Source organism: Natator depressus, chromosome 4, assembly GCF_965152275.1.
Source record: "Natator depressus isolate rNatDep1 chromosome 4, rNatDep2.hap1, whole genome shotgun sequence".
In the NCBI taxonomy this organism is placed as follows: domain Eukaryota; kingdom Metazoa; phylum Chordata; order Testudines; family Cheloniidae; genus Natator; species Natator depressus.
The window spans coordinates 25661536-25733624 of NC_134237.1; positions in this window are offsets into that span (position 1 = coordinate 25661536).

Consider the following 72089-nt stretch of genomic DNA (forward strand, 5'->3'; position numbering starts at 1 on the left):
AATTCTTCTCTGCAGTGGTTTAGCAGTGTGGCTGACTGGGTTCAGTACAGCGCAAAGGACTCACAAGTGGAAGAAGGTGGTAAATCCCTCTACAGGTTTAATATGCAGCAGGTTATAAAATCCCCAAACCCTTACTCCCAGTTCAGGGAGTGGGGTCCCCAAAACCAATTCCTTGACTAACTAAAAGATGGTATACCCACAAACTCCATGAATGATCCTCAGGTTCAGCGAGGACTCCTCAGTCACTGCAGAGGGGCTGATCTCTGCTGGCAGGGATCCTCTTCAGGCAGGAATCAGACTGCTTCGGTCCGAGGATTTCCCCTCACCACAAAGGGGTGCAGGGCTCAAGGTGCAGATTACAAAACTGTACTAAAATCCAAACTGTAGTCTCCTAGCCCAGCATCCAGACAGACACAGACAGACAGACACACCAGACCTGGACAGGCAGACAGAACAGAGCTGACCATGTGGTGACTGGTCACACCTAGGGAGCTGGGGGGCGAACTCAGCCTGGCTGGCTAAGTTTCCCAGCAAAACTCTACAAACTGGGAATCACCAGTGAAGAAGGAAAAGCCCAGCTGAGGGATCTTGCTTTCAGGTCCCTAGAGGCCAGTTCTCAGGGGGAACCCTGCATGCAGGCCCGGGACTCACCAGCTCCCCACACAGCCAGTTCTGCCCTTGCCCTGGCTGGCTCAAGAGTGATTCAAAAATGGCTTCTCCCCTTTCCTAATCTCCCTGGGAGGGATCTCTCACTCCCTATTGGTTGCCAGGCAGACTCTGAGGTTGCCTTGCCTCTCCCTGAGCTGCCAACGGACAGAGCCCCAGGAATCTAGGTAATGTCCTTGGGGGTTACATAAGATACAGTCCTGACAATACAAAGCATTGCAACTATATTCCTTTTTCTACTTTTCCACAGACTTAATCACTTTACCACAACATGTTATAATTATTTGACTAAGTTCTCTATTTATAAAGAATTTAAAACAAATATGTAGGAAAATCCTTGTTCTTTTCAGGTGAAACTGATTTGTATCACTTGCTAACTTGTCAGAGTGAAACAACCTGTTTAATGTAGCCAGACGCAAGGTCATAAACTTAGCAACAAAGAATATGCGGGGTGGGGTGGGTGAGGACAACTGCATTCTAGAAAACAATGACCCTGAAAAGGATTTAGGGCCAGATTTTTAAAGGGATTTGGGCATTGCTCTGCTGAACACAGCAACACCTTAATCAGCCTGCTGCCTAAGAGAATTTTCAGCCCTGAGTTAGGCACCACTTCCTGCACTCCCATTGGCCGGGAACTGCGGGCAGCCATGCCTGGAGATGGTCAATGTAAACAAAGTGTCTCGTGGCCCACCAATGGATTATCATCGCTGGCCACAGGTTGCCCACCACTGATCTAAGGGGAGTGGCTGTGGCTCCATGGTAAGCTAATATAGTGATCCACAAGCACGCTTTTGTTGCTGGTTTGGTTAAATCTAATTATAGATTATACCACCAGTTTGGTTATGTCTGCCCTGTTCTCTAACTCTAATCTCTCTGACCTGAGATTGGCCCTCTCAGCTGTGACCCATTCCAGGTACCATGACATGCACCCTCCCCATTGCTGGTGTCAGCAGTTCTTTTAGTAACAACTGAGTAACGGTTTTCTGTCTTTTTAATATCAGGCTTGCTTGTTTCTGTGCTGGGAGAGGATGCCAAGTGTGGATTCATGCATGATTCATGTTGATGCTACAGTATATGCAGACTTCAATGTCTTAAAGAAGTAGATTCTGAGTTTGACTTTAGGCAGAGTTTACAGTTTAGAGCACACATCTTATCAACTCAGTAAACTATCTAGTAGGTTTGAAAAAGCCAAACTTGGTCAAGAGAAAGTGATGCTCCATAAACATTATGGAAATCAGGGGGAAATGAATAACATCTGTGCGTTTTAAAAAAATTATGTAGACATTTTAGCAAATCTGTATGTTTCTTTTCATTGATATGTAGCTAGATTGTTCCATCAATCACATTTGTGCCATTTTCCTGATGTCAGTGGGGTGGCAGAAATGTAAACAACATTTAGCTGAGGATGTTTTCAAATCCAGTAGCTGACAGCATTGTGACTCCCCACCCTCCTTTCTTTGAGGTTACAAAAGGTGCCAGATGTACCACAAGTTTGAAGGCATGTTAGACACCAGACCATAGGCACTAACAGTTTCTGGGTTCCCAACAAGTCCAATTGAGGCATCCGATAGACAAGGAATATTTTACTGTGGCTGGCAGAAAAGGAGGTGTGGGGGGTAGAAGCCCTACTTCAACATGATTACAGCTCTTTAAGGAAAAAAACAGATTAAACCGAGGGCTGCTTGGAACATTTTTTCATTGAAATATGTTGTTTTGTTGAAGCCAAAATGTTTCAGAGACGTGTCAGTTTTGACGGGAAGGTTTCTGAGGTCTAGGGTGGACTCTAGGCTCTTCCAGAGAAAAACTGAAATAGAAAATCTGACCGTTTGAGCCAAACATGGATATTTTGACTGTGCCATTTTGCAAAAGGTTTGGATTTTGTTCCACTGTGGAAGGAAAATGTTCAAAACCTTGAAAGCGATCAGGAAATGGAATTGTCATCCTGTGACCAGCTCTAATTTACTACCTAAGATATATAAGCCCTTTCTGACATCTCAGATTTAGTACCTGGCTTTCTTCTTTTAGTCCCTTATGCTTGAGGGCAAGAGGCTCCTTTTCCTGGGTCTCGTAGAGTTTTGCTTCTGAGTTTGGTGACTTACATGTCATCTAGTGGTTTATCTGGGACCCTTCTGCAAGGCAACATAAGCATCCTTACAATTTTATTTGCAAGAAATCTCCCATAGAGTGAGTTAGAAGACAAATCTCTTTCCCTTTCAGGTATTCAGCAACTTGGTATTGCCAAATATAGCCTCGTTTGGCTTAATTCCCATTGCCCTACCGATGGGATCTTGACTTATCTCAGCGGATTCCATTCTAGGAATAGATGGTTTGTCTATTCAGTACTGTAATGGCTTCTCTATATCAACACCAAACATGGCAAATTTAGCATCATACTGGTGCAGGAGCGAAGAGTCCCGATCACCAGCAAACTAAGATACCACAGGATATGGAAAACTAATTCGCCAGCCAGGGCCAGAATAATAAATGAATGTCTCAGTGATAACAGACCCCATCTCGTTTAGGCTGAAACATAGTAACCAGCACCCAGTAAGGAAACTGGACATAAAGGAAATCTATGCCCAGAGGAAACCAACATTCTCAAAATTAGATTAGAAGATCCCAGAGAATGAAAGAACATGGTAACGAGACATAATTTCTTATTTTTAACCCATCCGCTGACAACTCTGTCCACAGCTATGCCCAAAATAAGTATAATAATTTTAGTTGTATTTCTTCACACCTACGGTTTAACTAGGATGGCAAAGGGACACCCTCCCTCTTCCCCACATACGTACTCACAAATCCACATCAGATGATTTTCCATATAATATCAGAACATTGATTTCTTTCTTTCAACAGAACCTCAAGACTATTTCAGAGGTAGGTGACAATCCTTATAGTCTAGCCAGTTGTTCACCACTGTATATTGGCAATTCCCTCCTGGACCACAACAGTGATTGGTTAAGTCCCAGAAGTATGAGATTTGTTTATCTTCCTCTTTGCACTATAAATCTAATTGTTCGTAAGATTATTTAGCCTTTTTAAGAAAGTAACTACATTAGTTGAGCCAACTTAATCACTGGCAGAACTCTCTTGATTTCAATGGTATAACATTAGAGAAACTTGGCTCACTGAGTCTAAAACCTCCTGTAGCAATGAGTGCAACAGGCCAGTTACATGCTGTGTGAAGAAGTATTTCCTTTTCTCTGTTCTAATTTTGCCTGCCGTTAATTTGTCAAGCAATCCCCTTGATCTCATATTACAGAGCCCTGCATGTGGAGACTAGGAAAGCTAAAATGCAATGGCCCAAATTAATCAATGATGTTTCACCAGGGTAAATTTGTACCATTATTCAGAGATATTCTTGTGCTGGTATCTAAAGATACAGGTCCAGTAAAACTAGTAAAACCAGAGTAGTGGGAGGAAAACTGTTCTAGAGCAAAATGGAGGCCAGATGTTTCATAAATACTGTCCTGGCTAGGTACTGGAAAGAAAAGAAAGCCTTTTTTTAAAAAAAAAGTATATGTAGCATACAAGCCAAACAAAAGATGTATAGAGTTTCCCTTTCTCCCATGTCATGCCAGATCCCCCACTGGTGTAAATCAGTATAACTCCACTGACTTCAATGGAACTAATGAGATTTGCACCAGAGGATTTGCCCCCCCCCCCCATATTTATACTGAATTTCAAAGTATTTGAAACAAACCCTCTTCCTTTTCATCACGACTTTTTTATTTGGGGTATTGCAATTCCAACCCACACATTCCTCCAGAGCTGTTCTAGGTAGGGAGAATAAGATGTGCAGTAAGTGGAAGCCATTACCGTTTAAAATTGAGGCTCCCGAAGAGGAGAAAGTATCAGGCACTGAAGTGTCTGCTTGTTCAAAGTTCTGCAATAGTTTTGGGGATCTCGCATACCTTATGCATGTTTGTATTGAAGAGTGACTCACCAACTGGTGTGTCCCTTTGTGGCTGGGCATGACATACCAGGCTCTCTTCCTCCAGCACTCCCTGCTGACAGCCACTCCAGCGCTACAGTGGTCTGCTTCATCTCAAGACTTGACCCTCCGTCCAGATCACATTCAGTCCCATCCCTTCTGGGGGTAACAGAGTCCCACATAACAGTAGTGACCTTACGCCGGGTGTTCAGCTCAACTCTGGGCTCAATGATCCTTACACCCCTTATATCAGGGGCCTTGCATGCCCCCTTCCTCCGTGGCTGATAGGGGAACCCAGGACTTCGCTCTGCCCTGGGCTCTAATCCCAGGGTCCTGTAACAAGCAGCTACGGTCTGCTTCCTCACACTCCTCACTGCCTACCTATTATCCCTTCCTGACACGGCCTGTCTCTAGGCCATTTTCCCCAGCCCCTTCCTGGGCTTACTACTCCAGAGACACTTCAGCCAGACTCTGCAGAGTCCTTTTCAGTTCTTGGACCAAGCAATGCCTCCCAGGGCATTCTTCCTCTGTGCGTGGGTCTCTTTCCTCCAGAAACCCAGACCCCAGGCTTGGGATTTTGCCAAGGTTTCACAACAGGAGCTCAGTCTGTTTCTGTGGCTGCAGAGTGTCTGTCCTGGTCCTCTGTAGAGCTCCTGTCTCAGGAAAAGATCCCAAGGTTTACTAATCTCATACCTCCCTTCTACTTCCCCAAAATCTTAGTCACCTAGCTCCCCTCAGATAGGACTCATCCTTAGTTCAGCCTCCCAGCTGTGCCTAATCCTAAATTGGGCCTGGCCTGACCCACCCCTCAGGCTCAACTGGGTGCACTAATTGGTTTCTTGCTCCACTGAACCCTTTGTCTGCCAGTATCCACTGCTTCACATTTATACAGGGCAATGGGCCAAACCCTTATTCCATTTTTATTTAGTCTTGACTCTGAAAAATATCAATAGGAACCTGGCCTCAGTCAGGAGTGAGTGAAAACTGAATGGCTCCAGGAACTGGCCCTATAACCGAGAACAAGTCAATTGAAACTTTTCAGTTTTTATTTCAGCAAATCAGTTATGGCAGTAGGTTGGCTGAATGTGAAATTTTCACAGATTACACATCTTCTGTCTTTGTCAGAATATAAAGTGTGCTGATGATTTATCAGTGACCTAGAGGCCCCTTGCAGCATTACACCTTCATTACATGAAGACACCCAGAGGAATGTACTATTTGTTCTGGCTCTGAGGTCTCTGTCAGGTAAAAAATAGAATTCCTACAGGTGAGATTATCCTATGTGAGAGCTGAAGGGGACAGTAATTTTTTTTTTTTTTGCATATACTGTTTTCTTTTCACGAAGCCATGAGCCTTCTGAAAGTATCTAAAATATCAATATATGTATATTTGCATAACACAGAAATATTCAATACAAAGTTTTGTGTTAATGCAAGCCTTCTCCCAAAAAGTTTTGAAAATGTCAGGCACAGAAATAGTCAATATTGTGCAAAGCAGAGATGAAGTTAGCCTTGTGATCAGCTACAAGCCAAGCAGGTGCCCTATGGTAGAGCCCTGTAGTGGGACTGGAACCCCGGGGTCCCGGCAGGTTTGTATAATTTTTGGTGGTGCCCAGAACCGGTCCAAGACCTGCCCCCCCCACGCCTGCCTTGTAAGCCAATATATATTTTTAAAATAAAATTTTAATGTAAAAATGTGAGGGCTCTGGGGTGGGGCTGGTGGTGAGGGGTTGGGGTGTGGGGGGGGCTCAGACAGAGGGTTGGGGTGAGGGCTGTGGGGTGGGACTGGGGATGTGTGCCTCCTCTCCTGCTGCTGCCCCTCACTGTAGACTTACTGGGGGTGGGGGTGGGGGTGGGGCTGCTCCTTGCCCAGCGTGGGGCAGGAGCGGTGACTGTGGGTGGGGGTGGTCCCCTCTGCTGGTGGATGGTCCCACCAGAAAAAAGAAGGGTCTGAGGCGGAAGGGCAGGGTCAGGGCACTAGGACCCTGTGGCGGCAGGTGATGCCAGGAGCCAGCAGGGCAGAGCTCAGCGTGAAGCTGCAGGGGGCAGCCACGGGTTTGAGGCAGGGATGCTCTGGGGCCCAGGGGAGGCGCGTGGGGGCTTGGGGACACTCGGGGGAGGCATGTGGGGGCGGCAGGTGAGGCCGGGGGAGAGACCTGCCCCAAACATTGGTGGAGCCAGGCCCCCAATGGGACTATATAACTTGCCACCCCTGGCAGGACCCACTGCCATAATAGAAGGAACAGGTAAAATGTACTTTGTTGCAGGTGGGATCAAGTGGGCGAAAAAAATCAGACTGTGGTAATTTGCAGGAAAACACTTGAATTTTTGTCAGTTTGTCATAAATAGAATTTCAGCAATGTAAAGCAAGTTTTTCTTGCAGGATTTGCGGCTTGTAAGGTTTTTTGCAGCTGGGAGCGGGATTAAAATGCAAGGAACAATGCAGGAGCAGGTAGGACTGTGTTTTGAGGGTTTGATGGGAGCAAGATCAAAACAATAGTTCTGCGCAGGGATCTACCCCATGGCATTAGCCAGTCTCATGGTACACTGATGATCTCATCTAGATGTTATCAAAACAGCAGACAATCAGCAGCCAGTTTTAGGTTCCTCTCTTATTGAAGAGATGAACAGAACCCAGAGAAACCACAACTTGTAATCACTTGCTGGCAATTTTAGCTATTGTGTATGATATTTAATATATCTAGTGTAGTTTATTCCAATGTTCCAAATGTTTAGTTTCTGTTTACATTCCTCTATTTGTTTTTTATCTCTAAGTTTCATCTCTGTTATGTATCCCTGTTTATGTAACACTCATTTGACACTACTATAGTTCATTGTAAACAAGAATGAGAAATCAAGATAAACCCTTTTTCTTTTAAGTGATTAAGAAAGCAATTTGAAAATGTAACTGTGAATTATAGAAACCTGTATCAATTTAACATGCTCATCTTAACTACTGGATTTGAAAACAACTTATTCAGCAAAACCAAAACAAACAAACAAACAAACCCAGAAGGACCGATAGGCCTTCAAAATGGTTTGAAAACAGATTTATTATTCCTGTCTTATTGATTGCTGTGCACTTTATAGACCATTATTTCTCTCTCAACCAAGCTAAAATTTTGGCATCTGGACCACCCAGACTTAAACCAAACATCCCTCATGCACTGTTTTATTTGTTCTCATAAAGAATTGCAGATCCAAAATAGCCACTCTGGAGAAATTGTGATCCACTAAACAAGTATTATTTTCCTTCCTTATGAAAGAACTAATCCGTAGAGAAAGCAGATGGGTGAGCAATCTGTTACAGATAACCAGACCAAAAACAACAACAAGTAAATTATTAAACTGGAACAAAAGTTTTAAATACGTATCAATAACTTAATGGGGGAAAATAATACAACAAAACTACTTTAAAAAATTGGAAGGCCTGGGAAATCAAAGTTAAGGTTATACTCACAACCCTCCACAAGCACTGGAAAGTATGGAAATGCAAATGAAGATAGGTACCCCCAAAGAACCTTAACTCCGCCCATACTGTTCTCCAAGTCAACAGAATATCTTACACCTTTAACAATGCCAAAGAATGTATTAGTCCTAGTGTCCCTTATGGAAAATTGGATAATTCCTGATTTATCTCCCCACCTCCATTAAAAAACAACAAAAAGGCTCTGGCACTTACTTTGCCCTCTTCCTGTGGTACAGACCTTGTTTGGCTCCTGTCCCATGCTGCAGCAGTCTGGAGATAGCGTGCTGGGTTTCTCCTAAACCCGCTAGTCTCTCTCCTTTCTTCTTCAGACTTCTCTCCTTGGGCAGTTGTGCCAGCTGCCATCTTGGCTGGCATCCCAGGGGCCTCCAGAGCTAATAGCATAGGCTGCTATAGTTTGAGCAAAACAGCCAAGGCTCTGTAGCTTCCAGGTGTAACAACTCATATTCTCTGTGGAGCGGCACACATAAACTCCAGTGGGTTACACGGTCCTCCCAGACTCCCCTATTTCCCACAAACTCCTCCTACAGCTCCTCCCTCGCTCTCATCTCAAAGAACTACCACTTCTCTTTCCATTTTCTCTTCTCTTTCTCACCACCCCACCTCATTCTCTCCTGCTTCTCTGCCCCTCTCCAAAATCCTTCAAGCTTCTTTTCCCTTTCCCCAAGATCTCCCTACTGCCCATCACTCAACCCTTGTGACCACTGCCCCCATATCTCTCCCCTCTTTGTACACACCCCCGCCCCCACATATCTGTATCTCTTGCAACTGTCTCCCTTTGGGAGAGGAAGAAGAAACTGCTGTCCTATCCCACGCATCCTGTTTTAGAGAGAGACAGCCAGCAGGGCAAGAGCTGAGCTGGTTGCAAAGAGGAACCTCTGCTCTAGATCCCTACCTGCACAGCAGATTGGATATAACTCTTGCTTGCAGACTGCTGCAATTGCAGCTGCCTTCTGCCTACTGCCCCACAAGCCCCCCCCCCAGCCACCCCTTTTGTACCACCTGGGCTGGCTGCTGGTCAACCAGCCGGAACACCCGTGAACTGAGCCTAGGAAGCATCTGTACACACTTTTGTGCCAGGCCCTGTGCTTCCTTCACCCTTGTATCCCACCAAGTGGTGGGACCATCTGCCACCTGTGGAAGGGGAGGTGCCCCGGTGGGCCAGTCTGTATCCCACCCTGGTCCCACGGCCCACCGAGGATATGAGTTGGCAGCTCCTTCATGGAGCTGTGAGCACGGGTGTGTACCTGGCATGGTTCACCACATCACCTGCCCCTTCTGTGATGAGACGGAGACCCTGGCGCACCCCTACCTCGAGTGCAGCAGGTTTCAGCCCCTTTTACGGCTCCTCCAGAACCTCCTCCTCAGGTTCTGGCTGCACTTTCCCCCATACCTTTTCATATATATACACACCCTATCTGTGGCCCCACGAAGTTGCGACACTTTGTCATCAACCTCCGCTAGGCGTTGGCCAAGGTGGCCCCCTCTGGATTCTTGCTTTTGACCCTGTCACTCACTCCTGTCCCTGTTTTTTCATTTGTTGTCCCCCAGAATTTTTTGATGTCTGGGTCCAGTAGCTCCTCCCCTTAGGGCCTTTAGATGTGGGTGGGCTTGTGCCCACCCATCCCCCGGAGCATCAATAGATGCCTTCTGCCTATTGAAACCTTGCAGCTAATTAACTGATTGGCAGGCAGTAGCAGGAGGGGGAAGTGGTCTGTGCAAAGCAGCTACAGTCCCTCGACTCTACCACTTCCCCCTTTCTAGATAGTCAACCCTTGGGGTGTGAAGAGGCAATGTTTTCTCCCCTTCCACTAAGTTATAAAATGGTGGGGGGAAGGGGAAATATCCTTCCTTCCCTCTCCTAAAATTAATCCCATGCTCAAACCTTACAGAATAAAATGTTTTCTGGTATAAGATCCTGCATATCACATTGCACATCGGTTGGTTCAATTTTGGCAAAGTTAGAGGGATAACGTGGTACTCTCCTAATGTGTTACTGGCTTCGAGCAACTTCTCGTATTACAAATAAGATCAAGATCATAAAGACCCTTTTGTATTGCCCTGCTCATCAAATTCTGTCTGGCACATGTGACCAGACATTCATTCTGAGAATTCATGCAGAACTGCCTCGCCATGTACTTGTTAAGTTAAAATGGCCTTTATTTTTCATTAAAAGAACAAAACCAAGAGCAAATGTGCAGTCTTTATGGAAGAGCACACATTGTCTTTCTCCTCTGTAATGGTCTGCATAACTCCCCTTCCTGAGATGGCACAAAGCAGGGACTTACACAACTTGGCTTCTGACCATGTCTGCTGCCTCAGTTTCTCCCTCTGAGGTCCTTTCTAACTTCACCTCGGCTTTCGTGGGTCAAATAACACCCCAGCTTGGGGTGCAGTTTAACAAAGTTGAAAAGGAAACACAAGCGTCCATACAGCCTCCCTAGCTGTCTCACAATCCTTAGTGTAGGGCTCTTGGTCCTAGACCACGAAGGCTCCCTAGAGACTTACACTCACCAACACTCCAAAAGCTAATGAAAGTGGGCCTCTCTGAGTGAAATCAGGCAGCCTTTCTATTTCCCAGCAGGCCAAATTCTGAGTTTCATGTTCCCATCACATGGGATTTATTCCCTTGACCTGTGGAGGTGAGCTACACCTGGCACAGGAGAGGCTTAGGCACAACCCTGTTAAGGAGCCAGCAAACTCTGTGACAGGGCAGAACACAGAATACAAGACCCTAACAATTACACAGCTCTATACACCATATTAAGTTCCTTGGTGTTTTTGCAACCTCAGATAATATCAAATGGGGACTTAAAATCAGCCTTATCCAACATTTCCCCCAGTCTGCTTATTTAGCTGATCACTTTTGAACATTTATCTTTATAAGTAGTGCAGATATTTTTCTTGGAGCTTGGCACTAATGTCTTGTCCAATCGATCACATCAATTTCCTTTGTGTGCTTCTTGATGAGAGGTTAGTGATTTTGCTGACATCATTGTCATTGACAATATTCTTGAGTGAGATTTCACTGAATTTTTCAGTTGAGGGTGTTTTGTTGTTGTTGTTTCCTTCCCCTTTTAGTGGACTAATCTGAAGGCGGAGTGGCAAGAATTCACATGCAGACTGGACTTGAAAACACAGGGGCCAGCTCCTCAGATGGTGTAAACTGGTGAAACACCATTGAGATCCAGTGGATCTATGATGATTTATACCAGCTGAAGATCTGGCCCTTAGAGAGAATTATGGCTGCTCTTGCATGAGTGAACAAAAGGAGACCTCCTTTCTCTTCCATTGTTTCTTTGTAAAAGGCAGTCATAATTTGGCAGCTTAGTCTCCAAGTGTGCTGGGGGAAGACAAGTCCATGCTGCCTCCAAAACATATCTCCCTAGGGAAATTTTGCCATGGCCATGACCCAATACTCTGACGGGAGCAAGGCATAATGTGTAAAATTAACCAGATATGCTTCCTTCTACAATCCTTGTTACTCTTCTTATACCCCCAGCTCCTTTGTTTCTAAAAAGCCATAAGACACAATTTTAGTGTCTAAAGTTTGGCACATAAATCCATATTCAGTCATCTAAATAAGTTACCAGATTTTCCATAGTACTGAAAGAGCCAATGGGTGCTTTGAAAATCAGGCCACTTACTTAGGTGCCAACCACTGAGCACTCACATCTGAACAGTTTCCTCATAAAAGTAGCTCTTTGTCTCATGGCAACCTTGATTTCTTTTCCAGTGTGAGTTGGCAGGTTGTCTTCCACTTCCTTTTCAGAGCCTTGAGGATTTGTCCAATGTACTTTGCCTTGGAAGCCAAGGAAGACTGGGAAAGGCTCTGTCTTGGATCCATTGACTGTGCTGTCTATTATCTTCTGGAGAGAGAAGAGATTTTTTAATACCACAAGGCCTTCCCTTTTTCCCTGACCCCCTTTGCAAAACATCCCAGGTAGTAGTCATTTTGGTTTCCTCTTGAGAGATGAATAGGAGACAGACAAATCAGAGTAAATATCCTTGACTTTAATTAAAGGCAACGCAAAATCTTTTAGTTACATTCCAACAGAGAAACAAAAGAGACAAAAAGCAGAAAAGGACTCATTAGGTTTGTAGCGGTTTTGAAGAACTGTAAAATGTATAAAGAAAAGGAGTACTTGTGGCACCTTAGAGACTAACCAATTTATTTGAGCATAAGCTTCCGATGAAGTGAGCTGTAGCTCACGAAAGCTTAGAATCATAGAATCATAGAATATCAGGGTTGGAAGGGACCTCAGGAGGTCATCTAGTCCAACCCCCTGCTCAAAGCAGGACCAATCCCCAATTAAATCATCCCAGCCAGGGCTTTGTCAAGCCTGACCTTAAAAACTTCTAAGGAAGGAGATTCTACCACCTCCCTAGGTAACGCATTCCAGTGTTTCACCACCCTCCCAGTGAAAAAGTTTTTCCTAATATCCAACCTAAACCTCCCCCACTGCAACTTGAGACCATTACTCCTTGTCCTGTCATCTTCTACCACTGAGAATAGTCTAGAACCATCCTCTTTGGAACCACCTCTCAGGTAGTTGAAAGCAGCTATCAAATCCCCCCTCATTCTTCTCTTCTGCAGACTAAACAATCCCAGTTCCCTCAGCCTCTCCTCATAAGTCATGTGTTCCAGACCCCTAATCATTTTTGTTGCCCTTCGCTGGACTCTCTCCAATTTATCCACATCCTTCTTGTAGTGTGGGGCCCAAAACTGGACACAGTACTCCAGATGAGGCCTCACCAATGTCGAATAGAGGGGAACGATCACGTCCCTCGATCTGCTCGCTATGCCCCTACTTATACATCCCAAAATGCCATTGGCCTTCTTGGCAACAAGGGCACACTGCTGACTCATATCCAGCTTCTCGTCCACTGTAACCCCTAGGTCCTTTTCCGCAGAACTGCTGCCTAGCCATTCGGTCCCTAGTCTGTAGCTGTGCATTGGGTTCTTCCGTCCTAAGTGCAGGACCCTGCACTTATCCTTATTGAACCTCATCAGGTTTCTTTTGGCCCAATCCTCCAATTTGTCTAGGTCCCTCTGTATCCTATCTCTGCCCTCCAACGTATCTACCACTCCTCCCAGTTTAGTATCATCCGCAAATTTGCTGAGAGTGCAATCCACACCATCCTCCAGATCATTTATGAAGATATTGAACAAAACCGGCCCCAGGACCGACCCCTGGGGCACTCCACTTGACACCGGCTGCCAACTAGACATGGAGCCATTGATCACTACCCGTTGAGCCCGACAATCTAGCCAACTTTCTACCCACCTTATAGTACATTCATCCAGCCCATACTTCTTTAACTTGCTGACAAGAATACTGTGGGAGACCGTGTCAAAAGCTTTGCTAAAGTCAAGAAACAATACATCCACTGCTTTCCCTTCATCCACAGAATCAGTAATCTCATCATAGAAGGCGATTAGATTAGTCAGGCATGACCTTCCCTTGGTGAATCCATGCTGACTGTTCCTGATCACTTTCCTCTCGTGTAAGTGCTTCAGGATTGATTCCTTGAGGACCTGCTCCATGATTTTTCCAGGGACTGAGGTGAGGCTGACTGGCTTGTAGTTCCCAGGATCCTCCTTCTTCCCTTTTTTAAAGATTGGCACTACATTAGCCTTTTTCCAGTCATCTGGGACTTCCTCCGTTCGCCACGAGTTTTCAAAGATAATGGCCAATGGCTCTGCAATCACATCCGCCAATTCCTTTAGCACTCTCGGATGCAACTCGTCCGGCCCCATGGACTTGTGCACATCCAGCTTTTCTAAATAGTCCCTAACCACCTCTTTCTCCACAGAGGGCTGGCCATCTACTCCCCATGTTGCGATGCCCAGCACAGCAGTCTGGGAGCTGTCCTTGTTAGTGAAGACAGAGGCAAAAAAAGCATTGAGCACATTAGCTTTTTCCACATCCTCTGTCACTAGGTTGCCTCCCTCATTCAGTAAGGGGCCCACACTTTCCTTGACTTTCTTCTTGTTGCCAACATACCTGAAGAAACCCTTCTTGTTACTCTTGACATCTCTTGCTAGCTGCAGCTCCAGGTGCGATTTGGCCCTCCTGATTTCATTCCTACATGCCCGAGCAATATTTTTATACTCTTCCCTGGTCATATGTCCAACCTTCCACTTCTTGTGAGCTTCTTTTTTATGTTTAAGATCTGCTAGGATTTCACCATTAAGCCAAGCTGGTCGCCTGCCATATTTACTATTCTTTCGACTCATCGGGATGGTTTGTCCCTGTAACCTCAACAGGGATTCCTTGAAATACAGCCAGCTCTCCTGGACTCCTTTCCCCTTCATGTCAGTCCCCCAGGGGATCCTACCCATCCGTTCCCTGAGGGAGTCGAAGTCTGCTTTCCTGAAGTCCAGGGTCCGTATCCTGCTGCTTACCTTTCTTCCCTGTGTCAGGATCCTGAACTCGACCATCTCATGGTCACTGCCTCCCAGATTCCCATCCACTTTTGCTTCCCCCACTAATTCTTCCCTGTTTGTGAGCAGCAGGTCAAGAAAAGCTCCCCCCTAGTTGGCTCGTCTAGCACTTGCACCAGGAAATTGTCCCCTACGCTTTCCAAAAACTTCCTGGATTGTCTATGCACCGCTGTATTGCTCTCCCAGCAAATATCAGGAAAATTAAAGTCACCCATGAGAACCAGGGTGTGCGATCTAGTAGCTTCTGCGAGTTGCCGGAAGAAAGCCTCATCCACCTCATCCCCCTGGTCCGGTGGTCTATAGCAGACTCCCACCACTACATCACTCTTATTACTCACACTTCTAAACTTAATCCAGAGACACTCAGGTTTTTCTGCAGTTACGTACCGGAGCTCTGAGCAGTCATACTGCTCCCTTACATACAGTGCTACTCCCCACCTTTTCTGCCCTGCCTGTCCTTCCTGAACAGTTTATAACCATCCATGACAGTACTCCAGTCATGTGAGTTATCCCACCAAGTCTCTGTTATTCCAATCACGTCATAATTCCCTGACATCACCAGGACCTCCAGTTCTCCCTGCTTGTTTCCAAGGCTTTGTGCATTCGTATATAAGCACTTGAGAGAACCTGCTGATCGCCCCTCATTCTCAGTATGAGGCAGGAGCCCTCCCATCACAGACGTTCCTGCCTGTGCTTCCTCCCGGTATCCCGTTTTCCCACTTACCTCAGGGCTTTGGTCTCCTTCCCCCGGTGAGCCTAGTTTAAAGCCCTCCTTACTAGGTTAGCCAGCCTGCTCGCAAAGATGCTCTTCCCTCTCTTCGTAAGATGGAGCCCGTCTCTGCCCAGCACTCCTCCTTCATGGAACACCATCCCATGGTCAAAGAATCCAAAGCCTTCTCTCCGACACCACCTGCGTAGCCATTCGTTGACTTCCATGATTCGACAGTCCCTGCCCTGGCCTTTTCCTTCCACGGGGAGGATGGACGAGAACATCACTTGCGCCTCAAACTCCTTTATCCTTCTTCCCAGAGGCACGTAGTCTGCAGTGATCCGCTCAAGGTCATTCTTGGCAGTATCATTGGTGCCCACGTGGAGAAGCAGGAAGGGGTAGCGAGGGCTTGATGAGTCTCGGCAGTCTCTCCGTCACATCGCGAATCTTAGCCCCTGGCAAGCAGCAGACTTCTCGGTTTTCCCGGTCAGGGCGGCAGATAGATGACTCAGTCCCCCGGAGGAGAGAGTCCCCGACCACCACCACCCGCCTCCTTCTCTTGGGAGTGGTGGTCGTGGAACCCCCAACCTCAGGACATCGCATCTCATGCCTTCCAACCAGCGGAGTCTCCTTCTGCTTTCTCCCCCAAGACGTATCGTCTGGTCCACTCTCCGCAATGGTACCTGTGGAGAGAACATGAAAGCGGTTAGTTACCTGTGTCTGCGTTGCTGGAACCCGGACATTCCCCCTTCTTCTTCTGGAGGTCACATGTTGCCAAGCTTCTTCACTGGCCTCTTGGCTCCGCTGTGCAACCTGCTCTAAATCTTTAGAGCTTTGCGCCCGTAGAAGCATATCCTGACTTTTGTCCAGAAAATCCTCAGATTCTCGTATGCAACGCAGGGTCGTTATCTGTTGCTCCAGACCTTCAATCTTCTCTTCCAATATGGAGACCAGCTTGCACTTTGTACAGACAAAGTCGCTTCTGTCCTGTGGAAGAAAGACAAACATGGCACATCCAGTGCAGGTCACAACAGCTGAACCCCCCCCTTCCATATCACTTTCCTACTATGAGCTTCCTCAGAGAAGTTGACAAGATGTAAGCCTCACTGGGCTCACTCCAGGCGAACTCCCAGGCAAACTCCTGCTGTGTGCTGCTCTGCTGTCCCCCGCCGCTCAGCTGGTTCGCGAAGCTCTGGCTATTTTTAAACAGCCAGGCTTCCCTGAAACAAACAAACAGACAGCCCCAAGGCCCGCCCCCTGCAGGCTACCAGCCAATCAGGCACTCGCTCAGGCTCTCACACTGCCCTCCCAGCAAACACACACACACTCGGATACTTACTCAGCAAACAAGCACTCGGATACTCACCAATCCCAGGCAAACTCCTGCTGTGTGCTGCTCAGCTGGTTCGCCGCCGCTCAGCTGGTTCGCCGCCGCTCAGCTGGTTCGCGAAGCTCGAATAAATTTGAGCTTATGCTCAAATAAATTGGTTAGTCGCTAAGGTGCCACAAGTACTCCTTTTCTTTTTGCGAATACAGACTAACACGGCTGTTACTCTGAAACCTATAAAATGTAATGCACTCACACCACAGAGAAAATGAAATAAAACAGCTCCACCTATTCAGGAGGGTTTCAGATGTACAAGAGATCACTCTTTCCCAGAGATTACATTTCTACAAATTAAATTAACTTTATTTCTCTGACTCCCCTCATGCCGTATAATAGAGCAGCGTGACATATTTGTAACCAAAAGTTGTTTGGTTGTTTTTTGGGAGCGGGATTGAACAAACTATTCCCCTTTTAGATGGCAAAATATTCAGATTTGGAGTGACTTTGTGATCTTTCTTAAGTACTCAACAAAACTGGGTGCAAAATCTTTTTGAATTGGAATGTCTCTGAAAATCAGAAAAAATCTGCTTCCAGCCAAAACTCACACTCATGGATTTTGAAAAAGCAGCAAAGAGAAAGAGAGGTAGCAACAATTTCTCCCAAAGGCAATGTTGTCTAGTGGAAGAATCATTGGCTTAGGAGCCAGGTAGATATGAATTTTATTCCTCCCTCTGCCTCTTAGTCTAAGTAGTATTTTGATTTTTTTTTTTTAGAATGTCTATCCCCAGTACTTGTTGCTTTTACAATAATGCAAAAACCACCCAAGTCACCAGAAGTTTGCCCCTCAATTCTACTCATAACCGTAATGACGCATAATAACCCCTCAAGGAGAACTATAGCCCACAACCCATCAGGGCCTGAAAATCTCAAGAGAAAAGATGCACATTGCCATGTGCCCTGAAGGTTAACAAATCTGGGCCCTGCTGTACCAAGGTGGGGAGGGGAGGCTAAGAGCCAGAGTACAGGACCTCACTCAGAAAGGACTTGCCACCAATTTGTTCCATAGTTTGGAAGGGCAGCATACCACCCCCAATCCACTGGATTCAAATAGTGGGCACAGCTCCTCTGAACCAATTGGCTGGAGTATTGGCTCCATTGAGTCCATGTAAACATGTAACCATGGATGCATAGCCCCTCCTTCAGCTAATCTGTGGATCGCCCCAAAGTGACCTTTGACATAAATTTACACAAGATTGGTGCAAAAGACCCTCCTCATAGTGAATATTGGGGCACAAGCAACTTTTAACATTGCTCTTGAGGCAGACACTCCTTCCCCTCAAGCAGTCCCTATGCCAAGCTTTGATGGTGTGGAGGACCCCATTATAGTGTCTCTTGTCTAGTTCCTGTTCCACTAGAGGTCGCAGATGTTCTAAAATGTCAGATTTAAATATGCATAACCTACACTGTGGCAGTGGGTCAGGTCTAAGGTGGTCAGGCCTAGTGATCAGGGCAGGAGACCGGGCTAGTGGTCAGAGTCCAAATGCCAAAGCCAAGGTGCGAGACAGGGTTGAAGTCAGGAATCAGAGTTGAGGGTTGGGACTGAAGTCAGAGTCCAAATGCCAGAGCCAATGGTTGAGGTAGAATCATCAGGAGTCAGGGAAGGCAGGAACAGGGTTGGGTCTGAGGCTGGAGCAAGGGAGGAATAGGAAAGGGACAAGTCTGGATGCAGGACAGGATCTGGGCTGGAGCAGTGGAGGAGCAGGGCTTGGAGAAGCAAGTACAAATACAAGGGCTAACCCTTTCTACTATGTTTGTTTTTTTGCTTTGATATTACTATGAACTTAAATTGCCAGATCTGGAGCTGATGGATATTGGCATAGCTCCATTGGGGGGCTACCCCGATTTAGTTACACCAGCTGAAAATCTGTCCAAAAACTTTTAAGAATATGAACACTAAAAAAAGGATGCATTTTCCGTTAATTATACTCCTCTGAGCCCATTTCTAGTTCTGGTTCTTCACAATCCCTAGTGAATTGTAAAAGATTTTGTTCATTTATTATTTTCTTTAATTTCAATATCCCTCTTAGTCCACCCTGGTTTCTATTGTGGTGTGTGGGTGTGTGGGAAAAGGACTCTCAAAATGTCTATTATTCTCATTTCCTCTCTCAGCAGATGATTTCTTTTTATTCACTTTCCCACACATGTACTTAAGCTTTCCTTAATATATCACAGTGCCTGTTTGTTCATTAAGTTTGCATTAGAACAGGAGGTAGTCAGTGTAATAGTAATGAACAGATAGTGTGCAGTACATACAACATGCTGTTTCAGAACATTAAACATAGTTTGTCCCATTACTTTAAAAATGCCTTTATAAAAGGTTTGTATTATCCCACTGCCACGTAATATATTTTGCGGCACCACTTTTTTGCAGTGTGCACACAATGCAACTGCCGCATTGTAATGAACTAAAACATGAGGTAATGCACCGCATATTTATGACCAATACAAATTAAATATGCACTCAAGCCTCAACCTTTGGAGTTTTACATATGTCAAAACTTGGGGACAGTTTAGATCCAGATCCAAACGTTGTGACTCAGGTATATTTCTCATAAGAATGCAGAAGGAAGGATGCCACTGGCCTGGTCCAATAGACTGCTGTGAAAATGACACGTACAAATGAAGAACTGAAAGAAAATAAAATAATAAAATCTTTGTCTGGGGGTGGCGTGATGGTGGTGAGGGAGAGTTGCCAGATCACCTGCGCAAATTGTTTCAATAAGATGCTAAAAAGGGAGCGAATTGGATACAGTACCTGATCCAGGGATAGATTCCAATCTCACTTACACCACGGTAAATCAAGAGTAGTTCCACTGAAGGCAACACAGTGACACTGGTGTAAAAACAGCTAAGTGAGATCGAAATTAAGTCCATTAACTCCAGCAGCCAAAGACAGTCTTCAAAGAATCCATGCACCCTGACTGATTACTTGTGGGGGGGGCGGTGTCAATCTGCGTCTGGGCCCAAGCAGCCACAATTTTATTAGCTACTGGAGTTAAAATTCCCTCCCCCATCCCATACACTGTACGCAACTGTACATGATAAAGGTCACAGATTTATATGTGAACTGTTGATGAATAACCTAGTAATCCTTATGGACCGCATTCACAGAATATATAATCTGTCAGACATGTTGTCTTTTCCATTTTTGTTTTCTAAGAGCCAGATTGTGAACACATTACTCACAGCATAGAGCAGTTAGCCAGGAGTAATCTCACTGACTTCAGTGAGACTAAAAGTGCAAGTAACTGCTCATCAGTTGAAGGAAAGGGCTTCCAGACTGGCCCTAAAATTTATCCTCTAGGGTCTAGACTTTAGAGGAAGTGAAGTGAAATTTACTTGATGACTAATTGGAAATTACATTGCCAGCCCGGATATCACTGAGGTAATTTAAACAGAATCTGCATGTTTTTTTAAAGCATCACCATCTTGGATCTTTATTTTGGCCCTGAGCCACTGGGGTGCCTAAGGCCCAGGATTAGATGCTACTACAATCCACAAAACTCCTGCTGTACTGCCACCTAACCCTGTAGGCTCCTAAATTTCTTTTTCTGGATATTCATGCTGCTGTCTTTGACAGGAGCCTGGATGCCTATCTCATGCCCATGCCCCAGTGTGATCTTTAAAGCAGGTGAAGATACACAGGGCAATACCTATCTTGCTTGCAGGGCCTGAGCTGATAGGTATGCTCAGAGCAAGCCTAACTTTACACAAAAGGAGGTGGCCCTTATAACCTTTAGCATAGTGTAGTCACCTGGGATGTGGTTTAATTTCCCCCTCTAGCCGAGGAGGAGAAGGGGTTTGAACAGGGGTTTTTCATATCTTACAGGAGTGCCCTAACCACTAGACTATGGGACAGACATTCGGCCCACAATAGTGTGACAATGACTTTGTGTGTGAGAGAGAGTGGTCGGGGGGTACTCACCTGGGATGTGGGGAACTCTTGTTCAAATCTCCTCTCTTCATCAGGCAAGCCCCCGCACCCTGACCCCATTTCCCCAGCAGGTGCATGGGGAGGAGGCGGGGAAGGACTGTAGGCAGAAGGGGTGGGGAGGGCCCCCACTTGTCCTGGCCCAGGGCTGCACAAAATGGAATCTGCTCTGGGCCTTAGGCATGCACCGCTGTTGCTTTTACAAGAGACAGATTAGGTGCCTAAGGAGCCTGACTCCAGGTGAAGGTTCCTGGATGTGGATCCCAAGCAACATTAGGTACCTCCCTCTAGACTGGACTTAGGTGCCCAACTTAGCAAGAGAGGCATGGCGTAGGATGCAACCCTTTTGTCAGCATCTGCTATTGGCTAGCTTAGATGGCTCCCTGCCTAGCATGCTTGCCTTTGTCAATGCCATTCTTAGGCACTTATCTCTCCACATTCTTTGTATAGGGAGTATAGGTGCCTAACCCAGGGTTTGTGGTTTCCACTGGCTGGCTAGTCATCTACAATTTAGGAGTTTCAGTGCATAGGTCTTTGTGGATCCCGGCCATCAAGATGAAGATGCTGTGGACAAACACAATGTCCATTAGTTAAAGGCTAGGGAGGGGAAACTACTGAATTAAAAAGAGACAAACGAATGGAGATGGGAAGAAATTAATGCTAAAAAAGAAGCTTTATCAGGATGAGGCATATTTTTAAATAGTGACTAGTCATTGTTGGTTCCCACCTTGAGATAGATAGTGCAGAGCACCCACCCTTTGAAAATCAGGCCTCTTAAGGTCTCTTAAGTTGACTCCCCAAAATCACAAGTCACTTTTGAAAATCTTGGCCATATTTTATAAAAACTGCAAGGTCTTTTTTCTTGAATCTGTTACTTTCCTTGACTAAACCACAGAAAACATTTTGGCCCCAAATGATCTGTCATTCCTCACAACCCACCGGATCTTACTCTGCAAACATTTCCGCTGAAATCAGTGGGACAACTTGCAGGGTAAGGCATCACTTATCACAATCTGGGGAGGCACAATTGGTTTCAATGTCAGTCTGTCATTTCTGAATGCACCATGTTCATCTGAGTGTCCTATTTTCTCTGATTTCTTATTCTTTAGATTAATTGCTTTTCTGGACATTTTCTTTCACCACTCTTCTCTCCATTCACCCATCCTCCCCAAGGCTGCTTTAGGATGGGAAGCACTGGCACACAAAGGAAAAGGATGAAGTTTTAATTTTCTCTCCCTCCTGTTACTGAGAAAAAGACCTCAGTGCAAACCCCAGTGCCTAAATTACTGGCTAGGTTTGTGAGCTTGGATTACACTTAAGGATTCCACAAAGAGAATATTACATTACATTTTCTTTCTCTAGTTTCCAAATGCTGACATTGATATTATCAGCCAGCTTAAAGATATCAATCATCAGAAAGCTTATTGACTGTTCAGAATAGTTCTATCAATATCTAATTTGCTGTCTGAGCTAATGCACAGTCTGTGCAATGACAGTGCATTGACTCCATCTTTTAAATCGTAAGGCATCACTTCTCTACATGCATTCGCAAAAGGCTCACATTGCGTGCTTGGCCCCAGTCAGATAGATGACTTACTGCTGCTAGGCTGATAGCTGTTCAAAAAAATTAACCTTGTAACATATGTTTCAAGTACAAGTTACAGCAGTACCGAAAGAAATATTTCGCCTCCAAATTTGTAGATAGGATTTTATAATGGTTTTTGCACTGCTCAGCTTAAATGGACCATATTGTTTCACTGGAATTCATTCAGTACGGTATGTAACTAAAACTGATTTAGTTGGGTGATACATAACGCAGATAACCTAATACTGTGGTGACACAAGACACTGGTCCAAATTCTGCTCATACATTGACTTCAGTTAATTTGTACTGCTGTAAGTGAGAGCAGTATTTCTTTGTGTGTGTGTGTGTGTGTATGACTTTGTCTCAAGGTAATACAATAGAGCTGCCATTAGCTTGTTTGCCATTACCACTGTCTCGCCTGGAATTTTGACAGTATTTTGCAATAACTCAGGGCTAGACTATGGCTTGGACAGCACACCTACACAAGAGTATTAGACCGAATCAAAATTCCTCATTTGCTTGCAGGTAGACTTCTCAGGCTTTGGGTCTGGCTGTGCTGGGCTACATGGGCAATGCACACCAGATGAGGTGGGCAGGGAAGAGTACAGATTGGGTGGACACTTGACTCCATCCCTGGAAATGAACTATCCAGCCCAGCTAGATTAACACACAGGGGCAGACAGGGTTAATGTTTTTCTGCCAGTCTAGGCCACCAGCTAATTGCCATCCCTCAGCAGCAACAGGGGAGCAGGGATAGAATTGTCTCCCTTTAGTCATAATTCCTTCCATGAAATGCTCCTGTGCAGCAACACACTGCCCCAGGCAGTAGCCTAGTGACACAATATAATACTCCGTAAATAAGTGTAAACACTAGTTATCTTTTGGGGGTGTAAGAGGGCTTAGTTTGTATCACAAGCGTACGGTAATGGAAATTTATTCAGTACAGTCTGGAACACACTAACATCTTGAGAGGGATAGAAAGCAGCAGGGCCATGAGGAATCAGATTCCTAGCAGCAAGCAGCAACAAGCAAAGAGCAAAATGTTCCTGGGTGCTGCTCTATTTGAGGAGGAAATCAAAGGTTTGGGTTCTTACATGTAGCTCGTCTATATTTAACAGAACCTGTTCAGTCTAGAAATAAATCTGGGAAAAATAGGATCTGCTACAAGATTTTAAGTAATTCTTGGTTTTGACTGGGTTGGAAATATTGCAACAGTCTCTCTGGTGATATTCTGGGTTCTTCTAGTCCCAGTTGAAGCTGGGAAGAGCTGAATCATGAAATGAGACATTTCTAAGGTGACTAATGATATTAAGTGCGTCAGTTTTTAGGCAACCAACTTAAGACCCCTGGAAGAGGCCTGATTTTCAGAAAGTGCTGAGCACTAGAGCTTGGTGGGATTAGGTCACTAGATTGAATCCAGCCCAGGTTAGGAGTGATTTTAAAATTGATGCTATCGGATGCAAATTCAGTGGCTTTAGTTCAAAACAAAACAAAAAAATCATTTCTACTAAGGAGGTCTGAAACTTAAAAGTTTGAAACTGTACAAATATGGGGTTTGAACAATTTCAAAATGTTTTTACTCACATTTTTTCTAGTTGGGAGATTTGTCAAAATTGACCCTGTTTCATGAACAGTGTTGACAACTGGCACTTTTTGGAGAGAAAATGGTTTATCAGAAAATTCCAAACCAGATCAACTGAGCACCTGCTCTCTGAAAACCATGTCTCTTTAACATGCCACAGGTTGGGCACCCAGAAACAGCGACACCCAAACTCACTTTAAAACTCACTAGTCACTTTAAAAAATCTTGGCCAAGAATTGGGAGGAAAAAAAAGGAAAAGGAAAAAACAGACATAACCAGACCCTAGATGCCACTTGCAATACTTCACGGAATCCAATCTGACACTCCTGGCCTGACCTCCAATGGCAGCCCCACTACTACAATAGAGTGTACAATCTACTGTATGGTATTATTGTATAGTTGCACTGTATTAAAACTTCCCATGGATCTATGGCCTAAACAGAATGACACAAAAATATTCTTCATTTCCTTGGAACTAGAGATGGATGCAAGGCCCAACATTCTGATCTAGATCTGTATTTGGAACACTTTCAAGTTCATTAGTGCTTCGAACCGGAGTTTTGGTTTAGCCCATTCTATAGGTCAGGGTCACATGTAATGTTTGGATCCAGATCTGGATTGTAGACACCCCTGAAATTTGGGGGTGACGAGATCTTGATTCAGACTTGGAACACACTCTACTTGAAACATTATCAATTAAAATGATATCTGAGATCTGAGGGTTAAATGAACAAACAGAAAAATGAGCACGAAATAATTATCCATCTGGAAAGGGGAAAGGAACAAAAGGAATTTTTGGCACAAGGAAATTGAGATTGTTGAAATCCAGACAGGGATGAAAAATGTGAGAGTGCTGGATGTCCTGGTGAGAGCCAGGTGCAGACTTGAAGAACTAACCACTAACTTATTCCTAACTTATTCAGTGATGGGAATGAATAGGACTCTCTATCTGTTGAGAATTGTTATCACCAGACATTCCATGGAAGAGCATACAGGTAATCAGGGCAGATGTGAATTAAGTGTAACTGTGTTAAATCTGGCAACAAAGTAAGGCTATCTGAATTACTGCAGTCACAAAATGTTGTTATCATTTATTTATACAGAACCAAAAGTGTGCAAAATACTGGTTTGTTTCCGGAAGCTGCTGGCACAGAGTGGAAATGGCTCCCTTTAAGCAATTTTTTTATTATAAATGAGAGAGTGAATTCAGCAAAAACTGCAGCATACATACAGGGGAAAAATTACAGGGTAGTTTTTGCTTAGCAGGTGTGCATGTAACTTGCAGGAAAAATGTTTAAACTGTTGGGAATTGAAGTGTTTGAATTATTCACTTTCATATTGACTTGCACAAGTCCACTATTATTATAGTAAAAATCATTATGGTTGGAGACCCTAACCAAAATCTTAGCCCCATTGTATTTGGCACTGTACAGACACATAGTAAGAGGCAGTCCCTTTCCTGAAGAGTTTATAATTTTTATAGCACTATGAAGGTACAAAGGATACCATTCCTTTGGGGTCAGAGGCCTGCCCAAGGAGAGCTGAACTTAATTAACTGATCCTTATGAAAGAAGACACCAGGTGGGAGACTGTAACCCACCTCAGATTGTTGAGGGGTTGTACTTTCAAAGGACTGCTACTGGAACCACTGTAGAAAGGAAACCAAATGGACAAAAGAGAGACTGTGGGAAATCTTTGGTTACTGAGTAAGTGCCAGGAATTTTGGGTTGCTGAAGGTATTATTGTGAGGGACAGACTTTGGGAAGGGACTGCTTAGCCTGCATAGACTTTGAGGGAAGAAAGTGTGAGCTTTGATTTCTTCTGTTAAGAGGAGTTAAAATAAACAAAAAAGCCAGCTGGAAGCTGCTTCCCTAGGCTCTTTGAAGAGTGCTCAGACAGAATTACCCCAGGAAGTGAGCTGGCTCAGCAAGAGCAAAGCCTGTCCCAGTAGGAGGAAGGCACTGTAAGATAGGACTCAATTCTTTACAACCACTTTAAGGTGGATCCTGATGGCTTACCACTGCAAGATGTGATTTGGCATTTCCTTTTCCCTTTAGTGTACTTATTACTAAATGAAGCAAGACTATCATGACTGTTATACAATATATACCACTGTGTATTGTTACATTAACTGTGGTATACATTTAAGAAATTCAGTCCCAAACATACAAGTAAGACAGATATTTGAGCTGAAATGGTTTGCTCATTCTTTCAGTACCTTGCAGGAAAAGCAATAGCTCCAGTAGATTTTTTTTAGTGCCTTGACTTTTCCTTTAGTTACATCTCCCCCCACCCCCCAAACCACTGAATGATTTTGTCCTAACTGAAGAACTCCAAATTAACAATTGGTGTGTGTAATACACACACACACACACACACACATCTATCTCTATACCAAAAAAGCATGATGAAATATCATTACAAAGGTTGCAAGATCAAGCACTCAGCTTGGAAAATGCGAGAACATAGAAGAACTACATGATGTCCCATAGTATAAATAACTCCACATCCTAGATCAATGAGTCTATCTATGTGTTTATGTGGTGTGTGATTGATATATGCTTGGGAGATGAATTAGTGGACAAAGGATCGGTCGGATGGTCAAAAGTGCATGATAATTTATCACAAAGAATTCATCATATGTATGGTGTATCTATAATTGCACTTCACACATGTGCATAGCTAATTGGTGATCATGTGTGTCTTAAGATATGCATTGAGGGAGGCAGGGCTCTACTGTGTGCAGTCTAAATGTTCGGATTGTGTGACTTTTGATCAGCCATGCAACATTATTTTTGGTATAGTTTTTTAATAGAATCTGTCTATCTCGGTGTCCATGGCCATACACAAAGTTATATATAATTTGGAATATTGTGTCTTATTTTAAAGAGCTGAATAAAGACGAAGTTAAAAAGGGAAAGGGAGAGTGATTACTTCAAGCGAGGAATAAACTTCATGAATAGATGAAGTCCTAAGCTACTGAGATTTTGTTTTTCATGCTAATGTTGCTGGTAAAAATAAAAACCAAGGAAGAGAAAACAGAAAATATTATTATAGCATAACTCTTGCAGTGTTTGTGGTTGAGAAGGTATTTTCATTATAACACTAATGGAGATAGCCAGACACGGCATCGTGCTCGTTGTATGTTGTGTGGGCGCACAAGAAGCGTGAGAATTCTTGAATTCCATCTCTTTGCTTCACCCGTGGAAAGGCTGGGCAGAGTATTCAGCCTCAGTACTCCCCTGAATGCAGGTACTGGTCCTCTTAGCACCCGTGGGGTGTAAGCCACCCAAAAAGTGGCAGGGAGGAAGAAAAACTATGGCTCTACTTTCACAGAAGCCAATGGAGCTAGCTTGCCGTGGAGTGGTGTGTGTGCTACAGTTTCCTAAGGGATGACACAGCAGGCACGTTACCTGTGGGATGAAGAGCTCCAGCCAGGGTCAGATTCCCATTGTACAACTACCACTGTTGAACCTTAAGTGTTTTTAGTAATGCTCAGCCTGCTATTGTCAACAACCTACTAAGGTGTGGAGATCTGGATCCACCTGATGACATCCCATGTCGGGTAATGAAGCGCAGCAGCAGAGCTAGTGTTTTGATAGTCATTTTAGATTGATTTTATTTTCCTTTTCTTTACAACAAATGACTAGCTTTGTATTAAAGCAGGTCAGGGTAAAATATTTTTAAAAGACCAATAATGTTGGTAGGAGGCTTTGTGCAGCAGAGTTTTATTGATCTGAAATTAATTTGTGTGTCTTACCTTCCCCATTTTTCCTACTTCCCCCCCCCATCCAGGTAACTTGAAACTAATTTCACCACATAATGATTTCCATCTTAATTTGCCAAGGGGAATACAAAGGAATTCTCAACCAAAAACCCACAATGTTTCTCTGTCTCAAAAAAAAAATTAAAAAATGGCTAACGTGGAACTCTAGGAAATATAGAAGTTTGATCTCCATTGTTATATGATCCCCACTGTAAATATGTGCCATATAGGTATCTTGTCAGGCCCAATTCAGATCCCACTCAAATCAGTGGGAGTCTTTCCATTGACTTCAGTAGGAGTTGGTTTATGTCCATACAGTCCTTTGGAAAGGAGAGCAAATGGATACACAATCTCAGATGTAGTATTAACCTCATTTCTGCATAGCCTACTACCTTGCTGCCACTTTAAGGACTCATTCTTGCTAAATGTTAGTAACTTTTACAGTGCTGAATGTCCATGATGCTCACTGAAGTCAATAGGTGCATGAGTCGCTCACCATCTTGCAGGATTGAGCCCCAAATCAGCTGGCCACAGAAAAGTTAACAGAACAGCAAATTGAGCCAGTTGCACTAAGCAGCACAAGAGACATGTCTGCAGGATGTAGCATATTCAGAAGCAATAAGCTTGAAAGCACCAACCACTGAACTCAATGGGAGATTTACTATTGACTTCAATAGGAGAAGGACCATCAATCCAATGCCTATAATTGTATCACTTATTTTAGAATAATTTATTTTGGATCATTTTACTCATGTGCATGTACATGAATATCATTTCTCCATCTGTTTCTTCTTCAAGATGTCAGCATTAATAATTTGGTAATAAAAAGTCTATCTCCATTTATTTGTGCCATGTAGAAAGAATGAACAGATTCAAAATGTTTGGTGCAATATAGTTGTATTCAGTTGTATCTGGAGCCTTGGGGAATCTTCTAACAAAGATAATTGGATTAGCAATGACTGAACTGAAGGGAAGAGAGGGTAAGGGTGGTGGGGGGTAGCATCCTGCTGAGCCCTGCAGTGTTTTAGAAAGGTTTAACCCTAACAGCTGAAGTGAAGATGATAAATCGCATGTCAGTTCTGACCAATCAAGCAATGAAATGGCAATGGCAGCAAAGTGTTTTCTAGAATGTCACTTTTTAAATATGCCTTGTGACATAATTTCACAAGTACAGCTGCCTTCCCTTTGGGGGTTGCACCAGTGGTAATAGGCGCTTTGTTTCTAGACACTTCACTAATCACACACAAAGCTTCTTCAGAGGAAAAAACCCTGTGATTAAACAAACCCCACCTTCTTCAAAGACACCGTTTCTCTCTGTGGTTGTATGTCTCTGTGTGTGAGAGAAATCAGTTACTTACAGGATGTTGGTGTCCATGTTCACTGCCAAACAACTTTCTCCTTCCATAGTCTCAATTAAAAAGTCAACTATATTTTTAGGTCGTTGCGTAAGTGGAAACCCTATTGTGGAGTGAAGGCACATGCAGCCATCATTGTGTTTTACCATTCTGCTGCTGTGTGAACATCAGGCGATACAGATTAAAATAGCATTGTTAGACACAGCCATTTTAACTTTCCAGTAAAAAAGCAAATTGTGTTTTCTCATTTAGGCTTATGTGATGCATTCAGCATTGGAATTTTCAACAACTTTCAATGTTGGCTTAACTCTGCTCCCGTTGAAGTCAATGGTGAAACTTCCATTAACTTTAAAATAATTTAGAATGAGGCCAACACTGAGTGCTTTTGAAAAGCCCACCCTAAAAGCCCAATGTTACAACTCCGATCAGAGTAACCAAGGGACTGAGAAAAATCCATTTAATGAACAGAGGTGGTCTTCACGTAGAGCTGGAACAGAACTATATTCAGTACAATTGGGGTCATTTTAGGGCAGACTCTCTCTTTGAGAAGAGATTGCTTAATAAGGCTGGCTTTCACTGCCGTTTGTCCTTCTTGCTTCACTATTGTGAATCATATGGTACGTTCTATCCACCCGTCTCTGGACATGACTGATCCTGAGGGAGGGGAACTGGTGTGAGTCCACTACACATAGGTGGAAGGGAGGATGAAGCATTCAGGAAGTGCCAGCATTTCATGGAGCACAGCTTCACTGAAACAACCTGTGTCCCAGCATGGGGGGAGACTTTGGAGACAGGGCAGGGACATAATGATTTGAGCCCTATCTGAGGATTTACTGGCCATTTTCCCCATGAACTGGGTGAAGCAACAGCAGAGGCGGCAGTTGCCCTGTGGCTTCAGTAGACCTGCTCCACTATCACTCAACAACTTAGTAGAAGGATTGTTTTCTACAATGGGGAACCCTAGTGCACACACTGTTACTAGTTGTGTGTGTTAGGAATGTTGATTTGGCTCTAATGGTTTACTGATGCAGGCATGACTATATGGAATTGGAAAAACCATAGGAATAACCATATAGAACTTTAATAATAATATACAAAATATTGAATAATACCCGTTTAGTGGGGCAACACACCCTCCCCTAGATTCCAGCTTTCAACTCCTATTACTGATTATGAGAATTATGTGTACACCTCATTGGTAAAGAATTTACTAGTGGTGGACTCCAGCCACACAATGTGAATATATATCCAGATTTCAGTCGCCTCAGCAAGGGATTGGGAAGAGAGTATGTTTTGGATCTAGGGTTTTGTTTTAGCCCACTATAAAGATAGGAGCTTGCTGTAAATTTTGGATCTGGATTCAGATTTGGATTTCCAACACTTGATAGTTCCAGGGTGTTTGGATTTGGGCATTTGGCAGAGGCCCATGCCTGGAATATGCCCATCTCTTTATTGTAAATTTAGCTATATGAGGAATACATAATTGTTCTCTTTACTGAAATAAAGAGAGAACTGCTACAAAAGCCCACTTTGCTATATATATATATATAGTACACATTAGGTATATTTTACAACCTCCAGTTTAACGGCACACCTTTACTGCAGATTTATGGAAATGCCTTTACATTTGCAATGAAATATAGACAGATCCATGCTATGTTACCGAAAGCCATATCTGGTTGACCAAGTCTGAGCAGATAAAAGAATAATTAAATTCCCTGCCCGAGAGAGTGTTCATCAAGGGGGAGGCTGTTATTTTTTGCAGCACATTGCGCTCTGAGAAAAGGCTCGGTACTAAACTCTTAGATTCTTTAATTCAGGTTGGAGTAAAGTGAGAATTTATTTTGTACCTTGAAACCACTGACATCCTCTGAGTTGGTGGCCTGCATCAATGACTGTTTGCTTCCAGCTGGCACCTATAATTACTGTATTTCCAGCTAACTATGTTTCCAGATTTATTTAGCAAGTGTCGTGTCTCTAGGGATGATATTCAGCTGTCAGTAAAGACATTTCCTTTGTTGCTATATTGTTCCTTTCTACAGTTTTATTTAAAGATACCTCACAGTACAAAAGCTTGAGCCAAGCGCAAGTGAAATCCTTGCAATATGCTGTTGTACCCGTTCAATCATTTAAGCTTTTTAAAAATTAAAGCAAGTTCCTTGTTTAAAGTGAGAACAACAGATCTTCAAAATGTGTGCTGCATGCTGCCTGTTAACCTATGACATACTGTACAGATTGCAACCGGGGAACAATCTGTGTGGTATGAATCTCTTTCTTGAAGTCAGTCTTTTTCACTTTACATAAATATGGAGATGTTCCTAGCTGAGCCATTCTCTTCATACTTTGGAAAACACCACTCTTTAATCAACACGATGCATTCTTTACATTAATTTGCACCATGGACTGTAAAGATATCTCATGTCTAATACTGTGTGCATGCCAGCTTGGTAATTACGAGAAGTTATTTAAATGGTCCTTCCCCCCCCCCCGAAAAAAGTCATATCGCTAACATATGTTGACAATATAAACACACATAGTGTGCAGATAATACAGGGTCCATGTAGACATGGCTTGTGACCAGTTGCCTTCATGTGAACAGTATTTTAAATGTTGGTTTTCAATTCTGTGTGTGATATCTAGAGGAAGGATGATTAAATGGTTAGAGGCCCAGTGTGGTTGGCGGAGACATAGGTCCAATTCCTGCTCTGCCATTACTATCCATGTGCTAGTCACTTATGCCCAGATCCTCAAAGGTATTTAAGTAACTAACTCCCATTGAAGTCATACGCCTTTGAGAATCTGGGCCTTAGTCTTTCTGTGCCTCAGCTTCTCATCTACAAAACAGGGATAATCGTACATCCCTACCTCAAGGAATGCTGTAATGATAAAAACATTAAAGACTGTGAGGAGCTAAAATACTATGGTAATAGGGGATATATCAATACCTCAGATATCTCACCATGATTTTTAAAGCTATACTCCTTGGTCCATGTTTAGTCACCTAAATAAATGACATTATTTTCAAAATCCTTTCTCCTAAGGTCGATCTACAAAGCTTAGCGGTATCTCATCACTCACACTGAAAGAAACATTTATATTTTAGGAATTGTGCTGAACTACTAATCTGCATTTACCTTCATTGTCATTTGATGGCGTTATAATGAGTGAGGTCTCTGGTGACTTGGACTAATTGCTAGCTATTTCCAGCACACTTAAGAGATGGGTTGTACGAATACAGATGCAATAGGAGGCCCGTTTATAAGGTTGCTTTTTAAGAAGTGTTGAACGCAGTCACTCACATTCTAGTTTAGTACATCGCAAGTCTTCAGAGCCAACTGGCCCAACGTGAAGGAATATGGATTGATCCAGATTATGGAAAAGATGCAAAATTATAGGGGGATAGAAACAAATTTTGGAGGTTCTTCCCAAGAAATGGAAGAGAATCAGAAGTAGAACGCTCTTGCTAGCCCAGGATCAGAACAGCAGGAGCAACAATAAAAGTTAATGTTTTTCAGGGAGAGTAGTAGAACCATGGAAGAGAGAAAAGTAGTGACAGGGAGACCTGGCAGAGCATGAGATTTTTGAAGGCATAGCATTAAGTGACGAGATGTGTGCTTTCAAAGTGCTACTACTTTGGTCCAATAGCTAAGGGAAGTAATGAGTTAGGGGGCTCAGATGTCAATGGGCCACTGCTTTTAGATTTTGGTGAAACCCTAAGGGCATGTCAACATAGTGCTTTATTCCACACAGCTGGGGTATAAATTCTGATGTCCACCAGGAGTTGTGCATTGAGTTGTGGATCCTTCTGGCACACACTAAAAGCTTCTACTGCAAGTTAATGTAGTCCCCTTTCAAACTCTTAGACAGTCTTTCTTTAGCTTAAGTTGTTGACTGTACATGATGATTTTTGAAACAATGATTTTCTTGTTTTCCTGCATTATTAGGTGAGTTTGCTTGCACGCTGCCAGTAAGTTAATTAATTGCCCATTAATATAAATATGCTCTACCTAAATGGCTTCTTACATTGATAATTAGTCTAGCATCAAATGACCTTGCTATATTTGTACATAACAATATCAGGTTTTCATTTAGAGACAAAGTATTTGCAAATATCCATATTAAGCATTTGAGAAACAACAAAGGTTTTCACGTTTAAGTGGAAACATGAGTTGGGAAGTAACCAGTATTGTCTGTAAAATATTTCCTGCCATAAATGTTAAAAGCATGAAGACTTCAGTGTGTTCACAACAAAAACCAGTTTCTCTAATTCTTTTTGTGTTTGTTTAAACTTACTTTCTTTTCAGAAAAAAACCTGTGTTTGGCGGGGAGATGGTGTAGGCTCACTTGACCCCTCGATTTATTGATCTGATAACATAACCCTGCATTCCTTTCACAACCAGATTTCCTCCTAAGTGTTTACATGGTTTCTGCTTTTTTGCTCTTACTTGGGAGCTGGAAGGGGAAATCTTCTGGAATTTTTTTGATTGTTACACAGTATTAATGCTAATTAGCTAAACGTGTGTATTATTTTTTTTAGCTACATATTAATATTTAGTAAAAGTGCAAATTTGTAAAGACTTAAAAACTTTCACTTTTGCATCAATATGGAAATCTGTCTCCCACACTTTCCTATTCTAGAAGTCTTTCTGTCGCTAATATCTAGGTCATGAATCAGCTCTGAATTTCCTTGCTTAACATTACCCTATTAGGTGTAAATACTTCCAAGTTTTGTGACTTAACAGCACACAATACAGAAAAGTCAGCCCCAAACACCAGTTTATAATTACCTCCCCCCCCCGCCATCTCACCCAGGGCAAGCTTGCCTGTTCATAGGATTTCTGCCCCCGCCTCGTATGAACTTTTCTGGGGCTGGCCCTTCAAATTTGACAGAGAGGAGCAACTGTAGCCTTAAAGTGGCCATTTCACAAGCTGCTCACTCGCTCGCACTCTCTCTCTCTCTCTCTCTCTCTCTCTGTTCTTCATATGATAAGTGCCCCTAATTGCTGTGATACGCCCCCCCCCGAGCAGTCCCAGTTTTTCCCTTTCTTATTCCTGAGGCAAAACCATATTCTCACAGTGCAAAATATGAAATTCCCAATTAAAGAATGGGGGGGAAAGTATTTTATTTTTAGGTAGATGGAGTAGGTGAGAATGTTTTTGAAATTGGACCTAAATTATATTTTCTTGGGAAATAATATTGCTTACCACTTTTATCACATTTAAAGCACTGTACAGACATCGACTAATTATACCTCACAGCCACCTTATGAAGAAGGTTGGTGTAACCTGAAGAGCCTCCCAGTACGAGAGGGCACAAGGCTTACTGGTAATAGGAAATGAGTTACACTGAATTGGTCAGGCCAGCTGAATCCCAAATCAGTGACATTTTAATCTATATGTAAAAGGTGTCATGTAATATATCACTGGAAAACTAATTCACTGATCATTGTTACTCTTGCATGATGTATGTATGCAGTGTGTATTGAGAGTTATGGATATATGCAGGCGTGACTAATGAGTTTAAACCCAGGCATGTCAGGGTGAGTTGGTAAACAGGTCTGCCCTAGACAAAGGAATGACCACCGGGATTGTCAGGCAGAGACAATGAAGGTCCATTTACATATTAGGTAAACAAAGTTAGTGAGCGTGGGAGGAGACTGCTTCCAGCAGGGAAGAGAAACTTTATCAGCACAGAAAGACAAGGGACTTGAACTCAAGTTAGAAGCAATTGAATCAACTGATTATATATGGTATTACTGTGTTTATATAAAGGTTTTATGAAAGCATATGACATGCTAGTGATTAATATAATTGTAAAGAGTTTGTACGTATTCACATTATATAAGGAATTACGGATACTCATTGATATTAGGCTTTACATTCTGTGCCCAAACAAAAGGAGAAATATGCAGGTCCCAGACAGGAGGATACACCACAGCTGTCACGTGTCTCCTATGTAAACTAAGCTTGCTGGAATCTAAACCATGGAAGCCCCATACAAGGGGTTGGGAAGCCCACAAAAAGGGAAGAACAGTTTGAGGTCATCCTGTCTCTTGAAACAAGGTCATTGAACTTTGGAAAATGTAATCTAAGACTGAAGCCATCTTTGGCATCCATCACTAGATAGACACAAGGTTTCAGAACTCTTGCAAGCTGAAAAAGATGGGCCCTTCAACCAAGAGGGGCGGAGTTGAAGTCTCTGGAAACTGAACATTGGAGAGAGACCTGCTTAGACAAAGATCTTCCAGCTGGAAAGACAAGGGAAGCCAGCATCTTGTCCTTTTTGTGGAAGGTCCTGACTTAGGGACCTGGGAAGAATGACTGGTGAGGGAAACCATCTCAAACAAAGCCAATATCTTGCTAGATTGTTTTAGATGCATGTTTTTGCTTTTATTTGCTTGTAACCCTTTTTAACTACATTCCTTTTATTTGGGATCACTTAACCTGTTGTCCTGTGGTTAATGTGTCTAGTTTTTACTATAAACCAGCTCAGTGCTGTTTGAGGGGAAGGGTGTGTTTACCCTAGTTAAGTTAGCAAGCTGTAATGTGCTTTGCTGTCTTCAAATGAGCAATGAATCATATTTCTCTGAGTGATCCAGGAATGGACTAGACACTTTAGGATGCACTCTTTGGGGGAAATTTCGGTCTGGGAGTGTGGTGGGGCCACCTGGCTGGTGGAAGCTAGAATGGGACTTTCGTGCTGTAGACAGACATTGGGCTCAGAGATGCTGAACTAGGGCTGTCTAGCACACAGACACTCAGGGTGTGAGATAAGTTCATAGGCTGGTTGTGAGCATCTCAGGCTGGGAGCTACAGGAGCAGGGTATTTCAGGCACCCAGGGTTACAGAGCAGGCAGTAACTAAACCCCTCACTGGTCTTGCTTTCACCCTGACCCCTGTGACTGTGTAAATATTTTAAACATGGGGAAGTTAATACAAAAGGTTGGAGTGGCTTTCCCAGTGCCGCACAGTAAATCAGCAGCAGAACTAGGATTAGAAGTCAGGACTTTCTGACTTCCGTCTCCATACTCACTTCTCTAGCCCCCTCTGAATGCTGGGCCAGATGAAAGGGTTTGGAAAACTTCATAAGGTTGAGCTCAGTATTTCTAAAGAATGCTCCCTTATAAATGTAAGTCTCCCAAAAGAGCCAGAGTGTATACAACCATGGCCCACAGGGACCTCCTAGATCATGGAATATCTGTGAGGAGAATCAGTACTTCCTTGGGGTGTTGTGGTTGGTCAGTGTGACCAGTCTCCATGCAATTATGCCTTTTAAGAAAGGTGGGTTGCTATTGACTCTTCTACTGAGGGCAAGAAGATGTGGAGAGTGAGGCTGATTATAAGAACAGCATTAACTCCTTGGTAATCTGCTCAGTCCTGATTGGTGCATAACCTGGTGAATTATGGCTGCTCGTTGGATCCACCTCCACCCCCTGCAGAAAGTTCCTGAAGATGGAAATTCATACAGCAGAATCAATGCTCTCCCTTTCTATTACTTCCACCCACATGTGGGTGGACTTTCCACCTCTTTGCTTGAAGAGAAATGATTGTTGAACTCACAGGATTTCCTTGTGGTATTAAAAGAAGTCAATGATTTAAAAATGAAAAAGGAAACTTTTTTTTGTTTAAAAATATACAAATATCAATAGGTAATTTTTAATCTAGTTGACTGATCCAACAGAGCGCTTGGGCGTAGATGTAACTTAAAGCACTTGTGTCGTGTCCACTGAAATAATTTAACTCTAATCTTGGACTTAAAGTCAAACACGGTAAGTATTTTGTTAGACTGGGTCTGGCGGGGCGGAGGGGGGGGTGTTCCTAGTGTTCCTATTGGACTTCTTTTTAAAAAATATCTTTTCAGCCCATATATTTAGAAGCGCATGTGCAAAATTGTGTACATGCAGTCAGACACCGTGACATGTGCAATCCTGCTGCATGCAAGCCAGGGGTGGGTGCACTCGAGTGTACTCTTGGGTGCTAGTCCCCACCTTGTGCTGAATCTTTAGACCTTGCCCAAATAAAATGTGCTTATTAATAGCTTTAAATTGCCTTTCCGCAAGGTAATTGCTCTTTTTAAACGGTAATATTAAATAGCATCAGACAAGCGCCGTTAATTTTTCTCACTCTGGAAAAACCTAGCTTGTATGTTGACTTGAATTTATTAAATTTCATGAGCAAAAAGACTAAGCCATTCATTGTACATATATCCTTATAAACACATGCACTGTGATCTCATAGTCGGTATTTTGGTAATCTCTCTGCCTGACTTGAAAGGTGAGATGCATTTTGTAAAGCTATGAAGTTCCCTCCTGGTATTTTGGTCTGGAATTTGCTGGAATAAATCTTCTATTTTGCTATGGCTTTTTTCCCCAGAGTAGTTCAAGAACAGGCCTGTGCCCTGGATTTCAGGGTCAGTGTAGTGATGACAGCACATTACTCTGGCTTAGCTAGTCCTTTCAGCTAGTCTTTTTTGCTCTAAGCTGTTCCTGAACTAACAGTATGGGTTTAGCAAGTCCAAGCTAAAAGAAGCCACCTGCTTTGTTTGAATCAGCCTGTGTCCATGGCAGTGCGGTCCTTTTACTCAACCAGTGTTGGATTCTAATTTCCTGAAGACTTCTTTGCAAAACTAGGGGTTTTCTCTCTTTTTGTGAGTAATTGTTGCCACTTCTCAGTTATGGTGCTCACCCTGACATTGCTCATCCTCACTTTACTGTCTCCTGCCTCCCTACTGCTGATTATCTATTTACCCAACAGTTCAACTCCATGGTCAAATCCATTTACGCATTCTCCCCTGCACTGTAGTTTAATTAGAAACAAGTCTTTATGTTCACTTACTGCTGATGGAGGTACAGGGGAGAAGGTTTATGGGAATCTGTCCACATTATTTATGGAATGTTTCAGTATTACCAAGCAGCTGATGACACATCAGTCATCAATCCAAATCCATGTCCAGAGAGACACTAAAACTTTAGTGCTTAACAGAGCTCGAAATACCCACCTGTCCCTCTATCTATCCTGCAATTAGAAATTGAGAGAAGACAGTCTATTCTGCTGATGCTGTGGATCTGATATAATCCTTCACATATTATAATGCTGTCTGATGCCAACTATATTGTTGCTGATATTTGCTGGTGCTTAGGGTTTCAGTATTTTCATGAGTTCAATAGGGCAAAGTTGAGAATGCACAGGAAGATAGGTCCCAGAGCTGTTGACTTCTGGGGGACGGTGGTATTTAAGCAAAATCAATGTAAATGTTAGATTTCTATGGGAAAAGAATATACTGTACACATGTTCCCAAAAGGCATGTATTTCTGTCTGAGTTCATACATTAACATTTGCTAGTGTGTAAGACACATTTCTATTGGTGTTTTTTTTTTATATAAAACCACCACCAGAAGAGATTAACTCTATGAATGAAGTAGCAACACTTTAAAATAATACTATTCTTTTCTGTTCTGCTTATGTCTTAGTTAGCCCACCCCCTCATCATCATAGTATCTGGAAGTCTTATTAAGTAATTCTGTCTTGAGTCATGAATGGCTGTAATGTTCATTATAAACTTAATCATAGTGAACGATGATAAATAATGTGGCATATTGCACTAGATGGTACTAACATAGGAATTACATTATATTTAATAATAGTATTTAGCGATATGCATGTATGTCTTCCATCTTCAAAGCTTTTTTAAAACATAAACTAGCTCATAGGGAGCATATTCATTTGTTAATCTTAAAATGGGATAATGTTCATCGAAAATGGAGGATGGGTGGAATAAATGACTTGACCAATGCTACAAAGGAAGTCAATTTCAGCTCTAGCATAAGAACTAGGATTTGCCTAGTTCCTAAACTTGTACTCATGTAACAGTTTAAAGATTCCAATCCAGCAAAGCACTCAAGCATGTGCTTAAACTTGAGGCATATGAATTGTCCCTTTGACTTCAGTGTGACTACTCATTTAAAGCTAAACACACGTGTAAGTGTTTTTCTGGACTGGGGCCTCAAAGATGATGATGTTTCATCATATTTTAATGTTTGTTAATTTACCATCATCGGGTATTATTTCAGCCTCCAAATAGCTAGGAAAGCTTTGGGCTCCAGGTGCAGGCTATTCCTTTAATGGGGAAAAATATGTGGACAAAGATACAAGCTATTGTCTTTCTAGTCTAATTTGTTGACAAGATTACACAAGCTTTTAGGGGGTATTCAGTGGTAAAAGCAAATGGCTGTTTATAAGTCTCAGAGGTAGCATCTGTTTCAGCAGTCCAGCAAAATGGCTGTATTCAACTTCTAGCCATAGTATTTCTCTGTTTGCTGCTTCTCCCCAGATACTGCTTCTAACTCAAACACTGAAGCTACTAGACCTTAACTCCTCCCCAAAACAAATTAAGGCCCATATGTCACTCACAGTTAGGCCTCTATTTTTGTGGAAGTAAGATGGTTAGTGCAAAAATGTGTCCATATTTATTTGCAGGTGAAAAATGAATTATTGGAATTATTGACTTTCTCAAACCATCACTTGATTGACTCAGCATCTTGACCATTATTAGTCCAGCTCACTAAATGTGTTTAATAGGAGCAATTTCAACAAACATATTCATTTCATATAATTGCTATTTGCCCTACAGTACTGCATTGATTTAGCAATGCATTGTACATAACAGAGCAGGAAGGAAAAGGTTCCTTTTTTAAATCCCTACTGGTATTTTTTTGCAAACCATGTGAGATGAAAAAAAAAATCTCTGTCGGCGATGTTAGTGAAACCTGCTGAAGGAGAAGATGGTATGTTCCAAGCAGTAGTCAGGGTAGCTCTTAAGAGCAAACAATATGAAAGAGCTAGCAGGCACTGGGATGTTTGGCAAGGGGAGAGCGGGAGGTGGTGGTAAATAATTCTCTTTAGTGGAGTAAGAGAGAGCTGGATTCCTATCTACTAACTTATTCATATGCAGTACCTGGTACCAGCCCTAGAAAACCAGGTAATGTATCATGAAAATAGGTAGAGTTGGAGGGCATGATATAAACCTCCTTTTTTCCTTTATAAATAAGCAGTCAAATCACATAATCTGCCTGTATACCCAAGCAGGTCCACATCGTAAGTAGAGCTGCCCAGAAAACTGTATTCTGTTTCACAAAGAGAGATGAGGTTTTGGATTTGGTTTGTTCCAATGTGAAATGAAGCTGAGAGCATAGGCCTGAACCTCTGTGTCCACTGTCCTGGGCCAGTGGCAGGATAGTCCATCCTGGATATTCCACATTGTTTTGATGAAATTTCTGTCTGTTTCCACAAAACATTTTGGTTGCAACAGGAAAATATTTAATTGAAAAGGTTTTGACCAGCTGTGATTGTAAGTAGGCATAAGTGTCCTGGCTTGAGGGGTTAGGGGGAAATTAAGAGATCTAACTGCCTCAGCAACCTGAGATCGTCTTTTTAAAAAGTCATTCCCTGACTTTTTCCTCACCCTAGAGTACAGATGTCTTAATTTTACACGTAACCTGACTTTAAGGGACATGCATGTATTAGGTAGGAATAGTAATCTAAAAAGTAAGCTGATGAAATTAAATAGTGCACAAGTAGAGCACTAATGCAATAAGGATACTAATGTGATAAAGCACTAATGGGACAAAATTAACCAGAAGGGTCTTTCTGTCTCCAGTGTTGAACTCGTGGGAATGGATAGAGCAGTACTGTAGGGGGAGGGGCTTTTAAATATAGCCCCTCATTAAGTCTGCGAAACCTGAGTTTTGTACTTTTGTTACCTTTAGGACACTGTGCAAGACACATTTGTTCACCATCTTTGGAATGTATTATCTGGGATGCCGGGGGTGGGAAGCTATAGTCTATTTAGTTACAGATTTATCACTAGTATTTGCTGAATGCAGTTTTTTTTTTGGAATTCATGAGCAGACAAAAATGATTAGGGGAATGGAACGGCTTCCGTATGAGGAGAGATTGATCAGACTGGGACTTTTCAACTTGAAAAAGAGACGACTAAGGGGGGATATGATTGAAGTCTATAAAATCATGACCGGTGTGGAGAAAGTAAACAAGGAAGTGTTATTTACTTCTTCTCATACCACAAGAACTAGGGGTCACTAAATGAAATTAATAGGCAGCAGGTTTAAAACAAACAAAGGGAAATATTTCTTGACACAATGCACAGTCAACCTGTGGAATTCTTTGCTAGAGGATGTTTGAAGGCCAAGACTGTAATAGGGTTAAAAAAAGAATTAGATAAATTCATGGAGGATAGTGTCCCTAGCCTCCATTTCCCAGAAGCTGGGAATGAGCAACAGAGACTAAATCATTTGATGATTACCTGTTCTGTTTGTTCCCTCTGGGGCATCTGGCATTGGCCACTGTTGGAAGACAGGATAGTGGACTAGATGGATACTGGGCTGGATGGACCCAGTATGGCCATTCTTATGTTCTTATGCTGTATAGTGGTGTGTGTGGTCATTGAGTAATATAAATGCAAGCAGGATACAAGGCAACAGGAAGCTGCTTTTCATGGCATGCACTTAGCAAACCAGACCCTCAGCAAGTGTAAGCTGGCACAAGTCCATTAAATTCAGTGGATCTGTGCTAATTTATACCATCTAGGATCTGGCCCAAAAAGTTTAAATTTTATGATACCTAGGGGATCACCAATTAAACGTTTAAGATTCTTTGCTTTTTGCCCTACCCACTGCTCCCTTTCCACTGCTTACCCTGGCAACATCAAAAAGCTAAGAGTCAGCTTAGTTTGGATAAAATTTTAGCAGCTGGCATCCTTCCTTATTAGCTTTAGGAGAAAAGTGGTATTTGTGTGTCCTTTTTTTTTTTTTTAATGTTTCTTCCCTTCTTATAGAGCAGTCATATTCTGCACAATCATCAGGCTGCTGATCTTGATTAAATTCTCTGTGGTAACAGCAGTATGATTGTAACTGCTAGTGGCCATCAAATGAGGGGGAAAAAACCCTGCATTGTGGAGAATCAGTTTTTCTCAAAACGCAATATCTTTTTGGGGGAAAAGATTAGATGATGACATACAGGGATTTTATCATGCAAAATGAAATCACTGTTGTCAGAAAAATACACATTTAATAACACTGGAGGAAACCCTGTTCAAGGCAAATCCTCTGCTCTGTACTAATGTCTTTCCACCTTTCACTGCATTTTCTCCACTTGGCACAAAGGAGCTTGATGCTTTTAAGAGTTTTTTTTTATGTAGCTAGCAAAATGGATTTTTCAATATGCCTTGATTCTCAAAGGTTTTAAGGATTATGCTAAACTACAGCAAACTGTAATTTGTAGTCTTGGCAAATTGGGAGCATTACTTTCATACAGGAAGATGCGGGCTGGCTGGCTCCATGACTAAAATGATGCATTTCCGTCTTGCTGGTGCTCATTTAAAACATCATGTAAGGCTAATTTGGTGCTGTATGTACAGACCTGTAATTGTTAAAGTTCAAAATGGGGACAAGAACACTGTCCTTCTAAAATGTGAGTTTGATTATATAAATGAGGAGAAGGGCAAAGAACATAGACGATGGAGTATTAATTGATCTGGAAATCACTTCCACGGCCTGCCTTGCATCTATTTAGTCACAGAGCCGTGTGTGCGCTCAGAGCCCCATGCACCCACTAAAGCATTATTCCAGCCACCAGTTGCATGCTCTCCAGCAGCGCATCATCCTGTCCATCCTTTCTGATCCATCTGCCACTAGCCTGTATTGGAGAATTCCTTCTTCTCTGCTTGGTTGTGGTATGGTACGCTGGATAGCTTGAATGCTTCAGCAACTTTTGCGCTAAGTATGATTGACAATCTGCTAGAACATAAGCATGGAAGCTGTCTAGCAATAACAGAAGTATGAGGCAGATTCAGAGGAGAAGTTATTGCCAAGAGGAACTTGCACTTTTTGCTTTCACAGTGCTGGTGTAAGGGGGCAGGAATGAGTGGGTCACCAGAGGATGCATAACCAGGGGTGGGTTGCTCAATATCATGAGGGGGAAAATCTTTAGGTTCTAGGGGTTGTTTGTATTGTGGATATGTGGGAGTGCAGGCCAGTAAGGAGTTGAAAGGGACGTCCATACCCCAATATACATAGAGCATTGGAATCTCTCTATTTCCAAAGGACTAAACTGTGCCTAATACTCTGCAAGCCTATGGGGGGCAGAAGAGAAGCCTTCCCCTCCCCTTGAGTCCTATATGGAACCCAGGCAGAATATTGGAACATGCATTCCTAGCATGTTCCTAATAGAGGCAGATGGGGAATGGTTTTCCTGTCCTGTGAAAACTTTCATGATTTTGAACATTTTCCCATTCCCCATCAGGGTGAAACTGAGACCTTGTGAAATATTTTGTGTTGAGACCCACCCCCAATAGCCCACTGGTTAGGGCCCTCGCGTGGTATGGCGGAGAGTGAGGTTCAAGCTCCGCATCTGAATTGGGCAAGGTAGGAAATAAACGTGGAAGCCTCAGGTTCAACGTGAGTGCCCTAACCACTGGCTATTCTGGGGTGGCGCTCTCTGGTTTTGACCAGAAATTCCATTTTGGACCTGAGGAACCTTTCCTGGTGAATGTTTCATTGGAACAGGTATATTCCTTTGAAAAGTTTTGATGTCAATTGACGTCTTCCAATGAAAATCCATTTTGCCAGAAAATTCCCAACCAGCTCTAGTTCCTCATAGCTGCTAACATCTAAATGTAAGGTTTGGACATCTTATTACAGCTACTAAACATGAAGTCTGAGGTCAGTGATCCAAATACATTTTATTGACGTTATACTGGGGTGAATTCATACCCTCTGCAGAGTAAAATAGAAGAAATTGGATCACGCATTGCATTTGTTTCAAAGGGAGGGACCCTTGTCTCACTTTCTTGACTTCCAGTTTCAGTCTCCCTTCGTTCCCAGTCCCATTTTCTTTGCCTAGTCGTACCAACTTCCTGCTCCAGTTTCTTGCCCAGCCAGTCCTATTCTCCCTTTATAGGCTCTCTGTTCTCTCTCCTTCACCCCTTATGGCCCACCTTTCCTATCCCACTTGCTCTCAGTCTACATCCCAGACTCTTCATCCAATCTGTTCAATCTGTTTCTCCTGGCCAGCCCTCCAAAGCCCTATCTCCCAGTCTCTTTGCCCAACCTGTGCCTGTTCTCCCCCTGCATCCTGGCTCCTCATCCGATATTTCTTCCCACTCACTGAACTTATCCCTCTCCCCCGTACCTTCCACTGGTTCCCAATCCCAGTCTCTTTGCCCATCCAGTCCCAGTTTCTCTTCCCTTCTTCCTTCAGGAATGGCTCATGCCCCCTCTGCACTCACATCAGGTGGCATCCTTCTCCACACTGCCTGGGCTCAATGGAAGCCTTTATTAGAAGCCTACCTTTGTTTAGCAACAGATTTTTGTCTGCCTTGAAAGGTTGCTTAAGACAGGTGTTCACTGTTCAAAAGTTGAAGTGTTTTACTCTTGGATTGTGAAGTAAAGGTCTTCTTACCTATTGTCTTAACAAATCATTTATGAAGCTAAGCCAAATTACTTGCTTTCATATATATTTTGTTGAGTACCACACATGTAATGAATGCTCATTAAGCTTGGTTTCTAAATGCAAATATCAAGTCATAAAACAAAACAAGGCAATAAGTGGTTTTATAATAAATCAGTCTTAAGAAGAACTTGGGGGCATTAAAAGCACAGGAGACACAGGTTTTCCACTCTCAGTTTGGGTGCCCACCCCTAGCATGGCCTACACCTATACCTGAGCTGCAGTTGAAGGGGAAGTTCTGCCCATCCCCATGTTGCAACATACCAAGTGTAGATGGTATCTTTAGGTTTTTAACTGCAAAACTCTAGCAAGTCTTCACTGAGCATGTACAAACTGCTACTTTTCAAAGGCTTAACGCTTGCTAGATTTGGGCAGATTTTCATGGGGGCAGCAAACATCACATCCCCAATATGGAGGCCACCCCCTGCTAAATTTCCAGTCCCTGCCTCAAAGCATAGGAGTACCAGAGCTTCTCAAAGACACAGTAACCAGAGTTTTTAACACTGACAGAAGGTATATTTCCCTAGCCTCATTCTTAGAACTGTCTGAACCTTTTTGGCTAAAATTCTTCTCCCGAAACTCCAGTGTTTGGCAAGTAAGATTGCCAAATGTGAACCATTCAGGCTACAAAGTTAAAAGCAACTGAAAACCGTGTCTTCTAATGGGAAGTGTGGGACAACTTTAAGCAGGGCTGGTAGCCCTTTGTGTGTATGTGTATATACACACACACTTTTGGGCATACAATGGGAGCGAGGACTTTTAAAACTCTTGAAATGAATAGCTATTATCTAATCTATATGGATATGTGTATCTTCAAGTTACTTTTGAGAATTCTGTACAGTTTGCAAGGAAACGTGATAGTGTTGCTCAGTGAATTGTTTAAAAACAAGGGTCTGTATTAACTTCAGCATATCTTTACATGTCCATTAGGGAAAAGTACTTTCTACAAGACTTCTTCAGGCAGCTAAAATTACAAGAAAAAATGAAGCTGAAGATGAATTTTTATAGCCCTGAACTTGATCATTCATTTCTAATGGGAGATATTTTGCGTGCGTGCGCACCCACGCACGCACGCACGCTCCTTTTACCTGAGGTTCAAAGTCTTGCTTACAAATATTACATAAGCCTCCATTGCACAGAGAGGTTCATGAACTGAACCTTTCCACTGGGTTTGCAGGGGCTGGAAGTGAACCAGTTCCATGAGGTTCGCTTGGATATTTGAATTCTTACAGTTTCATGCAAATGAGGAACCATCAATGCTAGCCCTTTCCTACTCACCAGCTTGCCACTCCCTCCACCAGAAGAAGACCTTGGATCCCTCCTTTTCTCACCTTATGTCTTCAGTGGGAGCTTCAGGACATTTAGTGTGGGGATGGGTGGATATTTGTTGGGGAGTAGGAGAGAGAGAGGCCATTGGTGGGAGAGGGAGGTTCACCAGCTTCCTAGCTATTAGAAGAACCTTACCCCTTGTTCACAGAATCTTTGCAAAGGAGGCGTGAGGTTCATGCATGCTTCTGATCTTGGATAAAATGCTCAGCTTAAGCTGGTATGTGGGCCCGTGTGAATATTTGTCACAGTTCTAATTCCATCTAACTTGCAGGTTAGATAAATATTATACCCATGTCATAGACTACAGATAGGTACGTGGATACGCTGGGGTTGCTTTTCCTGCCATACTACTCTCTCCATCCACTTGGCATGTAAGTTAAACTCACTTGCGTGGCCACTGTCTGTCAAATCCATGCAAGTTACACGATTTTACCACTTATAGCCATTTTCTCACCACTGTATCCCACTATTTACATCACAAGTCAATATGGCCCAGAGACATCCAGAGGAGTTATACCAGTTCTGAATTTGAGCTGTACATTCTGATTGGCTGAAATTGTCTTAGCTACCTTGGAAAATGCTTAAAGGTATATTTTTATCGTAAAAAGAGGATTTACTCAGTCTCCCTTCTTTTATGCAACATCGGTGCTGATACCCCTTGTCTCTGACAGGATCAAAATTATACAGTCAGTTTTTAAAAAAAACAAAACAAAAAACCCTGAGCAGATAATGGCTTCCTTAGCCAAAAAAGAATAGCTTCTTTTTACTGGTCTTGTAAATTGGGCTGAATTGTATTTGATGCACAGTAAACCTTTTAAAGCAAACAAATACCGCAGATCAAATGAAATGATTTGGTATTGTATTCCATTAAAAGATGCAGCTTTATAGCAGAGAAAATTGCTGTCTGAATTGATAACATTGCTTAACTGAAAATAAGTCTGCATTATTTAAAAGTTGGTCAAATTCCAAGATCTTTATTTTTTCTTTTTAAATGAAGTGACACAAACGTCTTGTCAGTTTAAAAAATTCCAACAACGCAGGCAGCAGGCTTTTAAGGCTGGAAAGCAATCATTCCTGTTTTTAAAGAGTGCAACAGTAATAACTGGCCCAGAGCATATGTTCCCTTAGTAAAACGCATGGAAGGGGGCCTATAATGGGGAAGTCTTCATTAGGTTCCCATGGAAGAAGCAGGAATCACAGCCACCAAGCCCAGCTGATCTCAGGGATCCACAGGGAGCACATGACCATCTGCATGGAAGTCAGGTGCTTCCAAACTGGCACTAGTGCCCCCTGCAGTTCTGGCCCGCCCCCTGTCAGTGTGGCACATAAAGGCCATACTGCAGGCTTTCTTCTACTAGCAGCTGACCTCATTAAACTGGGTTTCCCAGTGAGGGGAGGGCTACAGAAAAGAGAACTGAGCATAGATGTTCCCACTAGGTGCTGAGACCCTTTCTGTAGGGGTTGGGAACGGGGGGCTATGGTGCTCTGGCCATTTATGTCCTCTTCACGTGCCGGTTTAGGGGGATTGATCACGCTGTATTTTCAGCTGCCTTGCCATTTGTTTGCAAGATTTGTCTCATCACCCAAGACAGAAGATATAGGGACAGTCCCTCAGCTGATGTAAATGTGTGTTGCTCTGTCTGAGAATATAGCCCATAATATTTTTTCTTCTCATAACAGGTCACTTTTGTCAGAAAAATCACATTGCCTGTAATATGGGATTAATATAAGAGTCAACGCTGAGGCAGCAAGGGCCTGATTCTTCTCACTCTGGTGCAAATCAGGAGCAACTCCACTGAAGACCAATGGTCTCTCAGGCTGCTCTAACTTGCATCAGCTGCCTGGCATGGTGCAAAGTCAGCATAGTATCAGGGGAGTGTAAAGGTTGGTTTAAGGCACTTTTATCTTCCCCCTTCCCTCCTAGCATGCATTGCACAGTTTGCTCCTCAGCTGTACCTGAAGATGTGGTCCAAAGTATGTATAAGCCTTAATCTGCAGGTGTTAAGTAAAGAGGACAAGGAGGGAATTGTATGCTAATAATATTTTGTTGTTGCTAGGTTGGTAGCAGCTTGCTAAAGTGGCCTGCCATCAATTGATATTTATAGCAATGTATAAAACATAGTAGTGACATCCCTTTTAAATTCAAAAGCTTTAGCTAATATTACTGTCTGCATTCAAAGCAGAGCTCAGTGCCTAAAAGCTGGTCAATAAACATTTTAGTACTACTCTATTCCAGTGATCTGAATTCAATAATGTTACCTTTCCAGAAGCTGCAAAATGGAAAGTGAAAGAATGATTTATGAAGCTTGGCTATGCATGGCCAGATAAGAAAACTTTAACTGATGCTTGCAGGATTCTCTTTAATGAAGTACAAGTTGCCAAGATAAGTTTAGGTAAATGAAGCCTCTGTCACAATATGTTACAGCAGAAGAAATGATAGACAGAGTAGAGCAGATGGAGGTTATTACAGAACAGTGGATCAAGCAAAGTAGTCTAGGTAACTGCACAAAGATGGAGCAGATGCATTAACATTATTATTATAAACAATTTGATAATACCAACACACATTTATGAAATCCGTTTAAATTAAGCATAGCAGGCTTCTTTGTTTAAGTTGTCAGTTAGCCCTCAGTGAGATCATATGTCTAACCCACCAGTTCCATTCAAGTAAACTGCTCCTATTTAATACAACCTTCTTTTTAAATGTGGCTGTTAGTCTCAAACCCCCTCAGGTTTTGCCTTTTCAAGATCTTTTGTTAAGAGTGGCTTCCTGTTTTGTTGACAATCAACAAATGCCATTCAAAATGATGCAATTCCTGTCATCCTTGTTTTGAACATCCTCACGTGAAATGCAGCCTGGCATTGTGAATTAAACGAGGTTGGTGGGTGTACCTGTGTTGCTGGTGCTTAACAATCAGAATCCATGCTAGACAGTCAGGGGTCTGCTTACGTGTTGTCCTAAGGAGAGGCTTGGGACTAAGTCAATGCACCAGCTGCAATTGTATTCTGTCCATTGTAGTATTCCCTGCTGGATAGTGGGGTGGTATTGGAAAGAGCTGGCTCAGGACAGAGCCAACTCTATTGTGACACTTCACATTCTGCTTGGACATTAAATAAACCATGGAGGGTTTCACTGAGTCCTTGAAACCTCACAAGAAGGAGGAGCATTTTCTTCACATCTTGTATTTTGAAAAGTCAGGACATACTGTATAAAGGAATACAGTATTTAAAAGGGCACTGCCAAAGCTAACAGACTCAAATTTTCAATTCATATAGCACCTCGAAAATGGAGTTTTGCTCTTTGCACTCAATCCAGAAAAAAATATATCCGTGCTACCTTCTCTGCTGGATGACCTGCCAAATGAGCACAGAGCCACTGCGTTACTTTGCAAATGTGTATGGGATCAGATCTCCGCACTCATGTTACACAATTCCTCCACGCTGCCAGTCTGCTTTGTTCTTGTTTGAAGGCAGGGTATTGAAAACCTGGCATTGAAGAGCTTTGCTATCTATAGTACTCAGACAGCAGGATTCTTCTATCCAGTATTTTAATATCCTGCCTTCTCATAAGAAAATAAAAGATGTAGAATGGAGCATGTAACATACCTGTATCTGGAAACTGAGACACTGCTGGAAAGAATAACTTCAGATTGACCAGGGCTGGCAGTATCTCTGGCACACTAAACTCCAAAAACTGCTTGCTGTTCTCATTCTGTTTATACCAAACCACCTACTCTTCTCCCCCTCCCCCCCGCCAAGTCTTTCAATGAACATTTTCTTCCTCCTAGGTTTCTTCACTATGGTCTCCCCTATTGAAGACTTCAGTCTTCAGCCTTCAAGGGAATTAAAGCCACTCTTCACCATCGTTTTCTGCTTTATCAGGGTGTCAGGAGAGACTGGAGAGAGGGTGGAAAAGGAGAGGTTAATAAGGGAGTGTAGAAGTAGCAAAGCTGGCAGAGATAACGCTGTTGTCTCAGAAGGTCCATTTTCCCTGTGGCTAATAAGACATCAGTGGTGATATGCATTTTCCTTGGATAATTCAGCTGTGCTCTTGTCATGTTCTGTAGGTGTCATTGTTTCACTAAGACATGGAATTCCTAGTTGGGACAGGAATGCATTTCGCTATAGAGCCAGTTAGCTTAGTCCTTGTTTTCTCGGTCTTCTTCATACTGTCTTAAACTAATCAGTTGATAGTTTTATGGAGAGTATTGTACAGCGAAGTATCAGCTGAGTGCCCCAAAGTCATTTAACTCGGTTTTAATTTGTTTTTGTTTTCTTTTTCCAGGATAGAAGCTTTAATAAAGTATTTTGTAAATCTCTTACATGTGTTCTGCTCTCTTTTTTTTTCTTTGAGACAAAAATCTTCCACCCTACAAAGAACTAAGATATCTGACTTGGTTTTGATTTGTTATGCTTCTTGTAACAACATAGCCTGTGCGTAAACGAGAGAGATTCCATTCAAATGGCACAATCAGCTTAACGTTCCTTGTGGCTTCGTAATAATAGTTTCTAGCAGTACTTTTTTATCCTTGCAAGTCTTCTTTTCCTACTGCTGTCTATAAAGACAGCCAAAAGCTCTAGAGAGAGGGAGAGAGAGACCAGTAATTTTATGTAATTTAGAATTAGCCAGTTGTATTTTCAATAGACAATGTTTGTCAGTTTTGTTACAGCTAGGAGGACATAATAAAGCCTAAGATTTATTTTGTGTTCAAAAATCTGAACTTTATCTAAGCTCTATAGAACCTGGTAGCCTCCAAAGGAAGAAAAATGAGTTTCTGCATCATTTGGCTCCCACAATGGAATATTTTCTTCACAGGCTAGTTAGAAATGTTGCTTTTAGTATTTTAATAAGTCAGGACAGGATATCAGCAGTTGCAAAACAGAATGAGATCTATTATTAACAGACATCAGAAATCAGTGGAGTATCTTCTAAGTCAGAGGAAGGAAGGCAAGAAGTGCCAGCCCCGTGAAGGCATGTTTAGAAGCTTCAGCAATACTTTGTGCACCTATCATAAAAATAAATAAATGGCCAGAAGTGGGTGGTATGGTTGTGGATTTCTGCTGAAAGGTCAATGTGCCCGAGTTTGTTTGATTGCATTGGCATATACCGTCACAATACCATAAAAGCTAAGCGTTCTCTTTTTTTTTTTCTGAAAAGAAATGACAGTCTATGTTGTCTCATTTTTTTACAGCTGAATTGCTGCGAGAAGATGCCCCCTCAAGCATGTTTTTCTGGGTTCAGAATGACTTGTAGGTCCTCTGTTATGCCCGCAAGATTATTACTCCTTTATTTGTAGAGCACCTAGGAGTCCCAGTCATGGACCAATACCCCAGTGTCCTAGGCATGGTACAAACACAGCATAAAAAGACAGTTTCTGCTCCAGAAAGCTTATGATCTAAGATAAGAGAACAGGTGGATACTGAGAGACAGAGGCGGGGAACATAAGGCACATCTGGGCATCAGCATGGAGGCCTAATGCTTCTGAGAGCTCTCTGGAATGATATTGTTGTGCCACCCTTTGCAAGTGAGCAGCATTTGCTCCTCCTGTGCCTGGCCAGCTCTGCTTCCCAGTGTTGGGATGGGAGACAGGGCTGTGCCTTGTCCTTGCTCCCCATCTTTAGAGAGACTGGCACAATGCAGCCTTGCATGCAGGAAAGCACAAGGACTTACTATGCTCAGCCCCTACTAACGTCCAGGAGGCTACCTACACACCTGTTTGGCAAATCTTAAATAATGAAATGTTCCCTGTGATTCACAGCATGATTTGTCAAGTCAAAATTCAAATACTAATCCATTTCAGGTTTGACTTGACTCAGTTTTGACCTTCAAAATTAAGAGCTGAATCATACATATTTTTTCTTGTATTTTGGTTTGAATGACTCATTCAAGATGTTAGCTCAATTAACTAGAGAATTTAATCATAATTAGTTCTGAGGTAGGGGAATTAATTTTGAATTGCATGAGCATCTAGAACTTCCAAAGCATGAACAACATTTTTTCCCCAAATACAGGTGAAAATAAGGAGAGGACAAATAGAGATGGCTTTATTTAAGTCTTATCCACATTGTGTTAGTCTCTAAGGTGCCACAAGTACTCCTTTTCTTAATTCTGAATAACAAACACTCCAAGTCTGAAGATGGTGACTTCAGAGTTTTTAAAAACAAGGTTCTTTTTTAATCATTTAGTATTCATTAACTTTGTTCAGAAAAGATTAACATAGCAAACAAGCGGAGATATTGAATGAATATATTCAAATATCCCATTAGTTGATGTAATAATTGTAGAACTCAAACTAATTCCAAAATAATTAGAGCAAAACAAACAAAACAGATGACAAGCTGAAATGTCTCCAAAATAACACACAGGATTAGACAAAAAGAAAAGGAGTACTTGTGGCACCTTAGAGACTAACCAATTTATTTGAGCATAAGCTTTCATGAGCTACAGCTCACTTCATCGGATGCATACTGTGGAAAATACAGAAGATGTTTTTATACACACAGACCATGAAAAAATGGGTGTTTATCACTACAAAAGGTTTTCTCTCCCCCCACCCCACTCTCCTGCTGGTAATAGAGATTGGGGTGGGGGGAGAGAAAACCTTTTGTAGTGATAAACACCCATTTTTTCATGGTCTGTGTGTATAAAAACATCTTCTGTATTTTCCAAAGTATGGAAATACAGTAGCTCACGAAAGCTTATGCTCAAATAAATTGGTTAGTCTCTAAGGTGCCACAAGTACTGCTTTTCTTTTTGTGGATACAGACTAACACGACTGTTACTCTGAAACCTAGGATAAGACAAGACACTAGTCACGGTGAACTGTGTAATAAGTGACGCAGCTACCACTGGTTTATGCAGGTGTATATCTTGGTATCTCATGTTAAGTATGTCTCGGAATACCCAAATAAAACTGAAAATAATCTCAGAACTGCATAGTGAGGATTCTCTACATTCCTTGTCAGCATAGAATTAACTAAATAGAAACAAAATGTTGTCATAGTGATATTTGTTTAGTCTTGTGTATGTGGTTTTCATATTTAGCTATTTCTAACAAATCAAATCAGAAATAATTTATATCAGGGGCAGGTGAGGTGTTTTCAGGTTATTAGAAATAACTTTTTAGCTTTGAAAGAAACCGTAATGCAGCTCGTACTTACAAAACAAAATAAGTCAAGAGGTATCGACAGATGAGGCTGATTCAAATTCCATGTTGAGTCAACACCAATTTAATTGTAGAGATGGAGGCATCTGAACAAAATGGCGAACAAAATGGCTGAACTGTTTGGCACTCCCCTAAGTGAGTTCGTGTTCCCTTACTACTGTTGCAGTTCCAGAAGCTATCACAGTCTTTTAAGTCTTGTTGCTATCCAATACATCCTAGGATTTTTCTTGAATTAGATTGCCCTGCTCTCTGCATATACTACAGAACTTTAAAGTTGAAAATCTTAAAGTGAGTAATGATTTCTGGGTGCAGGACATCTCAGCACTGACACACCCAGTTATCCATTAGATATTCTGTCTCTGTCTTTTTTGTTTGTATGTTTGTTTTTTCCCCCATCAAACTCACACAAACTGAGCTGATCACTTCTGTAGTTCTGGCAAGTCTTGAAAGACCCACTATTAAATTAATCTTCAAAAGCTGACACACTCTCTATTTTTCCACTCATACCCCATATTTCCCCCCTCAATTCTTAAATTTAAATTCTACCTAACTAGTTCCTTTGCAAACCAAGTCAAGTGGGATTTAAGATACTCTGGGCTGTCATACATTTTGCTGTTCACAATGAAGGGATTAGAATTCTTACTAAGAGGTATATTGCCAGATCAAAGTCTAACACAGATTAAATGCTATAGGGTGACAAATTGAGATTTTGAAGAACTAAGCTTTCCATACAAATCAAAAACTTAAACAGTGTGGAAACAGGTTCTGTAAAACTCCTTAAACTTCCTCTGTATCTATTTTTTGGTGGTGGTGGGGTCATAGAATCATAGAATATCAGAGTTGGAAGGGACCTCTGGAGGTCATCTAGTCCAACCCCCTGCCCAGAGCAGGACCAATCCAACTAAATCATCCCAGCCAGGGCTTTGTCATGCCTAACCTTAAAAACTTCTAAGGAAGGGGATTCCACCACCTCCCTAGGGTGTGTGTGTGTGTGTGTGTGTGTGTGTTTTAAAGCTACTTTGAGAGAATCCTTGTCATAGAAACATGACATTGTATTGTAGTGGGCAAAAATAAGAAAAAAGTTAAACTTTTCTGTCCCAAGGAGAGTTTGTGTTTTGCAGATTCTGGACATTTTATGGTATGTACTTGTTTGGTGCTACAACCAATGTGGTGGTGGTTTTAATGTATTGTAAATAAACCATTGCATAGAAGCAGTGTTAGAAAACGATATTTGCTGTCATTTGGGCACACTTTCAGAGAGAGACTTATGGCAGATCATCTTAAATAAGTTGAATTCTATTTGTATTCCTTTATAAAGAATGAAAATACCATAAATCTGTAACTTTGTCTGTAAAGATAGGAATGTAATGGGTCATTCACACCCAGAGCCAAATTTTCAATGGTGTTTCAACTCCTCTTCTGGACTTGTGCATGAAATTTTGAACTTTCAATTATTTGAGTCCACCTATAACTGAACATGGATACCTAATCACCTGATCTATGGGCCAAAATTCCATCTGTAGCACCAATTCCATTCCAAGGGGGTACAAAGAGCTGCATGTTCAAAATAGCAGGTGCAAATTTGAAGACCGTTTTGAAGATTTGGCCAAGGACAGACACACCTACCCCGATATTAAACCACTAACTAAAGTCACAAACTCATACCACAGAATTAAGCAAACTGAAACAAGGCTTTAAAGAAGTTTAGCCCCTTTGAAATGAAACGAAACTGGGCCGGTTATGTAGCACATGGCAACTAGTTGGACTTTTTCTTGTGAAAACAAATGGAAGAACTTCAAAATTGTGTGGACTCCCTTCAGGTTAAATGGAAGAACATCTACAAGCTCTATGGAGAAAAAGAGAAATGGAGAGACAGGCAACTTAAACTGAAGTTGGAATAACTTCAGCTCAATTTTTTTTTAAAGAGTAAAGAACTTGTGAAAGCCCCATGTCAGTAGAGTGAAGTGGAGAATGTCGTCTTGTATGTTTGTTTCATATGATAGTAGGTATTATGACATAGGACAAGTTTGTTTTATTAATTAATTCCCTAATCCTTTTGATATTTGGTCTGACTTTTTTTTTTAAAAAATTAAATTCAAATTTGTATTTAAATTCAGATTTTCCTGGGATTAAAATGCACATATTCTGCTTGCTTTGTTATCTGCACACAAATAGCTTGATGAAGGAAGTGTGTATGAAGGCGTTATGCTAACAATGATTAGAAATCAGAGTTTTTTCCTTAAGTATCTTATTATTCAAGTGGGCTGTAATTGTATTGATCTCTAGCACAAATGTACAACATAGATTTTCTGCTGTATTCCTTCCAAGATCAATACAAATGATTTTCAGAAAAGGGATCCAAATCAGATGGGAGCTCCCCATACGCTGTAACCTCTTATTATATTTTCTAGTCACTGTCAATATGCCAGCCTTTGGAAAGAGTTAAAAATCAACTTTCTATGTCCATAAGAAGTTGTTAAGCCCACCACCAGGTACAGTAGGTCACTTTCTTCCCTTTTTTTCCTTAGACTCTTATTAAGAATGTGTTTCTCTGGGCACAAACTTAGAGGACAGGTTGAGCCTTGTTGAAAATTTGTTTTGGGGGGTGAACTAACTACACTTCATGACTGTGCAGGACACTTTCTGCTGTGTGATTGCTGATTTTCTGTATTCCAGGGATTTAACTGGATTCTTACTAGTTCTCTCCTAAGTATCACTCTCCCCAAAGTGCCATTTTCAGGGGAAATTTCAAATAATTTTAAAGTTCCTCAAGAAATCAAAAAAGCTCAAGGGCTAGGTTTTTAAGAGTTCAGCACCCAGTAAGCTCTGGAAAATCTGGCCCCAGTTGTAGATGTTGAGTGCTCATAAAAGACTGGTCCTCAAAACTTTTTGGAGTAAGCCAATGGGAGCTGCATATATTCTGAGGTGGGAGACTTGGGCTATAGTACTAGGACACAAAGTTAACTTTTCTTTAGGATCATTCAAGGATGCACTAATGTTGTTGGAAATCTTAAGAGGCATGATGTGATATGCCTTACCTTAAAGCCCTGTAAAGGAACTAATTCCTTTGTTTGTACCATATGGTGTCTTTTGTGGAAGAAAATCCAGATGTCAATACACACACTCAGGGTGTAGATTTAGGGCTCTTTTATGAGCAGAGCTTCAGTAGTCTGCTCGTTCTGAGCTCCGGTAGAAGAACATCTTTGATTACAACAACATTGGCCTTTAAAAAGCACACCTCTCTTTGTGGTATGCTGGAATGTATTTAAAAGTTAAGACTATAGATCTCGCTACACCCAGAAGGAAGTGCTGATGTTCACTGTTACTTCTTGGCAACTTCTAATAAAGCACTTACCTTTGTAACAACATGGATTTCTCTGTGATCCTGGCTTCTGCCTGTACCACAACATGACATGTCAGAAGTGAATGGATCTCCTCTTCAGAAAGAAGAGAAAAGCAAGGGGAAAGAATAAAGAGTAAGGGAAGTTCCTGTTCAGAGTGTGTAGGATTTGTATTTCTCATTTCAAAGCATAGACGTCGGCCTCAAAACTGGCTATGCTGCCAGAGCTTAGAGGGAGAAGAGCAGAAATAGCTCTGACAAAGGTTGTAAAGGCAGGAAAAGCCAAAATAATGAGATCTTCTCAATGTTTTACACCATCTACGAACTGAACTAGTATCCAAAGGTTATATCTCATTATTTCAGCCCAAGAAAGGGTTCCGCGAGGCACTTTGATTTCCTGGAGGTATATAAATAAAATGCTAGAACCCTTAACATCCCTAGTTTATAGTTAAAAAATGAAAATGGGTAAAGGAGATATCCTGAGCAAAATGCTCTTCGAAGTCTTTAGTTAGGTAGTAAAGCCTTTAGATGCCTTAATTCTAGTCAAAGATGCATTCCAGGTCATAATCCAATGAGTGATGACATTTATATTCTTAGCCAATATACATCTAAGCAGGGGCATATGTGAGTCAGAGTTTCAGGAAAAGTCTTCATGACTTCGTACTGCACAACATTTTTATTAAACTAGAATGGTATAAAATTAACATGGCACATATTAAATGGATTAAAAACTGGCTCACTGATAGGTCTCAAAATGAAATGATGAATTGGGAATTGCCTTCTTCTGCATCATGGCGCCCAGGTCACTTGCAGGCTTAAACTAGTATAAATGGTGGATTCTCTCTAACTTGAAATCTTTACATCATGATTTGAGGACTTCTGTAACTCAGCCAGAAATTATGGGTCTATTGAAAGAGTGGATGGATAAGGTTCTGTGGCCTGAAATATGCAGGAGATCAGACTAGATGGTCATGATGGTCCCTTATGACCGTCAAGTCTGAATCACTGTGCAGTTTGTTTCCAGTGGGGTCATGGCCTACCCTAATTAACATTTTAATCAATGACCTAGTGGGAAAACATAAAATAATCACTGATAGTTTGCAGATGACATTCAAACTTGGGGAGTAGTAAATAAGAAAGAGGACTGGTCACTGATACAGGGCAATCTGGATTGCTTGGTAAACTGGCCACATGCAAACAATATGCATTTTAATATAGATAAAAGTAAACACATACTTATAGGGACAAAGAATGTAGGCCATATGTACAGGATGGGGACACTCTCCTGGGAAGCAGTGACTCTCTGAAAAAGATTTGGGGACTGTGGTGGAAAATCAGCTGAATACAAGCTCCTAGTGTGATGCTGTGGCCGAAAGGGCTCATTTGACCCTGGGATGCTTAAACAGTAGAATCTCGAATAGGAGTAGAGAGGTTTATTTTACATATTTTTATATTTTATTTGGCACCGGTGTGGCTGCTGCTTGAATACTGCATCCAGTTCTCATGCCCACCATTCAAGAATGATGTTGATAAACATGAGCGCTCAAAGACCTCAATCTATTTATCTTAACAAACAGAGAGTTAATGGGTGACTTGATTGCAGTATGTAAGTATCTATAAGGGGAACAAATATTTAGTAATGAGCTCTTCAATCTAGCAGAGCAAAGTATAACATGATGCAATAGTTGGAAGTTGAAGCTAGACAAACTCAGGCTGGAAATAAGTTGTATGTTAACAAAGTAATGGATTCTGCATCATTGACTATTTTAAAATCAAGATTGGATGTTTTTCTAAAGATATGCTGAAGGAATTATTTTAGGGAAGTTCTATGGCTTGTGTTTATACAGGAAGTCAGACTAGATGGTCACAATGGTCCCTTTTGGCCTGGGAATCTATCAATCTATAAAAGTCAGATAAATGTATTGTTTTGGCTGATTTCAGAACACAGGGAGATACTTTTGTCTTTTCTCCATATTTATGTCTTTCTCTAGGCTGAAATTTTGCAAGTTGCCTAAGGGTTTGGATGCCCAATTCCCTTTAACTTTCATTTGCTATTTAGAGCCATATGACTGACTACTGGTACTTGGAGTATCCTAATCTATCTTCTTAGTTTTTAACCTCCTTCACAAGAGTATGGAACATCACTGTCATCCCAATACACTTGAGCCCTAGACTTTGAATCTGATAACTGAACATGTCTTGGGCTGACCTTTAATGCTAATATTATCTTGCTACTTCTCTGACTCTCATCTGTTAACATGTGGTTCTACAAAGAATTTGCTAACACAGTAAGCACGACACAGCACTTGAACTAATGTACACATTGTCCCTCTCTCCCTTATTTTATTTCCTATTTCAGTAGCTGTATAGTTGTCCACCCTCAATTATATTTTTGACCTCGAGCTTAGTTGGGATGTTTGGAATTACAAATTCATTCCTATTTCAGACTCCTGGTTGAGATAAAGTCCCTAGGGCCATGAAATTTTGTTAAATGCCAGAGCTACAGTTCATACTGTGTTGTATTTAATTAGGATTTCAAGTAACTAACTAACTCTCTCTCTCTGGTCTTTAAGTCTGTGTGTTAAATAATTTTTTTTTCTTTTTTGAAGGGCTTTGGAAATATTGAGCTATGGTATAACACCATCTTTTTGCACAACTCAAATTGCAATTCATCTGATATATTCACAAACCTTTTGTACTGTATTAGCAATGATCTAATACCTACTTTTAATACTAACAACTGCCCAATACAAATTCTGATAGAAATATTTTGATTAGCATAGCATACATCAAATTATTCAGAAATATGTTTCCGTGCAATATAATGTGCAGAGACAGTATGTGTTGCCAAAAGGGCAAATATTATGATACCATGAAACATTGCATGTACTTTGCTACTAATACATTAATTAGGGCCTGATTTTTTTCCAGAAGTGCTGAGGATCTGGATCTTCCATTGATTTCAACAGGACTTTTGGGTGCTCAGGTTTTCCGAAGATCAGGAGTGAAGTTGGTCACCTTTTAAAAAAAAGAAAAAAAAAATCAAACAAGAAGTTTGTTTTTGTTTGTTTAAAAACAACAACCACAAAACCTGTAACCAGCAGAAATGTTAGTTGGTGTTTGAAAAACTGTGTGGAATGATTTTAAAAAAAAATCCTGCTTAAAAATAGGCTTTACAGCTACTGTAGGGCTGTTTTCCTGCATTTGTCACTTTAAAATGTTAGTGTATCAGAAGTCTGTGTCCCAGTAATCCTTTTACTTACATTCATGTGAAATGAGGAGGAACTCAGTTATTGAAGTTGTCTGGTGTACATGACAGGAGCATTTGGCTGTATGTAGACATAGGTTTCAATATAGTATACTTGGAAAGGGTGCTTCTATGAAGTATTTGAAAGTTCTCTCTTACAACAGGATAACTCTAAACCAGTGGTGGGCAGCCTGCAGCCCACGGCCCTTCAGGGTAATCTGCTGGCGGGCTGCCAGACAGTTTGTTTACATTTGCATCTCCACCCGCAGCTCCCAGTGGCCGCTGTTCACCATTCCCAGCCAATGGGAGCTGCAGGAAGCCGCGCGGGCTGCAGGGACGTGCTGGCTGCCACTTCCTGCAGCTCCCATTGCCTGGGAACAGCGAACCACAGCTACTGGGAACTGCGGACGGCAGTGCAAATGTAAACAAACTGTCTGGCGGCCCGCCAGCAGATTACCCTGACGGGCCACCGGTTGCCCACCACTGTTCAAAACTGTTTAGCGAGAATTTGGATAAAAGTTGAAGGATACAGCAAACGCTGGAAAAAGTGACCAACCTTCACTTTCCATGTTAGTTTAATAAACACTGATCACCACTAATGTTTCCTAGGCCTGTGTGCGAGTCCATTGGAAGAACATATCGAAGAAAAACTCAACACATTATAATAGGGAAAAATAGGTTAAGTCTCAGGAAATCTGTCTGTGAAATTAGAGTACCAAGTCGTCCCATTAGAAATGTGGTGCAAGTTTCATCAAATGGGACTTATTTAAAACCAGGCTGGACAAAGCAATAAAAAAGCCTCATCTTGGAGGGACCAGTTCTCCGCTGGCAGGCATCAAGGGTGGCTTATCAACTTTTGGAGAGTTGTCCATTTCCCCATTACTTCTATATTTTTTGTTTGTGGTTCAAACATGGCACGTTACAAATCATTCCAAAAGTGCGAAAAGAAAAATCATAGAATGCATTTGTACGAATCAGCCCCAAAACATCAAGTAACAAAGATGACTGGATAGGAAAATGAAATTCTGATTCTATGGACGCAATTAAAAATAACAAAACACAGCAGGTGCCCACAGTTAGGTTCCTAAATCTATATTAAACCACCAAAAATACGTGGCTTGATTTCCAAAGATGCTGAGACCCCCAACAGCTCCCACTAAAGTCAGGTGTTAGTCTCGGTGTTCTGGATTGCAGCCTTCGTTATTTATGCAGTGGTGACTTTGTCACACACGAAGTTGTGATGTCATGTATTTTGCCTTACTCTACAGTTGCTCTATAAGAGCACTTCTGGTAGTACCCCATAATGCTGTTGTCCGACATACAGTTCAGTAGCAGTAAGACTTCATTGCTGTGAAGTCTCTTACAAGAGAATACAGTTTTCTCCAGTGTGAGCAGTAATAGCAGCCTGAGAACATCTGCAGACAAAGAGGAGAATTCTCTGAGTCAGAATTGCTCTGCACACAGTTCCATCTCTAACTTATTTGATCCAATTAAACATTTTAATTTTTGATATGGTGCTCATATTTATAGGGGCTCTGGAAGGTGAAAATCAATTAATACAAATGCTGAGAACGTGATTGGACAGACCTATTACAGTGGTACCCACATTTTGAAGCTGAACCCCTGCTTCAGGAAAATAAAACCTGGTTGTGCCCTTCCCCATTGCTACCCTGCCATGTGATGATGAAGTGCTACAGAAGAGGAATGGTCCAATGGTGACTGTTCTTGCCTGGGATGTAGCAGACTTGGGTTAAATTCCCTGCTCTATGACAGGCTTTCCATGTGCCGTTGGGCAAATACTTTCCTAACTCAGTGCAGTATTAAAAGAATGAATACACTGAAGATCTGAAGTGCTCAGATTTAAAATTTTTATTAAAGCTAATGTTAAACAATTCTATAAAGACATAGGTTGAGAAAAGTGTGTCTGTACATCTGGGTATAGTGCTTCCATTATCCATAAATACAAAGTTTGTTTTAAAAGTCATAAGATACATATAGTGCATAATCAGCAATAACCCAAATTTAGGTGACTAAATTTAACAATACAGTTTAGATATTAGTATCTATGCTGATGAGGGCCAAATAAGTACCTTAGCTAGATATCTTCACTTATACACCTTCCACATTGGCTGGCTATCTAGTCCTTCTCTCCCTCTCCACACTGCTCTCACTTTGAGAAATCTTCCTAATAGATTTCCCATCCTTTCTTGCATCTTTGAACAGTAAAATAGTTAACAATATTGATATTTTAAAATAACCATTGTTGGCATCAGAGTAATAGCACTTATTGAAATGTATGGGGCTATTCACTCCTCAGAGCTATTGTTTCAGGCTGTCTACAAATGCAGGCGGACATCTCTGCATTAGTTAAACTTGCTTCACATTGTGAAGCTATTCTTCAGTCAGAGACTGCTTTTTTGTCCTTTTTCCCCCCCTTTCTTTCTTTTTTCCCCCTTCTCTTTAGATGAAGGTTGAGATTGGAAAATAACTGAAATGTCTGCATACCACAGCTAGTTCTTCATGACTTTTGTTCACAAGCCTGAAAGAGTTGCATTCAGAGAGCAGTGGGAATATATATTTAGAAGTATGCTTCCCTGTGCCCGGCACCTAGGAGGCATTTTATCTTCCTAGGAATAATTCTTCCCTCCGTAGCACTCTGATACTGAAGATGTTCTTCATTCATATGACTCGAGCCATTTAATGGGATGGGATGTATAGGTGATGTGCAATGGGCCATGGAAGAAGCTGCAGGTGCTTCCTAGAAGGATCAGCAGTTCTTCACTGTCAGGATTTTTCACCTTGGCAAATCTGTCTCCATATTCTGTTCTCTCTTGCTCACTAGTCCCAGAATCAAGGGAAACAGCAGATATTAACATTTAGCTGTTCTCGTATAGATTCAGCATTAGCCCTTTGTTTGATTAGCAGCAATTCTTCAGCAAGATGAAGCTTGAAATGTTTTTGGGCCAATCTAATATGCTGAGTTGTCTCCTGTGCTTTTGAATCTCAGTTCACTGCTGGAAACTGGCTCTGTGCTCCGTGCAAGGCCTCATGTTACCATAGGCTATTTCTATATAATACAGGATGCAATTACAGCTAATGGGACAGAGCAGCTAGTATCTGGTGTACACAGACTTCTACCAAAGTGGAGTCATCACATCTCCAGAGATGCAGTAAATCTGTTTTGTTCGAGAACAGAGTCAGTTTTCAAATGGGTGACTAAAGTTAGGCATGCAGCAAGGGATTTTCAAAGGTGCCAACAGGAGTTGGGTACACAACTCCCATTCAATGCCCTAAAGCTACTTTGAAAATCCCAGCTTTAAATCCATATTTAGATACATAAATTGGAGGCTTGATTATTATTTTTTTTCCCCCAGAGGTGGTGAATGACACAAATGACAGCTCTGAATGTTCAGGAGCTCAGGAAATCAGGTTATTTATTTAGGAGGCTAAATATAGATTTAGGTGCCTAATTTTAACCAATCTGGTTTAATGTTGGCCCAGGTGGTTAGATCTATAGAAAATTGGCTCTGAATCACTGAATGTAAATTTCCTCATAAAAAGGTTTAAAAGGATATGCAGAATAATCTAAATAGTATGTTTAATAACCATTTTCCTGTCTACAGTATGTTAGGAGCCTTATTCCTTCACCCACTTACTTCCCTGGTCCTTCTCGCATGAACAGAGAGCAACAATACCCGAAGTCCAAAGATGCAAACAATTCGATGTTTATTGGGGTGAACTTCCAGCAACCATGATTCCAGTTTCCTTCCTTAGTGTCCCCCTTCCCAGCTCTGACACCACAAAGCCTTACACCTGTGTCCCTGTTCCCATTCCTGCCCTTAGCCAAACATGATTCCAATTTCTGCATCCCCATTCCCTGTTCCCATTCCCCCCCCCCCCAAACCCACCCACTTCCTGATTGACTGCAGACTATACAGTGAAACTTGAGTTCTGCTTTGCTATACCTTAACCAATCATTTTCCTGAAATTTAACTAACCAATCCTAACATATTGTAACATGATTATGTAACCAATTATATCCCACCACCTTAATTAGTTTACACCCAGCAAAATTAATTGTACAGCAGACAGGAACAATCACAGAACCAGACAGAGATTATACAGACAAACAATAGCAAAGTGGGAACTATAATGACAAAACAATACAGAAGTGAGGATTTCACATCCCAGCTATTCATAAGTGAGTTCTTGCCAGACAGGATACTATCAAACTAAGTTTCCTTTTACATTTTTGAGGCACTTCCCTTTCTCTGGAGGTGCTAGGAATACGATCCTGTCCTGATAGTGCCTAACAGCCCAATAGCACCTTCTTTCAATGTGACTAGTTTGGAGTGTGAGGAGGTGACCGGTCGCTTCCCAGCTTATGGCTGCCTCTGTTGCTTAGCCAGAGGCCTTAGCCTAGGAACAGGGCCTCAGACTGTCACAGTAAGAGAAGGCTCTTACACCGGCAGATAGTGATTTAGATTCTTTTATACTTTTATAACTAGCCAAGTGATAAGAATACACCTAAATTCTTAGAGTCTAGGCCTTTACAGACAGGCCTGAATATCTATATCCTAACACAGTAGTGCCAGATTTGGCATAGAGTGCATTATCACTTGTCTAGTCATTATAGATAATACAAGAAATAAATCAGTGTTTTAGGGAGCAGTAAATTTTTTTATATTAATGACCAAAAGTTGTTAGGGTCACTGGTTCCAGTGATAATCTATATGTATTAATGACATATTCAAAATGCCTATTTTCTATAGTGCAAAGATTTATGGCCGTTTGTGGCTCTGATGAAAAATTACAAATGACCATGAAGTAAGTCAGCTCTGCCTAGGTGCTGACTGCACCATATTTAGTTGCTTATATAGAAATAATCTCTCTACCAGTCACAGCAATTCATCAGGCGTGAAAGCACGATAGAGGTTAAGGCAAAAAAGAATTATTATGGCATTTGTCAGTAATGTCTGATCTTGAGAGGCTGTGCAGATGGATATGCAGATGTGTGGAGACAGAAGATTATCTTTCCATCATCTGGAGAAATCTCCAGAGTCGCTAGTAATTTCCAACAGGGGGTTAGGAGCTGCCACAAGCCTGTCCTTTCCAAGCCATTGGTGATAGCTGAATAAAGGGACTAGCAACTTTTGATTGGTTGCTGTTGCGGAGCAATGAGGAGCTGTGATGCTTTCTAAATAAACTTAGAAAAAATGAATAAATATAATAATTTCTTCAAACACTTCTAAACACGTACTAAGACATGGTGATTAGTCACACAATGTACTTTCCAGATAGGAACAGGCTCATTCAGTTTCATTGCTGCACATTCAATAACGGTTAAAGTCAGCCATTCTTATGGATGCTCCTTGATTCTGGTTTAGTAACATGGTACCGCCTTTAAAAAAAAAGGGGGGGGGTATTTTATGGATTCAATATCTGCATTTTGCTGAGAAGAAAACAGTAAAATGTTTGTTGGGGTCTAATGTTTTCCAGGAATCTCTTGGCACAAATCTTGTTTGTTTTAAAAAAATCAGAACAGATTCTTTTCACGTTACTATGTATAATAGACAGAATGAGAACAAACAGGCATGCTGGAGTGAAATCAGAAAGGCCAAATCACACCTGGAGTTGCAGCTAGCAAGAGATGTTAAGAGTAACAAGAAGGGTTTCTTCAGGTATGTTAGCAACAAGAAGAAAGTCAAGGAAAGTGTGGGCCTCTTACTGAATGAGGGAGGCAACCTAGTGACAGAGGATTGGAAAAAGCTAATACACTCAATGCTTTTTTTGCCTCCGTCTTCACGAACAAGGTCAGCTCCCAGACTACTGCACTGGGCAGCACAGCATGGGGAGGAGGTGACCAGCCCTCTATGGAGAAAAGTGGTTCGGGACTATTTAGAAAAGCTGGACGAGCACAAGTCCATGGGGCCGGATGCGCTGCATCCGAGAGTGCTAAAGGAGTTGGCGGATGTGATTGCAGAGCCATTGGCCATTATCTTTGAAAAGTCATGTCGTTCGGGCGTGGTCCTGGATGACTGGAAAAAGGCTAATGTAGTGCCCATCTTTTAAAAAGGGAAGAAGGAGGATCCTGGGAACTACAGGCCAGTCAGCCTCACCTCAGTCCCTGGAAAAATTATGGAGCAGGTCCTCAAGGAATCAATTCTGAAGCACTTAGAGCAGAGGAAAGTGATCAGGAACAGTCAGCATGGATTCACCAAGGGCAAGTTATGCCTGACTAATCTAATTGCCTTCTATGATGAGATAACTGGCTCTGTGGATGAGGGGAAAGCAGTAGATGTGTTGTTCCTTGACTTTAGCAAAGCTTTTGACGCTGTCTCCCACAGTATTCTTGCCAGCAAGTTAAAGAAGTATGGGCTGGATGAATGGACTATAAGGTGGATAGAAAGCTGGCTAGATTGTCAGGCTCAACGGGTAGTGATCAATGGCTCCATGTCTAGTTGGCAGCCGGTATCCAGTGGAGTGCCCCAAGGGTCGGTCCTGGGGCCAGTTTTGTTCAATATCTTCATTAATGATTCATAGATTCATAAATACTAAGGTCAGAAGGGACCATTATCATCATCTAGTCTGACCTCCTGCACAACGCAGGCCACAGAATTTCACCAACCCACTCCTGCGAAAAACCTCTCACCTATGTGTGAGCTATTGAAGTCCTCAAATTGTGGTTTAAAGACTTCAAGGAGCAGAGAATCCTCCAGCAAGTGACCCGTGCCCCATGCTACAGAGGAAGGTGAAAAACCTCCAGGGCCTCTTCCAATCTGCCCTGGAGGAAAATTCCTTCCCAACCCCAAATATGGCAATCAGCTAAACCCTGAGCATATGGGCAAGATTCACCAGCCAGATACTCCAGAAAATTCTTTCCTGGGTAACTCAGATCCCACCCCATCTAAAATCCCATCACAGGCCATTGGGCCTATTTACCATGAATATTTAATTACCAAAACCATGTTATGCCATCATACCATCTCCTCCATAAACTTATCGAGTTTAATCTTAAAGCCAGATAGATCTTTTGCCCCCACTGCTTCCCTTGGAAGGCTATTCCAAAACTTCAGTCCTCTGATGGTTAGAAACCTTCATCTAATTTCATGTCTAAACTTCCTGGTGGCCAGTTTATATCCATTTATTCTTGTGTCCACATTGGTACTGAGCTTAAATAATTCCTCTCCCTCTCCGGTATTTATCCCTCTGATATATTTAGAGAGAGCAATCATATCTCCCCTCAACCTTCTTTTAATGAGGCTAAACAAGCCAAGCTCCTTGAGTCTCCTTTCATAAGACAAGTTTTCCATTCCTCGGATCATCCTAGTAGCCCTTCTCTGTACCTGTTCCAGTTTGAATTCATCCTTCTTAAACATGGGAGACCAGAACTGCACACAGTATTCCAGGTGAGGTCTCACCAGTGCCTTGTATAACGGTACTAAAACCTCCTTATCCCTACTGGAAATACCTCTACTAGAAATGCCTCTCCTGATGCATCCCAAGACCGCATTAGCTTTTTTCACAGCCATATCACATTGGCAGCTCATAGTCATCCTATGATCAACCAGTACTCCAAGGTCCTTCTCTTCCTCCGTTACTTTCAATGATCTGGAGGATGGTGTGGATTGCACCCTCAGCAAGTTTGCAGATGACACTAAACTGGGATCAGAGGTAGATACGCAGGAGGGTAGGGATAGGATACAGAGGGCCCTAGACAAATTAGAGGATTGGGCCAAAAATAATCTGATGAGGTTCAACAAGGACAAGTGCAGAGTCCTGCACTTAGGACGGAAGAATCCCATGCACCGCTACAGACTAGGGACCGAATAGCTAGACAGCAGTTCTGCAGAAAAGGACCTAGGGGTTACAGTGGACGAGAAGCTGGATATGAGTCAACAGTGTGCCCTTGTTGCCAAGAAGGCCAATGGCATTTTGGGCTGCATAAGTAGGGGCATTGCCAGCAGATCGAGGGACGTGATCGTTCCCCACTATTCAACATTGGTGAGGCCTCATCTGGAGTACTGTGTCCAGTTTTGGGCCCCACACTACAAGAAGGAGGTAGAAAAATTGGAAAACGTCCAGCAGAGGGCAACAAAAAAGATTAGGGGACTGGAACACATGATGTCCACCTCGGGTTGCCAATGACACCGTGTATTGAAGCACCTGGTTCTCCAGAATAGCTTACAACATGGACAGGCCCTCCCTTTCCTGAAATTGCACGAAATCATAACTCCTCTTGTCGTTCCTGAACATTCACAGAGCTGCTGATCTCTGGGCAATTCTGAAAGCCATCATACATCAAGTCCTATCAGCATCAATTCAGTTCTTTGCTGGCTTAGGGCCAGCTCCCAAAATCCCTCAATCTGAAAATGAGGGAATACATCAGCTATGTCATTATCAATGCCAGGTACATGTGTAGTACACATACCCTTACCAACCTTCTTACCCTGGGTGATCTGGAGGACTAGTGATTGGTAACATTTACCACCATGTTGTTACTCCAGAAACAAACCCTCTTGTTAACAAACTCTGTTTCCTAAATAATCACTGCCACAAAAATGGGGAAAAAATCCAGGAATGTTATACACACACACACACACACACACACACACACACACATCCCTTTTTGTATCCACACAGCCCCTGCCTTGATTGGGCACAGACCCTGCCTTGATTAAAATATCCCCCAAATGGTTCCTTGTGAAGCATCTACTTGGATCTTCAAATCAGCCTCAAGTATCCGCTCCTTCCTCCAAAATGATACCTCATTAAAGTGGCCCTCGTAGGAGTGCTGTACAGACAGAGAACAAAAAAGATGGTCCTTTCCAGATGGAGCTGACAGTTTAAATAGTGAGAATTATGTAAGTGTTTGTACAATCCTACCACAATGCTCCATTTCCTGATCAAGCCATTTAGGTGCTGCCATAATACAAATAATAGTTTTTAATGTGAAAATAGCAAAAATGTTTAAGGTGAACTCTAGTGTAAGAGAGAATTGAATTATGCAAAATAAAACTGACATTTCATGCCAAGTTCTGCAAAATGAAAATGTTGGTTTTTGTGCATTTCTAAAATGACCACCATAAAATTATTTCTGGCTAAGTGTTTCAAAAACCAGTAATGATTTTTGGGTGCTTTTGTTTTAGGGGTCCAATGTAAGATGCTTTAAAGGGGCCTAATTTTTTTTTAGAAAGTGATGAATGCTTAAAAAAAAATTAATATCCAGTCCTTCAGGTTTTTCAGGATCGAGCACCATCTGCTGAGCCTGAGGACTAGCAGCCCAGCCTCCAGGCAAATTAGCAAGCTCAGCTGTGTTGTGGTATGACCACCTGGTTGGCTGGCCTGCTGAGGGGAGCCAGCAGTCTGCTTTTAAGCTCAGCAGCAGCAGCAGGTGGCTGGCTGCTCAATGCTTGGCCTGCAGCTGTGGTTTCTCTTGCTCCAGTCCTGCTTTTGCCCTCTTCTGCTCCTGCCTTGATCCTGACCCATGACTCTGGTTCCATCCCTTGGCTCTGCTTTTTGGCCCCCTCAGCCTGGCTCTAACTGTTGAGATGGACTACCTGGGCCTGACAAAGTTAGGTCAAATTGTGTACCAAGGACCATTAGTCACTTCTGAAAATCATGTCTTTTTAAAATTAAAATAGCCTTCAGTTTTGATGGTGGGTGTATTCTTATGATCTTTAACAATTTATGCTGAATGGATCCTTGGTGTTACTCCACTGAAGTCCATGGAGCGCTTAATGTGGACCATTAAGTTGTTGTGAATAACACCTGGTGTCACTTTACATCCCTATGCATAAAGAGCAGGAAGACTTTTTTACCACCATCTGCTGTTATGTGAGTCTTGTTTCCTTATGGTATTATGGGAGAATAAGGAGACAGGGAAATCAGAAAAGAATGAGACTAATCATGCTAGGAAATGTCAATGAGCATTGCTTGCCACTGGGTTGGGCTACAATAAACGTTACACAGCCATTTAAGCTAGACAAGCTGCTGCACCCTGTCCCAGACAGAAGCAGGAGAGAAGGCCTCAAAGCGGACTAGAGTGGCTGTTGGGAAAGCAGCATATCGGGGGGCTGCAGGAGTGGCAAATCAGATCCCTTTTTGCAGTACTCCTTCCTACGTAATCATTTCCCATTTTGCATGTTTGCAACTAATTGTACCTTCCTAAGTGGAGTACTTTGCATTTGTCCTTATTGAATTTCATGCTATTTTATTTACTTCAGACCACTTCTCCAGTTTGTTCAGACCATTTCAAATTTTAATCCTATCTTCCCAAAGCACTTGCAATCCTTCCCAGCTTTGAATCATTCACAAACTTTTTAAGTGTATTCTCTGTGCCACTATCTAAATAATTGGTGAAGGTATTGAACAGAACTGGACACAGAACAGATCCCTGCAGGATCCCACTCCAGCTAAACGTGCATATTGACTCCGAACCACTGATAACCATTTTCAGAGAGTATCCAACCAGTTATGCACCCACTTTATAGTAGCTCCATCTAAGTTGTATTTCCCTAGTTTGTTTATGAGAAGGTCATGCAAGACAGTATCAAAAGCCTTACTAAAATCAAGATCTATCACATCTACAGCTTCCCCCATCCACAAAGCTTGTTACCCTGTCAAAGACCGCTATTAGGTTGGTTTGACACGATTTGTTTGTGACAAATCCATGCTGTTACTTATCACCTTAATATTTTTGAGATGTTTGCAAATTGATTGCTTGATTATTTGGTCCATTATCTTTCTGGGTACTGAAGTTAAGCTGACTGGTCTGTAATTCTCCAGGTTGTCCTTATTTCTCTTTTTTATAGATGGGCAATATATTTGCCCTTTTCCAGTCTTCTGGAATCTCTTCTGTCTTCTACGTCTTTTCAAAGATAATCACTAATAGCTCAGATATCTCCTCAGTCAGTTCCTTGAATGTTCAAGGATGTATTTCATCAGGCCATGGCGACCTTGAAGACATCTAACTTGTCTAAGTAATTTTTAACTTGTTCTTTCCCTGTTCTAGCCTCTGATCCTACCTCATTTTCACGGTCATTCACTGTGTTTGGCGTCCAATTGCTTAATCACCTTTTTGGTGAAAGCAGAAACAAAGTCATTTAACACTTCTGCCATTTCCAGATGTCCTGTTATTTCCCCCCACCACTTAGTAACAGGCCTACCCTGTCCTTGGTCTTCCTCTTGCTTCTAAATTATTTTCAGAATGTTTTCTCGTTACTCTTTATGCCTCTAGGTAGTTCAATCTCATTTTGTGCTGTGGTCTTTTAAATTTTGTCCCTACATACTTGTTATGTTTATATTAATCCTTTGTAATTTGACCTAGTTTCCACTTTTTAGTAGGATTCTTTTTTGAGTTTCAGATGATCGAAGAGCTCCTGGTTAAGCCAGGGTGGTCTCGTGCCATACTGCCTATCTTTCCTATACAGTGGGATAGATTTTGCTCTTGTGCCCTTAAAAATGTCTCTCTGAAAAACTGCCAACTGTCGTCAGTTGTTTTTCTCCTTAGACTTACTTGCTTCCCATGGGATCTAGCCTACCAACTCCCTGAGTTTGCTAAAGTCTGTCTTCTTGAATATGCATGGCATACTCCACTTTAGGAGTAAAAGTCCCATGGAAAGGCAATGGGACTTGTGCTCCTATGTCACATACTTGCTGGAGAATCCCATCCTTGCTGGAGAATCATGTCCACAGACATACTAAAGGTATCGGTTCTATATAAAGGTTACTGGGGCTGATACTTCTCTCCTTACACTGTTGTACAATAGGGTTCAACTCACTATTTTCAATTAAGAACTCCTGGTTTAAGCTGCTAAGGGGGGAATCCTATACATAGTGGGGCTAAGCATGGATGTGGGGGGGATACTGGGCCAGGGCTGCTTAAGAGAACTTCCAACTCATCAAAGAAACTAGGAGCCTTTGCAAATAAAACACACTTTTTTTTTTTGGAGACTTCTTAAAATCTTGTTTTTGCAAAGAAAGTGTCACAGCACTCTTTAGATAACTCCCACAAAACAGCTCTGTTTACAAACTGGCATAATCACAGTTTTATTTGCCCAGATAGCAACTGAAATAGTGTCTTTCCTGGTTGGCTCAGAACAGACAAGTAGGTGGGTGGATGAGCGCATGTTCTGGAAAGAATTGGCCATAAAATGAAATTTGTGAATTCTCCTGAAGGACAAACAGTTATGGTTTAGGTTGTTTTCAAGTTTTCTGTGGTTGACCAAATGGCGTCAGATTAAATCAAAAAATTACTCATGAGATTTTTTTAAAATAAATAAATGATGTTGCTTTTTTCTATTTCTCCACTTTTGGATATTAAATACATAGGAGTATAACTTGCATACAATAGGCACCGTTAAGAAGTCAGCATGTGTGTCAGTGGTTACTGACAGAATACAGGTTTCAGAGTAGCAGCCGTGTTAGTCTGTATTCGCAAAAAGAAAAGGAGTACTTGTGGCACCTTAGAGACTAACCAATTTATTTGAGCATAAGCTTTCGTGAGCTACAGCTCACTTCATCGGATGCATCACTTCATCGGATGACAGAATACAGACAACACCGCAATACTTACCACTTGCATTCTTCCCTATACTTCATTATCCAGAGAGATTTTGAGATATGCATATG